The sequence below is a fragment of the Pipistrellus kuhlii genome, unplaced genomic scaffold, assembly GCF_014108245.1.
Source record: "Pipistrellus kuhlii isolate mPipKuh1 unplaced genomic scaffold, mPipKuh1.p scaffold_m20_p_6, whole genome shotgun sequence".
Classification (NCBI taxonomy): domain Eukaryota; kingdom Metazoa; phylum Chordata; class Mammalia; order Chiroptera; family Vespertilionidae; genus Pipistrellus; species Pipistrellus kuhlii.
The window spans coordinates 25,789,431-25,855,059 of record NW_023425562.1 but is presented as its reverse complement, the minus strand read 5'-3'; the positions used below and the strand labels follow the sequence as shown (position 1 = coordinate 25,855,059).

Genomic DNA, 65,629 nt, shown 5'->3' with positions numbered 1-65,629 from the left:
CCACTTGGTTCTGCTCAGCCTCCGTGGGCAATGGCGGTGCTGGTGTCTCCGTCATGGGGCTGCCGGAGGTGCTGACAAGAGCCACTCAGCAAAGGGGGATCAGTTCCTGTCATCCCCACCACTGTCTTCTCCATCCTCCACCCCATTTCTATATCACAATTAGTTCCCCTGGACCCGTTCTTCCGGGCCAGAAACCAAATCACCTTGATTGGTGTTCACAAAGGCCTAACTCTCAGCAGTTTAGAGTCATGGTTCTCAAAGTGTAATCCAGAGAGCCCCGGGCCCAAGACCCTCCCAGGGGGGTTTCAAGGTGAAAATCACTATCATGATAATGTTAAGATGTTACTGCTTTTTGTGAATACGCAAGCATTTCAGGAGCGAAGTGTCATGGCATTGTACTCTGACAGGCCAGGAGATGTATGCTTGTGTCTCTCAGTTCTACACCCTGGCCAGATGGCTTAGTCAGCTGGAGCCTCGTCAGTACACCAATAGGCTGTGGGTTTCATTCCCGGTCAGAGCACATACCTATATTGCAGGTTCAGCCCTTGGTCAGGGCACCTATGAGAGGCAACCAATGTTTCTCTCTTTCTCTTTCTCTCCCTCTCTTTCAAAACAATAAAAAAAAATATCCTAGGGTGAGAATTTTTTTTAAAAGCCTATCAGATCTAATTTCAAATAAAAGCTCATCAAAATCCTCAATAATTTTTAATGAGTGAATCAGGAATGTAAAGGGATCCTGAGACCAAAACGCTTGAGACTCTTTGATTTAAACTGGGCTCAATCCCAGGCTCTGTCCCTGAATGACTGTGAACCTGGAGCAAATTACTTTAAACACGCGAAACCCCAGTTCTTCTGCTTAAAGACGGGAGCGTGGCTCCTTCATCCTGGGAGGCGGCTGGGAGATGCTGGGGAGAAGCACAGCCGTGCACCAGCTGGTAAACCCGGGGCCCTCTGTGCTGCACAGCCCGCTCCTCTGCATGACGGTGGCCGGCTCCTGGCCTGCGGGGCCTGTGCTCAGAGGACCAGCGCCCTGCGGTGCTGGGAGGGACTCTTAGCAGCTACAAGGAGCCCAGCAAACAAGAACAAGTCAGGCCCCTGCCCTGCAGCATTCATCCAGCCTGGCACCTTCCCCAGGCCGGCGCCCAGCCAGCTCCCTGAGCACACAGTTTCCTACATGTCCAAGGTGTGAGAAAAGTAACACGTTTGTTGCTGATCTCGTTGGGAAAGGCCTGGTTTGAAAAAGAAGCGTGTTTTGAGTTTGTTGTGAAGTACATTCTGTAATTCCTGACCAAAATACCAACTGACGTAAAAGAAGCTCCTTCATGGAAAAAATATTTTGCTTGGAAGATGGACCCATGGGTGTTCCTGAGGGGAAAGTGCCTCTTCCCCAAGCCCGAGCTGAGGGCCAACCAGCCCCCCTCCCCCACCCACTCCCCAGCCACAGAATCGGGCCGGCTGCTGGGCCACTGCTTCAGAAGGGGCCCGAGAGGAACATCCAAAGGAAGCCACAGGGTGAAAACGCTCTTCCAACTGAAAAGAAAAACTCAGTTTAGTGGCCAGTTGCAAAATAAATATACAAAATCTTGTGGCTTGCCAAAGCCCCCAAAATAGTACAGCAAAATACACTGGAAAAAAGATCTCATTCACAATTCAATGAGAAGTGAGGCATACACCAAGCAAGGAAACACACACGGGACAGGAGACTGCGACTCTTCCCTGAGAAATACAAATTCTGAAGTCAGTGGAGAGATCTGACATGTCCCTGCAGAGAAAGACACAAGAGTGCCCAAAATGTCCATTTTCTAGCAAGAAATATTGGGAATGCAAAGCAGGTGGGGGTGGGGGGGAAATGAGATGATCAGATAGGAAAGGTAAAATCTTTTAAACGTTGAGTTCTTAATGAAAAAATGGAATAGAAAATCTAAATGTGAACCCAAAAGTATATAAATATTTAATGTGTGAAAAGATGACCCTTTCAGATTAGTGGGGAAATGTTTCCCCATAAACAGTTTGGGCAAATGGCCAACCCCTTGACATTAAACAAAGTTAGACTCCTATTTCTTGTTCTAGATGGATTAAAGATTCAAACAAAAAACAAAACCGTAAAAATACAAGCCTATTTCAGTGAATTCTTACATAATCTTGGTGGTAAGGAAAAACTTAATAAGCATGAAACCAAAGATTAAAACAATAAGGGAAAAGGTAAAAGGATTTGTCACACACACACACACACACACACACACACACACACACAAAACCACTTCACTATGTCAATAGACACAAACAAATCTTCTCTTTAGATATTCACATAAAGAGTTACAAATACCTAACTGGTTTGATTTAGTGAATAGAGCATTGGCCTGCGGACCTGAGGGTCCCAGGTTTGATTCCAGTCAAGGGCATGTACCTTGGTTGTGGGCACATCCCCATTAGGGGGCTTGCAGGAGGCAGCTGATGGATGTTTCTGTCTCATTGATATTTCTAACTCTCTATCCCTCTCCCTTCCTCTCTGTAAAAATTAATTAATTAATTAATTAATTAATTAATTAAAAACAAATAAATGTGTGATTTCAAATGGTGCTGGTGCTAAGAAGAATAGTTCCTGATTATAGGTGATCCTTGGCTGAGTCTTTTACTAGTAAATTTTAATGATTTTCTATTTATTATAAGGTCTATTTGAAAAGAAATGGTTTTCCATTTATGGGAGAGCTATGATATTTTCTTTCAAATAAATACATTTAAGAAGGGGGTTGATCTAAAGAACAAGGCTAATGACATACAGCTAGTTCAAGTACATGGCAAAAACCATGACCCTGACAAGGAAAATGACTGCATTTCGCTGCTGCAGACCAGGGGCAGCCATAGCAGGACCTCTGAGCTGCGGTTCAGGACCACCAGTCGGAAGCACGGAGAGATGAGGGGATCCTGTGAGAGAAAGGGGGTCCATCTGGAAGGAAGGCGGGCAATCAAGGGAGTGGAAGTGGAGGATAACAATGAAGGCATCTCAGCCACTGGGGGGAAAATGTTTGGAGGGGATCCCCTGGGCTTCGGGTGGGGCCTGAACAAGGCAGCAATCAGAAGCACAGGCTCTGATGCAGACGAGATTCCAGTCCACACCGATCTCCCCAGCAAGGCACTGGATCTCTCTGTGCCTTCATGTGCTCAGGTGTTCAACCAGGATGATGAGAGAGCTACCTCATGAAGCACTGACTGTACCTCAACTTCCTCCCTATGAAATAGTCACACGTAGCCCTCCTCATTCGCAAGGTGTGTAAGCATTGAGGGGGTTTATGATGCAAAGCGAGCGCGCGCGCGCGCACACACACACACACACACACACACACACACACACACGCCTGGCACAGAGTCAGCACTCCATAGGCATCAGCTTTCCTTCTTTTTGCGGCTCCTGTCCTGACTGTCCTTCCCTATGAATACAGGGCGCAAAGCACCTTGCACTGGTTATTCTGCGTTTGCCCACTCATTCTGACCCAATCGCTGGTCTCCAATAGGTCACCTATAAAACATCCATGGTTCCTTCATGGGGATTCGAGATACGCCCGCAATGGAAGGATGGGACCAATGCCCCACTTCTCTTCCCACCCACCCCTAGAGGGGATGGTCACCCAGTCTTTCAGTTCCCAAGCTGCCTGTCTACTTCTTCTCTTTCCTTCCCTTTTCTTCTCTCCCTCCCTTCCATGTCTCCTTCCCTTTTTTTCTCCCTCCCTTCTTTCTTCCCTTCCTGTCTTCCCCCTCCCTCCCTCCCTCTCTCCTCTCACATCCTTTCTTGTTTCCTTGTCTCCCTTCCTCACTCTCTTCCTTCCCTTCCTTCTTTCCTTCCTTCCTTCCTTCCTTCCTTCCTTCCTTCCTTCCTTCCTTCCTTCTTTTCTTCCTTCCTTCCTCCTATTCTCCCTTCCTTCCTCCCTCCTTTCCCTCCCTCCTTTCCTTCCCTCCCTTCCTCCCTCCCTTCCATGTCTCCTTCCCTTTCTTTCTCCCTCCCTTCCTTCCTCCCTTCCTGTCTTCCCCACTCTCTCCCTCCCTTCCTCCCTCCCTTCCTTCCTTTCTTCCTTCCTTCCTTCCTTCCTTCCTTCCTTCCTTCCTTCCTTCCTTCCTTCCTTCTTCCCATGTCTCCTTCCCTTTCTTTCTCCCTCCCTTCCCTCCTTCCCTTCCTCCCTTCCTGTCTTCCCCCCTTCCTTCTTTCCTTTCTTGCTTCCTTCCTTCTTTTCTAGGTATTGCGGGTGGAGAGGGGGTGTTCTATTTTTAAATAAATACAATTTAATGCAAGTGTTGATAGCAACACTTCAGCAAGTCATGACACAATCTCCCAGACATTGCAGAGGCAATGCTTGTGAAACACAGCGAAGTTTCACAGTGTTGCAAACTAGAGCTGTTGCTCAATGGCCCATCAGAACCTCTCCAAGCCCCTGTGTGAGCCCTGGTGCCACAGACAGAGATTTCACCCCTTCCTACCCCCCTATGCCCGTGCTCCGACGCCAGCATTAGCCAGCACGGGAAGAGCCTTCTGAGAAGTGGTAAGTGATACACCCACGGGAGCCAGGACACACAGGAGCCTTGCGTCTTGGATTATGGTTGTCCTGGCAGGAGAAGCCCTACAGATTGCTGCAAGCTGCAAGCGTGCACTCACTCCTCAGCCAGCCAGGCTGCAGGATCAGCAGACCCAGCCTCAGGACAGAGAGACCCAATGGAAGTAGTCTATAGGCCACAAGGAAGTTGGCAAGAAATGTTCTGTTCAAGTAACCCTCCTCTGCAGAGTCAGCGAGAGGAGAGCTCTGTGTGCCAACAAGCACCATACCCAGGTAGCTCTGTCCTCCTTTAAGTAGTAAATGGGGGGTGAGGGGAAGGGGCCTCCACAAAGGTCAGAGAAGGCCGTGGACTGAAGAAATTAAGAAAGTTGTCAAAGAACTGCACCCGCAGGGGAAGAACTTATTTGTTTAAAGGGCCTACAAAAAAATAAATGTAAATCTCAGAAAGCATTTGCGAAGCAATTTCAACAAAATTCTAGAAAACTCGGGAATTCATGGAACAAGACACAAATGATAATAAGACAATAGCTGAGATGAAATGGAAGATGTGTGTCCTAACCGGTTTGGCTCAGTGGATAGAGCGTCTGCCTGCGGACTGAAAGATCCCAGGTTTGATTCCAGTCAAGGGCACGTACCTTGGTTGCAGGTACATCCCCAGAAGGAGAAGTGCAGGAGGCAGCTGATCCAATGTTTCTAACTCTCTTTCCCTCTCCCTTCCTCTCTGTAAAAAAAAAAAAAAAAAAAAAAAAAAAAAAAAAAAAATCAATAAAATCTATTTTTTAAATAAATAAGTGGGAGATGTGAGAGCAGGCAGAAATAGTAAGATATAATAATGGACATTTATGTAGAAATTATTTCAAACTTATAGAAAAATTGCAAGAATAAAAGTAGTCCAAAATACCCATTTATTATTCTTTACCCAGAGTTACCTATTGTTAACATTTTGTATATCATTCTCTCTTTCTCTCTCTCTCTCTCTCTCTCTCTCTCTCTCTCTCTCTCTCTCTCTCTCTCTCTCTCTCTCTCTCTCTCTCTCCCCTCATTTCTCCTTCTAAATTATAAAATGTGACATTGGATTCATATGCTGCTCTCAAAAGAATAAAACATCCTGCTCAAGATCATTAGTACACGGGAAAGGAGGTGCTGGCAACACGTTGGAAGATGGAATTGAGATGGCTGGGGCCAGGTGGTTTCTGCATTTAGATTACGTCTTGTTTTGGAAGGTATGCTCGTGCATTTACTCTATCTTGTGTATTTCTTTCCAGGGTTTGAGGTGGCACCCATAATCAAACACATTAACATTCCTCTGTTCGCAATCATGAATACTCATGCCAAGAAGGAGGAATGAAGATAAATAAATGACTTCAGTCAGTTCCCATTAAGTTCAGCCACTACATAAGTTCAGATCAGTGGAGGGAATTCTGGCAAATAGTTATGAACAGAATATAATCAATAATATAATAACTATGTATGGTGTCAGATGGGTGTGAGATTTATTGGGAGGATCACTTACTAAGTCATGTGATGTCTAATAGCTGGGCTGTACACCTGAAAATAATATAATAATGTGTGTCAGTAATACTTTCAACAATAAAGAATTTTTAAAAAATAAATAAATAAAAATAATGTATGTAAACTGAAATTGAAAGTAAGAAAAGATGAAATGCTTTATTAAAAAATAAAAGAACCTGAAATTGAGTTATATCTAAGAACCTTCCTATCCTCAGAGCGCTAAGAGATTTTCCTCTTCCGAGACCCCTTGTCATAAGCACAGATATGGACCCCAGATCTGCACATTCTGTGCCAAAGCAAACAGTACACGCCTGCTGCACATCTTTCAAAGTCTCTTTTTTTTTTAAATATCACGATGGCAAAGATAATATTCGAAGGGTATCTTTTTCCTATTGAATTTAAGACCACTGTATATATTCCAGATCTTTAAATATTCACAAATGTTGAAATTACTGAACTAATTTTCATTTCGACATTTAACTTGGTTGAAAGGGCCATTTGCCATGTGGAAATTTTGGTTTTTATGTGGACTAATTCATCCAACTTTTGCTTTTCAGCTGGCTGAGAATAGCCTTCCCTAAGCCAAGTTTGTGGAAGTAGTTTCCTATGTTTTCCTCCAGTTCCTTTAAGGTTTTATTTGCACATCTTAATATTGAATTCTTTTGGAAGAAATATAAGTTTTGGGATTTAGGCCATTAAGTCCAGTATTGTTGACTAAATAATCAATTTCATTGGTTTGAAATGACACTTTTAACATCCTGAAGGCCCAAGAATGCATGAGGCCGGTTCTTGTTTCTGTGTTCTCATTTATTTTTACTATTTGCCTTTTCCTGCCTCTGGCAGAGTCTTTAAATCCCTGGACCTTTCAAAAAAATTATTATATCTGTTAAGACAAACAATTTCCATTTCTATTTCTATTTTTCATTCAAAAACATCTAGGCCATTTTCAAACATTTATTCTATTTGTTCACATTTAGAATCAATTTTTAAAATTCTGTTAGAATTTTGAATGTGGTTGAAGTGAATTTATAGATTGATTTAAGAGAAATTGCTATCTTTAAAACATTATCTCCTTTTCCAGGAATAGCACTGCTTATGGAGGCATTTTTTTATGTCTCTAATTGGCTTTTATTATTATTGTTTTCCTCACATGGGTCTTTGAGACTTTATTTTTGTAACAGCTTTATTGAGACTTAAAGTCATGAATCATACAATTAACTAATTTAAAGTATACAATTTAGTACTTTTTAGTATATTCACAAAGTTGTGCAGCTCTCACCACATTCAATTACAGAACATTTTCATCTCCTCAAAAAGAAACCCTGAACCTTTTAGCCATTACCTACCCTTCTCCCCATCTATTCTTCACCCTCAGTCTCTATGCAGTAACCAATCTACTTTCTTTCTCTCTATAGTTACCAATTCTGGACATTTGATATAAAAGAAATCATATAGTATATGGTCTCTTGTGATTAGCTTCATTCACTTAGTATAATATTTTCGAAGTTCAATCATGTAATAGAACGCATCAGCATTTCATTCTTTTTCATGGTCAAATAAAATTTCATTCCACATTTTCTTATCCATCCATCATTCAACTGGCATGTAAATCGTTTATACCATTTGGCTACTATGAATAATGCTGCTGTGAGCATTTGTGTAGAAGTTTTTATGTGAACATATTTCAAGCCTCTTGAAAATGGAATTGCTGAGTCAAAGGGTAAGTCGATGTTTAACCTTTTGACTTAACTTTTTGTTAAACTCCCAGACTGCTTTCCAAAGTGGCTGCCCCATTTGACATCCTCACCAGCAGTATATGAGGGTTCCAATTTCTCCACATCTTTGATAACAATGGCTGTTAACGGACTTTTAGATTAGAGCTCTTTTAGTGTGAAGTGGTATCTCATTGTGGTATTGCTTTTCATTTGCCTGAAGATTAATGATGCTGAACATCTTTTCATGTGCTGGTGGACCATTTGTACATCTTCTTTGGAGAAATATTTACTCAGATCTTTGTCCATTTCTTAATCGTGTGATTTGTCTCTTGGTTACTGAGGTGTGTTTTTACATAGTCTACATTCAATTCCTTTTTTTGATACATGATTTGCAAATATTTTGTCTCATTCTGTGAGTTGTGTTTTCACTTTCTTGAGAGTGTCCTTTGAAGCACGAATATTTTTTATTTTAATAAAGTCCAAATTTATCTATTTTTTTTCTTTTGTTGCTATTCTTTTTTTCTACTGTTGGTTTTAAATCTAAAAATCTATTGCCAAATACAAGGTCATGAAGATTTACTCCTATGTTTTCTTCTAAGGGTTTTATAGTTTGGACACTTACGTTGAGGTCTTTGATCCATTTATAGTTAACTCATATGGTGTGATGTAAGGGTCCCACTGCATTGTTTTGCATGAGGCTATCCAGTTGTCCCAGGACCATTTGTTGAACAGATTGTTCTTTGCCCATCAAACAGACTTGGAACTCTTGTTAAAAATTAGGTGGCCACACAGGGAGCAGGCCAACAGCTATTAGGAAGGTGGGGGTGGAGGGATTGAGCAAAAAAAGATTTAAAAAAGAGAAAAACTCATGGACACAGGTTATAGTTTGGTGATTGCTTGGGGGGGGGGGTAGAGGGGGATAAAGTGAGAATAAATGGTGATGGACAGAGACTTGACTTGGGGTAGTGACCACATAATGGTATACTGATGATGTGTTGTACAACTGTGTATCTGAAACCTGTATTATTTTGTTGACCAGTATCACCCCAATAAATTCAATAAAAAGGAGAAAAAATTATGTGACCATAGATACATAGGTTTGTTTCCAGACTTTTGGTTTTTATTATTTCCTCCCTTGTACTTACTCTGGGCTTTGCTTCTTTTTCTTTTTCTAGATCTTTCGGGTATAGGGTTAGATTGTTTGCTTGATATTTTTGTTGCTTCTTGAGGAAGGTCTACAATGCTATGAATTTCTCTCTCAGGACTACTTCCGCTGTGTCCCATAGATTTGAGGTTGTTGTCTGTTCATTTTCAGTTGTTTCCAGGTAATTTTGATTTCTTCCTTGAGCTCATGGTTAACCCATTTGTTGTTTAATAACATTCTATTTTGCCCTAATGTGTTTGAATGTTTTTCTTTTTTTTTTATTGTAGTTAATTCCTAGCTTTATAACATTGTGGTCAGATAAGATGCTTGATATGAGTTCAATCTTCTTGAATTTATTAATACTTACTCTGTGTCCTAACACGTGGTATTGTCTTTGAGAATGTTTTATGTACACTATTGGAGAATGTATAGGCTGCTGCTTTGAGGTGAAATGTTCTGTAAATATCCGTTAAATCCATTCGATGCAGTGTGTCCTTTAAGGTTGCTGTTGCCTTGTTGATTTTTTTTTTTTTTTTTTTTTTTTGTCTGTAAGATCTATACATTGATGGCAGTGAGCTGTTAAAATCCCCAACTCTGACTGTATTGGTGTCTGTCCATCAAGATTTTCTCCATATATTTAGGTGTGCCTATGTTGGGTGTGTATATATATATTTACAAGAGTTATATCCTCTTATTGGATCAATTCCTTCAGTACTATATGGTGATCTTCTTTGTCTATTTTATAGCCTGTGTTTTGACGTCTATTTTGTCAGATATAAATATTGCTACCACAGCTTTTTGTTTGTTTGTTTGTTTGTTTGTTTGTTTCCATTTGCATGGGATATTTCCCCCCACTGAGCCACGCCAGCTGCACCCTCCTGCATTTATTAATTGGAATGTATCTGTAACGAAGAAGTTAACTTGCTTCTCAACATCAATAATTAAGCCACACTCCAGTCAAGAGAGCCTTGGACAAGAGGAAGAGCAAAGCCTGCAAGGACAAAGGGTAGCGAGTCACTTTTTAACCCAGCCCTTCTCCCTGCTCACCTTCTACCCTTTTGTTGCCTCCCCCTACCCCCACCTGGGCTGTGACTGATCTCTAAGGTGGGCCTGGGTCCTGTGTGTGCTTCAGCAGCGTGTCTCCACATGCCTTACTGCTTCCTTCAACATACCCTGCCCTGTGCGGAAAACTCCCTTTCAGAGCCTCCTTTCTCTCAGCCAAGAATATTTCCAGTGGCCCTGGCCTGTTTGGCTCAGTGGATAGAGTGTTGACCTGTGGGCTGAAGGGTTCCAGGTTCGATTCCAGTTAAGGGCACATCTGGGTTGCGGGCTCAGCCCCAGTGGGGAGAGTGTAAGAGGTAGCCAATTAGTGATTCTGTCTCATCATTGATGTTTCTATCTTGCTTTCCCCTCTCCCTTCATCTCTGAAATCAATAAAAAAAAAAAAGAAAAAATAAATAAAATAAGAAGATTACTGATATATATAGCTAGTGGCCCTAGCTAGGTGATTCAGTTGGTTGGGGTGTCATCCCGTACACCAAAAAGTTGCAGGTTCAATTCTCAGTCAGGTCACATTGTTGTGGGTTTGATTCCTGTTTGGGGCACATATGGAAAGCAACAAATTGATTTTCTCTCTTATATTGATGTTTCTCTCTCTCTCTCACTCTCTCTCTCTCTCTCTCTCTCTCTCTCTGTCTCTCTCAAGTCAATAAAAACATATCCTTGAGTGAGAATTAAAAATATATATAAAGGAATATAGCCAGTGACTCTCCCCCTCTGTAAACACCCAAGTATTTGCAACCCCTCTCACACACAAACACATGCATACTTAAATATACATACACATGAATGAATACACACTCATAAACATACATACATACGTGTTCTGATTATAGATGTCAGGTTATTATTTTTTAAAAGAAAATAATAAAGGAAGACAATAACGATAGCTTAGGTTTTTCTATAGCTTAGTGAATCCTTGGAACTTTAAGGGCAGATACCATTATCACCGCCCTTTACCGAAGAACCTGCAGCTTCTATAGCCCATCACACATCTGTGAGTGGCAGGGCTGGGGGCCAAGTCCAGGCCTTTTGACCCAAGGCATATATCCTGCTCTTAAAGACCTCAGAGTTGTCCACCTTCGTATCTCTGATGCCCGTGGGCCGATCAGCGCCTCCTCTCTTCCCCACTCAGCCTCTCCTTCCATCCGGAAAGACTGTCAGCTTCACAGGGTCGCTGCAGTGATAGAGGCTGCCTTTTCCTCGCAGCTTCACCAGCACTGGGTGGGTGGTAGTCAAGTCATGTCTCTTGTGTTGAAAGCCTGATAAGGCTTTAAAGACCTTAGTGTTGTTTCATGTGTGTTAAGTTTGCATAAATTCTCACTTCATTTGCACTGAATATCAAAGCTTTATATTTCTTAGCAATTTATATATCTGCTATTGCCTTTCCATGAAGGACAGGCAGCACAGAGGGTAATGCCCGGCACATCTGAGGCTGACACCCTGGTTCGGCCATTAGGGTGACTTTGGTAGGGGGGTGGGATGGGGGAGGTAGTCTCTGGTTCCTTACCTCCAAAGTGTAGAAAATGCAACACCTACTTCAAAACCTTGTTTTAAAGCAAATACAGATCGATCCATTAAGGGGATTAGCATTTCAAATAGAAAAAGTTGGTTGTCATTATTGCCCATTATTGTCAGGAGGTATTCATTTCTTTGCTTACTGGTTTGTTAAAAAAAAAAACAAAAAAACAAAACAAAACTCTTTATATACTACTAAAGGTATTAACTTTTTGAAACAAACATTCACTTTCTCTGTGGTGATTAATCTTAAACGTAATTTCTAAATTGTATCAGTCAAATATAGTCATATTTCCTTTCCTGGTTTCTGACTACAGTGTTATGCTTATAAAGGCCTACCCTGTTTTATATTTATTTTAAAAAGTCAGAGCTTTTTTTTTTCCCTAGTACGCACTTTAATGGCTTTATTTATTTTCGTACTTAATCAAGCTGGAATTGATTTTTATGGAAAGCATGATGTAAGGTATCCAGCTTCAATTATCTTGCAAATGATAAGCTTGTTGACCTAACACCCCTTTTTAATTTGCTCTCACCCCGCAACTTTAAAATGCTACGTTCTATCACATTATAGTGACAAGAAAAAAAAGTCCTGAAATGCCCTACACTAAATTACAACAGGCTGGAGGGTGGAAGAGACACAAGGGGTTGATCAGTTAACTGTAGGACAAAACCAACCAAAGCCTGCTCACACGCCTGAGTGTGTGCTGGAACCTGCAATGAACTCCGAGGTGGCTGCTGCCACGGTGGTCTAAGAGAAAGCCAGGGGCCACCTGGTGCCTCCACTTCTTGCTTTTGCACAAACTTTCCTGACCTTTGCCCACCAGCAACCCAAAGGGGCAAACACTTCTTCCTTAGACTCTCCCCCTATCCCAGAACCAGCGCTGCTTCACTTTCTCCCACTCCTTTTGGCTACGGACGGTGCAAATTCTTTCAGAACAACCTCCTTCTGTCTTCCTGTTTCCATAGAAGCTCCTGTGGACACCTGGCCAGCAGACATGTCATCTTCCCCCTCCAGCCCTGCTTCTGGTGGTGTAGACTGCCTGCCTGGGACCAGTTCCTTTTGATGCTAGCACACGGCTCTGTAAACCTTTTCTTTTAGGAAAAGCATTCAGCCAGGAACGTTTTTTGGTTTAACAATAAGTATCATAGAAATTTGAATCATTTTATAGATGTGCAACCCAGTTTATTCTTACACTAAAGATGCAATGTAGCTGTATGTTGGGATTTCTGGCTGGGCAAGTCCCACCTTGTTATTGAGGAGCAATCAGAAGGGTGGTGAGGGCCACAAGCACACACTTGAGTGCCAGAGTCCAGTCGGGGGGCAGTGCTAGGAGGGCTCTCTGCACACACCTGGTGCCCCCTGACCTCAGGCAGATACAGCAACTGGTCCAAACCAGTTTCCTGAAAGAAAAGTGGGCGATACTTCTGTTTCCTTGGTGGGTGTTAAGAGGATCCAGCAGGATGAGCAAACACCAGTGCCAGTAGAGGTTTTACAGGGTTAACATTTGGGGTGTGTTATGGGCTGGAGTGTGTCCCCTCAAAATGCATATGTTGAAGCCCTATTCTCCAGTGCCTCAGAATGTGACTATATTTGGGGATAGGGTCTTTTAACAGGTAATCACGTTAAATGAGGTCACGAGGATGGGCCCTAATTCGATCTGTCTGGTGTCCTTACATTGCCAGACAGACCCTTGAGTCTGAGGAAGAGGGTTGTCCCTAACGCTTGTCAGTCTTATAAGAAAAATGTCAAAGGAGTGACAGGCAGCAGTGTTGAAGCAAAGCAAGCAAATTTATTAAGGAAATAAGGCAAGCAAGTTTGTTAAAAACACACTTGGTATATAGCACCAGGGGGTACCCAGCTAGCCCAAGCATATGCCCAGTGGGGATTCAAGGGGTTTTATACCCTTCTTCCTGTAGGTTTCATGATTCCTCTGCTGCATAATTTGGGTAGCAGCTTAGTTTCAAAGTCTCCTTCTACACTGTCACATCTTATTTGGGAAGCCCTAAGACGGCTGACTTCTTTGTTTCGTGGGGGAAATAAAGCTCTCCCTCCTTTCCTTCCCTGTCCTCCTGCCTTGGCAGCCCAGGGTGGTACCAGCTCCCTATTCTCTGGTTAGGGAGGAGGGTATTAACCATTTGCTCTCAGGTGTCCTTGGTTAGGGAAGACAAGGTCTTGTGATCCACAAGCTGGCTGCAAGCTGCCCAAACTGTTTGGCCTTGTTTAATTTTCTTGTCTTAGTTTCTCCGCTTCACCTGCCCAGGAGTTTTCCTAGTTTTTTACTCTCCTGCCACATTCCCCCCTCAGAGACTCCCGTCCCTAAAATCTTCTAGAGCTGATGAGGGAGGACGGTCTGTTTTCAGGAACTGCTTCCAGCTTACAATGGCCATAGTCCCTCCCTGCAAAGACTATGGAAGTCTCTCCCTGCATCCTCAAAGGAAGGCAAGGGAATCACTGTTCTGCCTTTGGGATGGGCTTTGTTTTCCTACAGGCAGGGGCTGTGAGGAAGCTGTCCTTTAATCATCTGATATTGTGGGAATACACTGTCTATCAATTTTTCTTAAATCTCTATCTTGGTAAAGGGCTATAAACATTTGAATGTAAGCTATTTTGTCCCATTTGCCTTCATTTATGCAAAACAAATCTAATTGAAGAATACTGTTATAATCCAGAGATCTATCCATAGGGCAGGCTTCTGTTCCTGAGTTGGTATTGGGGCCAACTTGTATTACAAAAGAAAATTAATCTTTTTCTTTTTTAAGGTCTGAGGCTTAAACTTTTCCCAATTCTTTAGGATGCAGCCCAGAGGAAAAACTTGTGGTACTGAATTTTGGTTTCCCATCTGAAAGAGAAAAGAGGAGATCAGGAAAGAATGGGCACACCTGTTCCTTCTCCACTGTTTCCACTTCTGGCCAGAATTAACTAGTCTTACTTTGTAACCCAAATTCCTGGTTGCAGGGTCTGTCCCATGCCCCAAGGCTGGCCTTCCCAATGACCAGGAGGTCCTGGGAATGGATTTTGCCCCACTCAGGCATTGGACACAACTCTACTCTGGACTGCTGAGTGTCCCCCTATGTCTCTGTTCTCATTTAATCCAGTGCCTGTTGGTGCACTTCTATTCTGTTGAGGCAATAATGCCATGAGTTACTGACCTGTTTTTCCTGTCAAAGACCCTGATGGAGCAAGAATTTCAGTATTTCTAGTATCACCAGTCATTGTAAAGATGGAATCCTTCTAGGTTTTGCAATATCCTCATTCCCTCAAAAATTTTTACCAATATATTTGTCCACTGGAGTGTCTGAAAACTTGCCATTCCTGTCTGCTCCCTCAGTCTCATGGGTCCCATGGCGCCATGCATAGCAGATGCCTTTGTCCATAGCCAAGAAGATAATTTACTGATATTCCCTATTTTTTTTATAAGGTTCAGTAGGAGAAAAACAACATTCCCTGCTGTGCCTGTCAGCCTTCTCAAAATATTTAACAATTTTTGGGGGATCTCAAAGTTAGGTATCAGAGCCCAGAGTACAAAGAAGGTCCCTTTCTACCATTTATCCCACAATTGCCAGCAACCAGTCCCCTAATTAAAGGGTGGTGTAAAGGGCCCTGATCAGCCTGGCCAACAGCCTTAAGATCTTCGCCTCGATTTGTTTAACCAGGGTGTCTTGCTTAAGCCTTTGTTTATATAACAACAGTTGTCGGTTGATAGCTTCTGGCTAGTGCCTTTCTTGACAATGTTTGCAAAGGCAACCTAAGGGAGAGACTTCCTCTGAGTTTTTAGGATAATATTTCTGAAACTTGAGGGGCCCCCAATTGATTCTCCCCCTTGTCTCCCACAGACACAACAAACTCCCTTTCTGCATTTCCTACAAGGGGATGTAGATGCAGGGAGAGCTGCCAGGAACCACGCAGGGCAGAGAGGTGCAGATTGACAACTGGAAGGTCTCGGAGCGCTGAGTGACCAACCCTGATGTGTGTGTACCTGGATGAGCCAGTTGATGACAAGTGAAATGGAAGGCCCTGTGAGGCTCCCGCATGTCTTTAGGTGTCTGCTCCGCTCCAGACACCTCAGCAAGGCCCTGACCTGCGTGAGGACATTCAAGACTCTAACCAGAGGAAGGACTTGCCTCTTTTCTCTTGAGAGCCCAGTGAGCCGAATCACTCATTTGGTTTTACTTTCAATTTTTCTGTCCTGGGCACAGGCCCAGTATGTCTGTCTTGCTAATCTTTGTTATGGTGCAACACCCTAAACCCTGATGGCAAAACAGGAAAAAAAAAAAAAAAAAAACAAAAAACCTCTGAAGGGACTGAACTCACTGATCTGTCAGAGGGAATAAAGAAAACCAGGCAACTGGGATTGCAGATATCTCCTAATCCTATATAATAAAAGGCTAATATGCAAATCGACCAAATGGTGGAATGACCAGTTGCTATGACACCCACTGACCACCAGGGGGCAGACGCTCAATGCAGGTGCTGCTCCCTGGTGGTCAGTGCGCTCCCACAGGAAGTCCATCAGCCAGAAGCCAGGCTCATGGACTGAGAGAGTACACAGGCTGTACTGAGGGGACCCTCCTCTCCACCCCCCCAACCTAGTTGTTTTTTATAAGGATTAGCTAACAGCAATCCCACTCAGATCCCAGTTACTAATCACTGCTACTGGACAGTCTCCAGAGTCAGAGGGAGAGAGGGCTGTCCCTTCCCCGGCTCTTCTCAATCTCATAAAAAAGATTTCAAATGAATGACAGAGAGCAGTGTTGAAGCAAAGCAAGTGAATTTATTAAGGAAGCAAGACAAGCAAATTTATTAAAAATACACTTGGCATATAGCACAAGGGGCACCCAGCTAGCCTCAGCACGGGCCCACTGGGAATTCAAGGGATTTTATATGTTTCTTATAGATTTCAAGGTTCCTCTGCCAGGTATCTTGGGGAGCAGCTTGGGTTTCGAAGCCTCCTTCTACATTGCTTGGCAAGTCCTAATGCTGACTTATTTGTTTAGTGGGTGAAATAAAGCTCTCTCTTCTTTCCTTTCCCCTTTCCCCTTCTCCTGCCTTGGCAGTTCCTGGGCGATTTAAGCTGTGTCTTCTCTGGTTGGGAAAGAGAGGGATTAGTCATTGGCTCTCAAGTGGCCTTGGTTGGGGAAGATAAGGTTTTAGGATTCAAAGCTGGCTTAGGATTCAAAGCTGGCTTGGGATTCAAATCCTTATTTGATTTTCTTGTCTCAGTTTTTCTATTCTACCTGCTCAGCAATTTTCTTAGCTTCTTACTATCTTGCCACACTTATAAGAAGAGACTAGAACACAGACAGGCACAGAGGAAGTACCATGTAGAGGGTACAGGGAGGCGATGATCAGGGGGTTGGACACCATGATTTCAGACTTCCAGCTTCCAGGATGTGAGAAAATAAGTGGCCCTGTATGTAATATTCTCTTACATCCTGGGCAAATGAACAGGGGGTTGTGGGTGCTTCCAGTTGTGGTGGCCTGTTGGGGCAGCATGGGGCCTCAGAAGCCAGGTCTGGAATCACCAGGACCCTGTGGACGAAAAGGAGCCACAAGCTAACTCTGACCAGCTCAGGGGAGGTCTGCATGGCAGACTTACAAACTCAGAGACCTAGAGTCACCACAGAGGATGGTCTGAAATGGAAACCTTTTTTCCTAAAAGCAGTTCATGGCAGGTAGTCATGTCCTAGGACAGTATTTCCCCCAAACAAAGGTCAATTTTTGAACCGAGCCTGTCTGTTGTCTTTTTACTTCTTATAAGATAGATAACACAGGTAAGATAACATACCTGATAACACACCTTTGCAATAACAAAGTAATTTCCTTTATTCCCCCCAATCTCTCAAAGCACAAGCACCACACCAGAGAGAAAACCACAAATCCCCTAATTGCTATCATGTTAATTGTTGACTGTTAACTATCCTATACCTAACTATGTAAAAGAAGTTTGTGCCTATCATTGTACTTTTTATCTAACCCCAGAATTTCCCTCCGCTTTGCTTTTTCCTGCCTCTAATCTATCACCAATGGATTTTATGTAACCTCCCTACGCCTCCTCTTTTTATTGTAATGTATAAAATATGGTGCAAAACTGCCATTTTCCAGATCATTTTCTCAATACGTTGAGATTTTGCTTCTCAGTAATTGTCAATTTGGCTCAAATAAACTCATAAAAATTCTTACAGGTTTGGGTGTTTCTTACATTGATAACCCTGTGATGAGACACAGCTTTGAGGACCCAGGAAATCTGGTCATCATGAGTCAACTTGCCCTCCACCCACCCAGGGAGATATTCGAACAGGTGGCCCTACTTTCAGGAGCAAAAAGCTGTAGTGAGCAGGAAAATGAAGTAATTTTACCCTAAGGCCCCGCCTTTTTCTTGTTTGTTTGCATTTCTTTAACTATCAGACCCAAGCACACCAAGGCTTTGATTGGCCCATGGTCAGGACTCTCACTATTCCGCTCCGCACATTTCTTTCTTTCTTTCTTTTCTTTTTCTTTTTTTTCTTTTTCAAATATATTTTATTGATTGTTCACAGAGTGGAAGGTGGAAGAGAGAGGGACAGATAGTTAGAAACATCGATCAGCCGCCTCCTGCACAACCCCCACCAGGGATGTGCCTGCAACCAATGTACATGCCTTTGACTGGAATTGAACCTGGAACCTTTCAGTTTGCAGGCCGGCGCTCTCTCCAATGAGCCAAATCAGTTTCAGCTGCTCCGCACATTTCATTTTCCCATAGTAGGAATAGGCCTGTTTTCTTGGCTGCGGACTACTAGGAAGCGCATAAGGCAGGCCCAGAGCTCCCAATATCTTCCCACCAATCACATGGCAGGTTTGGACAGATGTCCTTAACCTTGCCCCTCTGCACAGAACTCAATAATAAGAAGCAAGCATCTTGAAAGAAATATGGACAAAGATTTGAACAGACATTTCACCAAAGAAGATATAAGGATGGCAAGTGACTACATGAAATAATGCTTAAAATCGGGTAGCTTTAGTCCTTCAAATTCATTCCTTTTAAAACTTTTTTTTTTTGCATTCCCATGTGAATTTTAAACTCAACTAGTCAATTTCTATGAAAAAGTCTTCTGAAATTTGATTGTGTTTGCACTGAATCTATAGATCAGTTTGGGTACAATGTACACCCTAACAAATTATGCTTCCAACTAATGAACAAAGAATCTCTTTATTTAGGTATTCTTTGATTTTCCTAAAAATGTTTTGTAGTTTTCAGCCTATAGGACTTATAGATTTATCCCTGTTTAACTTTTTTTTTTGTTCTACTATAAATGATATTGACTTTTTACCTCAATTTCTGATGTTGCTATTACAGAGATATTAATTTTTATATCTAGACCTTGTATGCAGCAATCTTGCTAAACTGATTTATTAGTTCTAGCATTTTTTCTGTGTATTCCTTGGGTTTTCCATATAGGGAGCCATGCCATCTGCAAAGATGGTTTTTACTTCTTCTTCACCCATCTTGACGTATTTTGTTTTTCATTCTTGCTTTATTGTGCTGAATAGAATCTCCAGTACCATGTGCAGAAGAAGTGGTAAGAGTGAGCATGTTATCTTGTTGCTGGTCTTAAGAAAAAATATTCAGTGTGTCACCGTTAAATACGATGTTAGCTGTAGGCTTTTTTTTATAATATAATATATATTTTTTTTATAGATTTTTTACAGAGAGGAAGGAAGAGAGATAGAGAGCTAGAAATGTTGATGAGAAAGAAACATCGATCAGCTGCCTCCTGCACACCCCCTACCGGAGATGTGCCCGCAACCAAGGTACATGCCCTTGACCGGAATCGAACCCAGGACCTTTCAGTCCTCAGACCAACGCTCTGCCACTGAGCCAAACCAGTTTCAGCTGTAGGTTTCTTTATAGTCACCCTTTATCAGGTTGAGGTAGTTCCCTTTTTTCCTAGTGATCTCAGATTCTTTTTGATCATCATAAAGTCTTTATCATCATTCTCTTCACATGGAGCATGATGAGAAGAAGGAGGTAGGAGGGGCCGTTACCCAGTGTCATTTTATAGAAATATACCATACGTTTTGTTGGACTTTTTTACTTCTCTACAACTATTTCCATACAGTACCCATCCTTCTTCCGTTATTTGTTTTCATTTCAGGGTCTCATAAAAGGGTCCATGTCATAAAATAAGTCCAGAGCAGCCTTGAATAATCACAACCCTTCTGCCAGATCATCTAATGTCAGTTAATGTCCTGGCTCTACGTCACCCACGTCTTCTTCCGCATCATCTGGCACCAGTTTGGAAGCACTCATCTCCATTGACTTGTCCTATGTTAATTCCTCTGGTGTGGTGTCCATGAGCCCTTGAATTTCTCTAAGACCCAGATCTTAAAACCTTCCACCCCCAACCTTTTCTTCTTGCCATGTCCACAGTGCCTTTTACCGTGTCCTTAATTGGCTCTGTCGTAAGGCCTGTGAAGTCATGTACAACATCTGGACACAGTTTTCTCCAGCAGGAACTTATTGCTTCACATTTGATGGCTTTCATGGCTTTTTCTACAACAGCGATGGCATCGTTCACGTTTCTTTCTGTAACAATGATGGCATCCTTCCAGAATGTCATTGCGTTCTCTCTGCTGAGGTTCTCTTCCGTGGTGTTGACAACCCTTTCCATAGAGTACCGTGCATGAAGCCTTCGAGTCCCTTCCGACCCCTTGATCCAGAAGCTGAATTACAGATGTTGTGTTTGATGCCTTCAGTGTTGAGCTCATGGGATTCTGGGTGGCCACGGGCATTCTCCAATATCAAAAGTACTTTACAAGGCTGTCCCTTACTGACAAGTTACTTCCTGTCTTCATAGACAATGAAGCAACGGAACCAACTTGGGAAAAGGGTTCTTGTTTGTCCAGGCCTTCTGGTTGTACAAGCAAAATCCTGGCAGCGGGTGCCTGCCTTTCCCCTTCAAGGCGCGGGGATTAGCAGCTGTGCATGTAGAGGCAGTCCTGATCACCAGCCCGGTTGCATGTGCACAACACAGCAGGGTTAGCCTACCCCTTCTTGCCTTGCATCCTGGTGCTTGCTTCTTTTCTTTAGTAATAACTCTCTTGTTGGGTTTTTTAAAATATATTTTTTGTATTGATCTCAGCGAGGAACGGAGAGGGAGAGAGTGAACATCAATGATGAGAGGGAATCATTGATTGGCTGCTTCATGCACACTTCGCTCAGGGAATCAAGCAACCAGAGTATGTGCCTTGACTGGAATCAAACTGGCAACTTCTTGGTCTGACCCTCAACCACTGAGCCACAGGGGCCGGACCTCCATGATTTTCTTAGTGGCGTCTGGAATCTTACCTGCTGCCTCTTGCTCAGCAGATACCACTTCGGTTAACTTGACATTTTTAAGCCAAAACCTCTTCCTAAAATGAACAAACTGTTCTTTGCTGGCATTAAATTCTCCAGCTTTAAGTCCTTCACCTTCCTTTTGTTTTAAGTTGTCATAAAATTACATCATTTTTTCTTGAATCACATTAGAGTCTATAGGTATACCTTCCTTACAGCAATCCTGCACCCACATAAAAGCTACATTTTCAACACGAGATAAAAATGTATTTTACAAAAAAATTAAAGGTTTTGCACATGGTGGTATAGCTACAGCAACAGCTTTATAAATTTCCTTTTCTTTCCTTTTTTAAAAAACTATATTTTATTGATTTTTTTTTTTTTTACAGAGAGAAAGGGAGAGGAATAGAGAGTTAGAAACATTGATCAGCTGCCTCCTACACACCCCGTACTGGGGATGTGCCTGCAACCAAAGTACATGCCCTTGACTGGAATCGAACCTGGGACCCTTCAGTTCGCAGGACAACGTTCTATCCACTGAGCCAAACCAGTTAGGGCATCCTTTTCTTCCTTCCTTTCTTCCTTCCTTTCTTCCTTCCTTTCTTCCTTCCTTTCTTTCTTTCTTCCTTCCTTCCTTCCTTCCTTCCTTCCTTCCTTCCTTCCTTCCTTGCTTGCTTGCTTGCTTTCTTTCTTTCTTTCTTTCTTTCTTTCTTTCTTTCTTTCTTTCTTTTTTAGTGGTACTTACACTGGATGCAATTATCCTGAAATGGGAGGCAACTGTGGCTACAGACCTCAACCTACGGTACGTGCCAAGCAATGCAACTTTTTCTGGGAACATCATGACTTTTCTCTGCTTCCAGCACCACTTATTGCACTTTGCATGGGTCCCATGGTGTTATTCAAGGCTTATCGAATTGCAGTAAACATAGTGAGGAGTATGTGAGCACCACCAGAGATCACCTTTGACTTCCTTACTAAATTTCCTAGAGAGACGAACTGCTCACGGGGAGATGATTCATGTCACTGTTTAAAGGGGGTTCTCACAACACTTGAGCTCACTGCCGGAGCAGCAGAAGGTGACTACAAAATTGTTACAGTGGTGCAGATTGTATTATTTATGTAGTCATGATTGCATTCTGCTCCTTTACATCTGTTTACATTTCTCTCAGCTGTATGGCACCATGTATGATCTGTCAGTGTTTGTGGGTATAAGTTTTGATAAACGTTCAATTTTTATAATTGACTTGTGTATATTTATGGTAGTAAATGATAAAATATAATAGCATCTTCATATGGTTTATGCATTCATGACATACCTTTTTCCTTAAAAAAAATATATATATATATATGTATATATATATATATATATATATATATATATATATATATATATATATATTGGCTACACAGACTGTCTGCCGTTTTTTTCAAATTGTCACAAATTTCAAAAAAATATTTCCAATATATTTATTGAAAAAAAAAAAAATCCAAGTGTTCGTTTTTGAGAAATGGGACCAACATTTAAAATCGACAATATTCTGCATAAAAGTCAGGGTCTTTAGCTTGTCTTCAAACAATGGAAGCTCTGGCAACAGGACCGCAATCAACTGGAGCTGAGAAGGACCGTCCTTGCCACCTGAATCCCTCCTCCTGCAGGCCAGCGCCCCCACCATGAGCATCCATCAGCTTTACCCACTTACTGTCCCAGCTGGGGCACCTGAGCATCAGACGCCAGTGACAACCCCAACAGTGGATTTGACAAGGTTCCCAGTCCGCCTCTCCACCCAACAGGCCATGTCCCAGGCCTCAGTGGTTCTGTTCCTGCTCTGTGACTCCGGCCTGAGGACCAGCAGGCCAGCTAACAGTGGGAGAAAACCAGCATCCCAGCCCCCACGTTGAGGTCCCCACCATGAGGAGAGGAAGAGCCTGGCCGGGCTGGGTCACTTCCTGGCTGGCTTTCTGCTCCCAGGCATACGGTAATCTCCCCAGAACTGGACTCGAAGATGGAAGTCGATGTGCGAGACACGTGCTGCCCTGAAGATCAACACCCAGGGAAGGCAGGAAGGAGGCAAACTGTCTGGGTCAGCTCAGGCTGCTGTAACAAAATAACAGGTCTTGTGCCACCCTGTGTCGTGGGACCATACATTCAGAGTCCCTGCTACGCATGTTTGTAGTTGCTCCAGAATCTCACCCACACCAAGAGCTGAACCCCTTCCAGATTCCAGAAGAGTAAGCCCAGGCCAAGGGGCCTTTGGGGGAGAGAAGCCTCGGCGTGCTCCCGCCTCCTTGCCCTCTTCCTAAGCCAAGAATCTCCCACTAGGAAGGATGGACGACCTCCACGGCGTCCCAGGTGCAAGTTAGACCCTGGGAAGAGCAGAAGGCACTTCATCCAGGCCCCTCGGCTTTGCCAGGCCAAGGTTCCCACGCCTTCCTTCCACCTTGTAGAAGCATGGCCATCCTTTCCCGAGCTCTATGCTCTCCCATCCACTCAGCTGGGGAAAGAGCCCTGAACCTGAGCTGAAATGGTGCATCCTTCTCCTGCCCTCGGTCACCCTCCTGGAGTGCATTCTCCACCCCTTCTCTGCAACCACACTCCCAAGCTCCTCTCGCAGGGAGACAACCCCTATCCTCAAAGCCTTTCTTCCCCAGAGCTCAGATCTGTATGTCTCCTGACCTTCACTACCTATGGGAAGGTTAGCCAGGTCCAAGGGCAGCGGGCAAGGTAGGAATGTACAGGTTAGGTGCAGTCCCGCCTCCTCCCAGCGCACAGTTACCTGCTCAGTGCTTGTGGAGCCCCATTCCTGTTTACTAAGGGATCTGGAGCAAGCCAGGAAGGTGACCCAGCCCCCAGCGCCTTACTTATCAGCTCGTTCAAAAATGGGGCAGCAGGTGATCCAACCAGTTCCCTATCAACAGTAAACAGTTGGGTGGACCCCTCCTCCTTTGGTTGGATCCATGTCTTAGGCACATGCTGTGTCCCAGCTATTCCTGAAGAAGGGGAGGTGTCTCTCCAGTCACTGACTAGTTGGGGCCAACCAGGCAGTCCCCAGTCCTGCAGCCCCTCCCACCCCCTTCTTGTAGCGCCTGGTGTCAGAAGGGAGTGTTGATTTCAGCTCCTTTGAGCTCCTGCCAGGCATCCAGTCTTCAGGCTCTCATAGACGGACTTTGCTGGCAGGGCTCCCCCTCTCTGTGTCTGGGCTGATAGTCAGGCATGCTTGTTTACATATTGCCGATGGCTGCTTTCACCTGGTTGGACAGAAACGCATATGGCCTTCAAAGCTTAAAATACTCACTATCTTGTTCGTTACAGATGAGCTTGCTGACCCCTGGTGTCAGGCAGCGTCACTCCCAGGTTTGGTGGCTGCTGCTGACAGTCACCCTTGAGGATTCTTCCCTCGATAAGGCCTGCCCAGGCTTCTTCACAAGGTGGTCTGGGGCCCCCAAGAGCATGGAACAGACGCTGCAAGGCTTCTTGAGGCCCAGGTTCAGAAATCAGATGTCAGTCCCACCACAGCCCAAGTCAGGGGCGGGGAAAGGAAGCCCCTTTGGTGGGAGGTGCAGTGGCCACATCACCAAGAGCCCCGAACTGAGGGTTGGAAAAGCTGCCACCACCATTAAAAATATCACACATGTGTCTTCACCTGAACTCCCCAGTACAGCGACGTTCAGCCCACGGCTCTGGACAGAGCTTCACGGACCGCCTGGGGAGAATAGAAGACAATCCAGGACTATTTATTCAAGGATCTGGGTTCATAGCAAATTCTGTTCTCATAAAACACAGGCAAGCCAAAACCGGTTTGGCTCAGTGGATAGAGCGTCGGTCTGCGGACTGAAAGGTCCCAGGTCAGGGGCATGTACACTGGTTGCAGGCACATCCCCAGTGTGTGTGTGTGTGTGTGGGGGGGGTGATGTTTCTCTCTCATCGACGTTCCTAGCTCTCTATCTCTCTCCCTTCCTCTCTGTAAAAAAATCAATAAAATATATTAAAAACACACATAGCCAAGCTGGGGGGGGGGGGGGGGAGGGTGGAGAGACAGATCCCACACTGAACTTAGATCTTATTGGCACAGGAGAAGATGAGTGCTATGGAGAAAGATGGAAAGATTGGGAAGGGGAAGAGGCAGAAAGTGCTGGCAGAAGCAAAACTTTTTGTTGTTTCTAAATATTTTATTTTGAAATAACTTTAGATTTATAGAAGTTGCAAAAATAGTAGAGGATTCTGGAATGCCCTTCTCTCCGCTTCCCCTGCATTAATACATTGCATAGCCAGGATGCACTTATCAAGACTAGAAAATAAAGATAGGTACATCTATTAATGAGAGTCCTCTCCATCACAGTAACATCCGGGTCAGACTTGAAGGAGGCGTGAAAGGAGCTGTAGGGAGAGCGTTCCAGGTGGAGGGAACAGCCGGTACAAAGCCCTGTGTGAAGCTGCCCAGCATTTTCTCAGAATGGCAGAGTGGGCTAAATCCACTGAACTAGAAGTGGGGAGTGGTGTATGGCATGCGCTCTCTCCCATCGTCCCATTGTGCCTCCATGGGCCGCATGAGTATCAAGGCTATTAACACCTACATCCTGTCCCATCACGTTAATCCGGTGAAAAAATTAAGACCTGATACATAATTTTTCTATAAAGGGTAAGTATTCTATAATTATGACAGCCAACCAAGTACAAGCTAGTTTGGGTGAAGCATAATTTATCTATCCAATCATCCACTAGTAAATTTTTAGATTGTTTTCCAATGTTTGCTGTTATAAATAACTAAAGGCCTGATGCATGAAATTAGTGCAAGGGGCTCAGGCCCCTGCCACCGCTGCAGCTGCCTCTGTCTTGGCCCCTGCTGCTGTGGCTTTGTTCAGAAGGATGCCTAGAAGGATGTCCTGTCTAATTAGCATATTACGCTTTTATTTTATAAACTAGAGGCCGGTTGCATGAAGATTCGTGCAATAGGCCTTCCTTCCCCTGACTGCCAGCACCGGTTTTCTTCCAGCACCTGGGACCAAGCCTTCACTCCGGCTGCAGCTGAGTAGCCTAGCCTTGAGGCTAGGCTTCTCCGCTCCAGCTGCAGGGAGGCCTGGCTTCTTCACTCCAGCTGCAGGGAGGCCTGGCTTCTCTGCTCCAGCTGCAGGGAGGCCTGGCTTCTTCACTCCAGCTGCAGGGAGGCCTGGCTTCTTCACTCCAGCTGCAGGGAGGCCTGGCTTCTCTGCTCCAGCTGCAGGGAGGCCTGGCTTCTTCACTCCAGCTGCAGGGAGGCCTGGCTTCTCCGCTCCAGCTGCAGGGAGGCCTGGCTTCTCCGCTCCAGCTGCAGGGAGGCCTGGCTTCTCCGCTCCAGCTGCAGGGAGGCCTGGCTTCTCTGCTCCAGCTGCAGGGAGGCCTGGCTTCTCCGCTCCAGCTGCAGGGAGGCCTGGCTTCTCCGCTCCAGCTGCAGGGAGGCCTGGCTTCTCCGCTCCAGCTGCAGGGAGGCCTGGCTTCTCCGCTCCAGCTGCAGGGAGGCCTGGCTTCTCAGCTCCAGCTGCAGGGAGGCCTGGCTTCTCCGCTCCAGCTGCAGGGAGGCCTGGCTTCTCCGCTCCAGCTGCAGGGAGGTCTGGCTTCTTCACTCCTGCCACAGGGAGAAGCTAAGCCTCTTCAGTCTTCAGTCTTCGCTCGGGACAGAGCCTTCAGTCTTCACTCCAAGACTGTGTATGCAGATTAAACTGCCATCTTTGTTAGATTAATTTGCATATGCACTCCTGATTGGTTGGTGGACATCATGGAGGTATGGTCAATTTGTATATTTATCTTTTATTAGTGTAGATAATGCTAAATAGAACAAACTTGTACACATACTTTTATACACAAATGTTTAATGGTGGGTTTGCTGGATCAAAGAGCAGGCACATTTTAAATTTTGATAAATTCTTCCAAGTTGTCCTTTGAAAAACAATTGTGCTGCCATTAACAATGTTGAAGCAGTCATTTCTAACCCTTGGATGTAATCCATTTTTTCCTTTTTTTTTTCCAGTCTAGCTTGCATAAATAAGATCCATAGTCATTTTTGTTTTCATGTATAAATATGATCAAACTTCTTCTCAATGGACTGATTTGCTAATCACATTTCTTACTCTGTAAGTTACTATATTCATTGCCCATTTTTCTATTGGAATTTTTATCTTTTAATCACTCATTTATAGAACAGTTCTATGCATTCCAGTTATATTTGGCTTGTTAGCTCATACATTTCTCTCCATGTCTAACTTTATCCATGTCTATTCTTTTTCTTTTTTGTATGCATGAAATAAAGCTCATTGGTTTAGAAATAAATTATATCACTGTGGCTAACTATGTTGATGGGGGGGGGGGGTATAACCACACACACACACACACACCAAGATAGGCCCCCTGCACTCAGACCTCAGGCCCCTCAAGATTGGGGCATATGTTTTGGGGTCCTTTTTATGGAATGCAAGGCCTATGACTCCTGTTGGGGTGTGGAAAGTGTGACAGTGTAAGAGAATTCATCCTCAGCTAGAATTTCCAGGTGTCTGGTATTAAGTGGGACAGTCCAATGATTAGCTTCCTAGCTAGAAAATAATGCAAATAAGAATGAAACTAAAACCTGTGAGACATACATAGCCTTTTAAAGCCTCTATAGTTTCCAATTGGGTTTATCTTGTTTATCACCTGATTCTTCATCAACAATGGCTTGAACATAGAGGGTGGGACAAAGGTCGGTTTACAATTGTTTGTATGGAAAATAAGATGATAATTAATAAGCAATGCAAGAATAAACTCTGAGTGTTGCCCTCTCCTGTTTTAGCTTTGAGTTCTCTCTGCTACGTGTGTAATGATCTGTGAATGAACACTGAGGAGATGTTGCAATCCTTTTATAGAGGGAATGGGCTGGCCCATCTGCCAGCAAGATGTGCAGGTGCTCAAAAACCTTTGACCTGATGAGATGACTGTTGGAAGAGTACTGTGTTCATTTAGAAGAAATGTCTTATTCAGCTTCTTGGCGTGAAAGAGGCGGAGCTACTGAGGGAATGCTCAAGTAACAATGTGTAGTAATAAAAATACCACCAACAGTAACAGCTTTTACACCTTGCCAGACTCTGTTCTCAGTGCATTTCATGTTCACTCATTTAGTCCACACACTGACCTTATGAGGAAGGAACCGTTATCATCCTGTGAAAATAAGGAAACTGAACCAGGGAGTCTGACTAATTCTCCTGTGCATTTAAAGAGGCCAGGAATTTGAAGTTCCAGGAGGAAGAGGGAAATGGTAAGGTGATAGAAGGGACAGATGCCAAAAGTAAAGTCCCTGGGTGCCTCATAGAGAGGGTGGCCATAAGTGTAGTTATAATCTTTACATATATAATTATATTATGTAAAAATTATAAATTATATAATTATAACTTAGAAGATATTATAATTATATAATTATTTTAACTAGAGGCCTGGTGCACAAATTCATGCACAGGAGGAGTCCCTTGGCTTGGCCAGTTATCAAGGCCTACCAGGGGGCCGGCTGGCAGGGGAGAGGGACCATGGGGATTGGACAGCCAGTCGTGGGCAGGTGTGTGTGGAGGGGGCAGCCAGCCAGGTGGAGGGGCTGCAGGAGGTTGTCTGTGAGAATGCACTGACCACCAGGAGGACAGCTCCTATGTTGAGCGTCTACCCTCTCATGGTCAGTGCACCATAGCGACTGGTTGACTGATTGTTCCAGTCATTCGGTCATACTGGTCACTTAGGCTTTTATATAGAGAGATTAAAACATCAAATAAGGGTTTCCCAGGCAAAATATTGTAACCCTGCAAACTTTAAGTAAAGGTGGCACAGACGGTTCTTGCCAGAGTGGCTGGATTTTCGGGACCAGTATTGAAGGGGTCAAGAGAAATGGGATGCTATAGGAGAACACAGAGCCTGCTGAGCTGGTGAGGGGCATCTTTACTACCAGGAGGAGGCATGAATTTCCAGATGTGCACCCAGACTTTTAGCGAGGTTGGAAGTACAGGAGAGAAGGAGCTTGCACCACTTGCTGCATCACCACCCATGAGTCCACCCTCAAGCTGACACACAGGCGAGATCCCAGTTTCATCTATTAAGTGAGACCCAGAACTCCTCTGCATGGGGCACTCATGGGTCCTGGGTGTCCTCTGGAGAAGGGGGTGCAGTTGTCCACTTACTTGTCCTGCCAGCAGCTCCAAGCTAGTGTGAGCACCCACTTTTTGCCCTGAGCTTCAGTGGGAGAAGGGCACTCTCTATCACTTTGCAGTGGGACCAGACAGGTTGCCTCTTTCTCTTTCCAGATGAGCCCTCTGGGGACAGCTGTTACCAACTTACCAGTTATCAGTTTCCAATTACACCATAGAAATGAGACATCAAGGCTCATTTCTTCATTTTGTGCACAAGGCAGAGACTTCTCAGGGAAGGGGGAAATATATAAAATTAGATGTCAAAAAATGCTACGGGTCCAAATTGCTTTTTTAAAAGGCAAGGACTACCAGAGACACTTCAAGCATTTGCACAACTGTTCGTATAAGCTGGGGGTTTAGAGCCAGACTGGTATTAATTACATTATTGCTTGGATGTTGCAAACCTTTCTTCTCTTTCGGTAACAGTATTTGGTATCTGTATTTAGATGGTAAAACCCATTTGCCATTCTTTAGACTCCTGTCTAGCTAAATGTATTTTCACTCTTGTAGTCAGCTATTTCCAGCTCCGACAACCCTGCTCTCATTCTACTCACCTGTCACTCAGGTACCTGTCGCCTCTGATGTAATCTTTTGAAGGGAGCTGTGGTGATCCCACTCCTCACTAGCGTCAGCCCCATTCCATCTAGAAACTGCTCTCATTAGCTCAGCTCAGCATCGAGGTCCAGTTCACAGAACCAGACGCTGGTGAGGATGGCGATGCTGGGTGTCCTCACATCTCCAGGACTCCCAGAATGAGAGCGGATGAGCTGAGATGGGAAAGGACCAGTGGAGGTTGAAAGCTTACTTGGTCTCAGGGTCCAGACCTCTCTCCAGGAGGGGTTCTTTTGTGCAAGGCCCACAGGCGTCCTTCCAGCCGAGGCCTGATCTCAGGAGGTGCGAGCTGCCTCTGGGCTTCCATGTCCTCATCTCAGAGCAGTTCTCTAGTGGGACGCCTTTCTTTGGGTGTTGACTTTTTCTTTCTGCCTCATCATGTACGGCCTCTTGTTCATCATGCAATGGATTTGCTATGTTATATATGCTAACTTACTCTTCACACATCCTGGGGAATCAATCTAATCACACTAGTTTCACCTAAGTACCCTGAGAGTCAGAGAGGCCAATAGGGCTAAGTGGGCTCAGTTCCAGTTTCTGCTTCCAAGACCCACTCACTATGCCCTCCTGTCTCCATGGGTAGGGTATTTTCCCAGCCCTCTGCTTACATCAAGTGTGTATATAGCTATATATAATTTAATTACATATTGTATAATGTTATTAGAATTCTATTTGTACATATTTGTTATCCTATCTAATACAGAGGGAATATGCTAATTGACCCTCACACCATCACAAAGATGGTGGCACCCACAGCCAATAAGGAGGGAATATGCTAATTGCCCCACACTCAAAGATGGTGGCACTTACAGCCATAAGATGGCGGCACCCAGTCCCCTCAGCCCTGCCCACGCACCTGCCTCTGGAGTTCCCCAGTCCCTTCAGCCCCCCAGCCACCCAGGGCTGCCCAAGGCTCAGGTACCACGGCCAGCTGAGGCTTGCACTGCCAGCAGTGGCAGCAGCAGAGGTGTGATGGGGCAATGCCTTCCCCTGATCACCAGGTTGCCTCTCACCCCTGAGGGCTCCCAGACTGTGAGAGGAGGCAGGCTGGGCTGAGGGACCCCCTCTAGTGCATGAATTTTCATGCACCAGGCCTCTAGAATTATATATTCGTGCTAGAAGCCTGGTGCACCGATTTGTGCACCAGTGGGATTCCTCAGCCTGGCCTGCATCCTCTCACAATCCAGGACCCCTCAGCGGATGTCAGAGAGATGGTTTCAGCCTGATCCCCACAGACCAGACCAAGGGATTCATGCACCAGATCTGTGCACTGGGCCTCTAGTATATATATATATATATATATATATAGATCTTTGGTTAATCTCTTCCCGTCCTCCTCCTCCCCCTTTCCTCTGAGATTCATCAGTCTGTTCCATGTTTCAATGCCTGTGCATTGAGCGCTTGCCCCCTGGTGGTCAGTGCACATCATAGCTACCAGTTGAATGGTCACTTAGGCTTTTATATATTAAGATATGTTACACACTAGTATATGTTACATATTAGCACTTTTAAAAATATATATTTTATTAGTTTTTTTACAGAGAGAAAGGGAGAGAGATAGTTAAAAACATCAATGAGAAACATCAGCTGCCTCCTTCACCCCTCCTACTGGAGATGTGCCCACAACCAAGATATATGCCCTTGACCAGAATCGAACCTGAGACTCTTCAATCTGCAGGCTGATGCTCTATCCACTGAGCCAAACCAGTTAGGGCATATTAGCACATTTTATATGTGTCATTTTAGTATGTTATATATATTATCTACAGTATTAATACACATGCTATTCAATATTTGTTCTAGAGTCTGTTCCAGAACCCCAGTATCCAGCTACTGATTTTATTTTTCTTCTCCTTCATACCTACCTATCTCACTTTCATCTTTTCTTCTCAGCTGGGTCTGGGATCCAAGTGAGTGTGAATTCCACAGCAGCACTCGGAAGCCTGTTCTACCTACCCTTCATTGCTATTAATATCTCCAGGGCAGATTTTACTTCTGCTGTTGCAGTTTTTCTTCCCTTGCAATATTCCCTCACCCCTTCCATCTCTCTCTGTATCTCATCTTGCTTCTTTTCTAGTTTAGCCAGGGCCCCCTTTGTGGCCTCCCAAGAGCCATCAGGAATTTTTTACCTGTTGAAGATAACAGGAAATTTCCAAAGATGCCTTTCTGGGTTATGCAGTGGATCGCTGAGACATATACTTTCTGAATCTTCTGAATGCTCCCTTTGCCTTCACCTGCAGTTTTTTAACAGGCCCCGTGGCATTAGTCACCTTAGCCTAACTTCAGGTAATGCAGACTTGGTGTCTGTCACAAAGAGAACTGACCTTGTCCCCATGTTTGGTCCCCTTATGTAATGTTCCAAGATCCTCACCACATTGACAGCTGTGCAAGTTAACATGCTCATTCCCAGCAGTTTCTCCCTATACCTGCTGTCTGGGTCTTTGATACTTAGAACCAATGGAGCATAAGAAAAGTTATAGTTCCCTAGAAGTCTAGACCCCAAATCTTTCTGCATCTGTCCCCTTGACCTTTGTTGAGAATCTGGATCCATTGAAGAGTAGACATTGCTGACTTTATAAGGGTTTTGTTTTATTTACTTTTGTCCCTGTGGGTGAGGATTCTGTCATTTGCAGCCTTGGCTTGTCAACCAAAGTGTTGGAGTTCCTCTGTTCCCACAGGGTTTCCCTTCATGATACCCTGATATTCCAAGCCTGACAGTTGGTTCCATACCTGCCAGTGACACCCATTCTGAGAATGTGGACAAAACCATGGGAGGGCCAAACCCACCCACTCTACCATGACTTACATGCTGCAGGGAAGGGGCCAATTTGCAAGGTTCTGAGAAGTGAACAGAATGTATGCATGGCACCAGGCTCGACACCAACATGGCAGGTGTACTTGCAGTGAAAACTCAACACCTACTTTTGTTTTCTTTCTATTGTAATAGAACTTCTAAATTTTAGTTGTGCCCATAACCTTCAGATGAAGACTAAAATTTCCAGCTTTTCTTACAGCAGATGAACCTGTGATTGTGTTGGACAATGGGACATGAGTGGACAAGACTGTGCAAATCACAGCCCTGACCTTTGAGGGAGGGAGGGAACACATGGCCCCTTGATGGCTTTCCCTGGGCTGGCACAGTATACCCTGGTGAGCCATCTGGGACCAACACCCTAGGGCATGGAGAGCAACGAGAGAGGAACCCAGATGCCCCACAATGGAGCTGCCATTTCAGCCTGGACTACTTACTTTCAGAATATTTAAATAGAGAAAAATAAACTCGCTATGTAGACAACAGCGTTGGGGAGTTTCTTTGTTATAGCAGTCTAGCCCATACTCTGCCTGTTACACTACTCAATAAATGGTACTTCCCCCTCTGTGTGCCTTTGAGAAGGGTATTGTGCAAGGTGGGGGTACCAGGGTGTTAAAGCTCTGCAACTTCCCAGACTCCTCTCCATTAGAAACAATTGTGGGAACACTGGCTCACATCTCCATCTGCTTCTTGGCTCGTAGGCCAAAACAAACACTCTTCTTCCAGTGACAAAGGTGGTAGCATGGGAGTCTCCCAGAGGTAGGAGGCAAGCTAGGTGCCTCAACAGAACACCCAATGCTCTCATGGGTCATGCTGCAATGGAAGACTAGAGGCCCTGACTCCCCAGGCTCTCCATCTGGCCTGAAGGCAGGCTCACAGCCTGGAAAGGGTCCTCACCACTATTCAGTCACACACTCTCTCTTACCCTTTCATCCCCATTCTGCAAAGGGTAGAAGCTCAAATCTATGGAGTTTAAGAAACCCACTCCAAGTGGGGGGAGTGGGGATCAAGAGGAAGTGCCCTTCCCTCCATGCCCTATTCACTCAGCTGTGCTGCCAAGGTGCATGACAAGGGTGCAAACATACACATCAGGTGAGGAGTCTGAAGCCAGACTGAGGGTAATGACTTAGACCACCCTACCACACACAACCACCCTAGCCTTGGCCCGGACATAGGGTCGGCTGAAAGCTGCAGGTGCAGCGTAAGCGAGCTGTGGGGACATCCACTGAGGTGAGCGGAGTGGAGTCCTGGGTCAGTGCCCAGCACCATGGATTCATGTGCTCACAGGCTCCTCCACAGTGACTGTCCTGACCTCTGGTGTCCTTTTATCTGGGCTCTGTTGTTTGTTTATGGATGAAGAAAGGCTATGCTCATGCCTCACTTACCCAAGCATGTTTGGCCATAGAAGGTATATTTGGTCAGGGCAAAGGACAGAGGTCATAAGGCTGAGTCCTTTCCCCAGGACCAGGGCCAGTCTCTGAGGGGGTCACTGAGAAACACTTGTCCTGACTTGTATCAGGTTGCTGGGTATACAATAACCTCGAAGGTCCTCACCTACTAATTCACACAAAAGGAGAGCTGTGGCCACCTTCCCTACCCACATGGCTGGCTCAGGGCTTCTCCTTCCTCTGGTCCCGCCCCACTCCCCACCCATTCCCAGCCTGCCAGAATGTGTGGATGGGTCCAAATCCCAACTGTGCAAGTGCTCGGAGAGCCCTCAGGCATCTGGGGGAGTTTTGGAGGCTTTGTCTCCCCAGAGCTCTGAGCAGCTGGGGAGGGCGAAGGTGGTGGCTGAAGTCCTAATCCATTTACCACCACACATGCAGGTGGGAAGTAATATGCCATTTCCTCGGGGAGCTCAGGTAGGAGCATGATCTGCCCCTACATCTGCACAAAACATACAGTGGGTGCACAATAAATACCCGAGGGGCTGCACCAAAAGTGTAAAGTGCCGAGCAAGGGCCTCCAACAATGAATCAGAGGAGTAGTGACCCCCGTGGGCCTTCCCATGGTGACGCTGAAATAGGGGTTGGATTTGGGGTTGTGTAGAGAAGAGGAGAGAGCACTCCTGGCCTTCTGGGATACTGGAATAAGCTAAACCTGACAGCCAGCTGGAGGTGGGGCTGTATGGGAGCCATGCATGACGGGGCCCGGGCTTAACCCCGAAGGTGCCTTTGTATCCTTCCAGATATAAACCTCAAGGTCCCCTGAGGCTCAGCCCCAGGTCATCTCATTTCCCGGCAGAGTAGAGGAAAACAGTGTCTGAATATCATTAAGTTATTGAGTTCTTTTTTCTTTTTATTGGCAAAGTAAATATATTTTTATGAAGGACCAAAGAAAATATACATAATTGTAACATATATACACCAGCTTTATAGATTTTTAAAATTTCAAATTTACACAAATGCTGATGTTATTAAAAGATATTTTATGTCGATGTACCTATGTACAGTTTATTTACATACATTCATAGGATGTGAAATAAACCTATCAAAACAAGCTAGTTCATTTGATATTAATTTCTAGACAAAATGAGGAATGCATTTCTAAATAGGGATTGGGGGCTTTATCTGCTTCTTCTACTTGCTACACAGCCTGTTCCCCTCTCCTCCCAAAGGTGACTCGGGAGGCTGGTGTCTGGAACCAGGACGAAGGGATGAGCCACACTGGGTACAGATGCTCCAGGGCTAGCCTGCATCTGCCTGCCTACCCTGCATGTTTAACTGAAGCACATGCACTGTCAGCCCCCAGAGGGGGAGCTTTTCACCCCAATCCTGCAGCCACCAGGAGGCCAGGCCCTGCATCCCTAACAGCCCTGCCATACCTCCTGGTACGCAGGCTGAGCAAATCATTTGGATGAAACCACCTGCACACCACAGTGCAGCCCAGAACTTTTGGCCTACTTCCTTCTCCCCAGTGTGGCTCCCTGTGGGAACTGACATTTCAAAACTGCACATTTCATCTTCCCGGGCAATAAAGTGCTGGCCCTGGCCCAAGCAGGGAGCCCAGTGGGAGAAGGGCCAGGCCCTCAGACACTGCAGCAGAGGCCTGTGACAGCGGCGCAGGAAGGCACGAAGGTGCAAAGGCACAAAGGCCGGCCTCCTGGGTCAGAGGCTGGGTCTCCCCAGGAAAGGCAGCAAGTGGGGGAGCTCTGGGTTCCTGCCTCCCAGGCCAGCCCCCCTCTTCCCATACCAACCCAGGCTGCTGGGTTGGCAACATTATCTCATCTCTCTGAAGGAGGCAAATAAATTATTGCTACAAAATATATGAGCGATCTGGACAATCCGATGGGCTGGTGGGATGGGGTGAGCAGGTGGTAGCGGTAATGGTTGTGTGGGTGGGTGGGTGGAGGTGGGGTCAGTTGGCAGCCCTTACGGAGCGACTGCTCCGCGGGAAGCGATGCACCTTGATGTGCTTGGACAGGTGGTCACTCCGCGCGAACTTCTTCTCACACACAGGGCACTGGTAGGGCTTCACGCCTGAGTGCGAACGCCGGTGCCTGGACAGTTCATCTGAACGGGAGAACCTACAGGGACACAGCAATCCGTGAGGCCAGGCTGGCCCGCCCTGCCCCAACCACCACCATCCCCAAACTCATACACCCAGGACTCCACCAGCTGGGCAGCCCAGGGTACCTAAGTGCTTCAGAATTTATGGTGAAAATCCACTGTCCCAAGCCCCTTCCCCATGTAAATCAAACATTCTGTCAGCTCAGCAGGCCATTCTCCTGCATCTGGGCCTGAGAGGGGCTGATAGGTGTTGGGACAGGCTTTTAAGGCTACCAGAGATCTGACTTACTCTCCAGCCATCCCACCCCACCCCAAACACCGCCCCCCTCTGGCGTGCAGTGGGATCAGCTTGCCCTAACTGAAGCTATGCTTCATGCTCTCCCCTTAGACCCGAACTTGGGGCTTCCGTGGAGGTCTACATTGGGAAGCTCATCTAGAGGAGAAAGTGAGGTTGAGAAGTGTCTTTCCCCAGCTGAGCAGGGAGTTCTTGACTCCTTTCCCTTGTCTCCATTAAAGAGACTCACCTCACCCTGGCGGGTTGCTCAATGGTCAGAGCACTGGCCTATGGACCAAAGGGTCATGGGGTCCATTCCCCACCAAGGGCATATACCTCGGTTGCAGGTTCCCCAGCCCCGGCAGGGACGCTTGCAGGAGGCAGCCAATCAGTTATCTCTCTCACATCAATGTTTCTTTCTCCCCACAACAACACTGTCTCTAGATATTGATAGAAAAAATAGCCTTGGGTAAAGATTTAAAAAAGAAAAAAGAAGAGCCCCACCCAATTCCTGGGCCCAGTTTTCCTGGAAGCTGGACTCCCTAAGCTGTCCCCAAACAAACTGTACCTCTAAACGGTATTTCTGAGAGTGTCAATGGCTCCCCTGCCACCTCCCTCTCTTGGCCCCAGTCTGTCCAGGAGCAAGTGTTCCCATAGCCCAGAGGCCACAGTGGGAGAGAGAAGAACTGGATGGACCCTGGGGCTTAGACAGCTGTTACTGACATCAGGGATTTGAGGCTCTCCCCACCGCTCACATCCCCGCTCCTCACACACATACTCTCCTCCTCTGTGTTCCACCTACACTGACTGTCCCTGTTCCCTCTTGACATAGGACACTGCAGTATTGTTCCCTTTATCCAGAATGCTCGTCCTTCCCTCTCCTTGCTCCCTCCCACCATCCCTTATGTTACTTCCTCAGGAAAGCCCTCCACAATGCACCTCTATCCGGGCCCCTGCCAAAGTTGTTGCAATTTTAAATCCAGTTCTTACTTTTTGATGACCATCAGCTCCATGAGGAAAGACACATCTACCTGGTGCATGGTAGGTGCCCAGTCAGTGCATTTACATGAAAGTGTGGACACAGCAGGCACCCAGAGCAGGCACCCACAGGAGGATGGAGCTGTCATAGGGACAGTCCTCTCAAGTCCTAGCGCATCCATTTACCCACATCCTGAATCCACACACTCACACACACACATGTGCATACACGCACACAACACACCTGTGTGTACACACATGCCACCTGTATGTGCATGTCATGGACACGGGTACGTTGCACATGTGTGCACACTCATACATATATATGCCACCCATTCCAAATCTTTGTGTACATGTATGCACATGCATACACACAATGCATGTATACATGTGTGAACAAATACATGCATATATGCACACACTCAGGAGTGCCAAACCCAACAGCCCCGTTCCTGGACCTGGGGCCTCACAGTAAGAGGCAGATTAGGTGATGCTCCTGGAAAGCTGTCCCCAACCCCGCCAATGGGTAGGGGGTGATGGCCCGCTTCTGGCATGACCTGTGGATTGAGGCCTTGATCTTATAGCCTGCCAAGGAGCAGGAGGACCCAGCAGGACAAGTGTTGGGGAATGCCCAGGTGGGCAGCAGGAGGGCTTGAGCACAGACGGGGAGCTGGGCCCAGAGGCAGGGAAGATAAGCACCTCAGCTTCGCTTGGCTGTCCCTGGTGCCCTGCCCCTAGAGCACAACCAGGTTTCTCCTACCCCATCCCAGAGCGCCAAATGTGGTCAGTATGTTTTCAGAATTAAGGAAGACCAACTGACCCGTTGTCCAGATGAGGAAACTGAGGCTCAGAGTGATGATCTAGGGTCACAGGTAGGGCAGAGCAGCCGAGGCCTGCACAAAGGTCTTGAAACAGCTCCCTGCTGTATCCTGCCACCCTGATGGCCACAGAGCCTGGCTGGAAGGCATGTGCCACTGGAGCTCTGTGCCAGGGAGGAAGCAGCATCAACAGGCTCTGGCAGTCAGAACCTGAACCTGAGCTCCTGGGCCAGGGCCACGTGCCTCCAGCTGCAGTTGGACATACAGCGTCAGAGCAGGTGGGCATGCCCAAGGCAGGGAGCAGCAGAAAGCTACAGGAAATGCCATCGACGTGCTAGAGCCTTCCCAGACACCAGGCACTGGGCGTGCCTGCACCTCGCAAGGAGTCAGGATCAGCCCATGGCACTGACAATATCACACGGTAAGAGCTCAAAGACAACAAGAGGCTTGCTGGGGGTCCCACAGCAGTGGAACAGCAGGATCTGCTCAGGACCCCACCCAACTGGGAGTCCTATGTGGTCCTGAGAAACTTAAGAACCATACTGGGCATGTTTTCTCATTTATCTAGTAAAAATCTTGGGATTCTTGTCTACCTTCCGGAACTTTTCTCAGAGGCCAAAGGCAGTGACACAGGACCACAGGGCCCCTGCCATCATGGGGGCACCAAGGGAAAGCCTGGCCTGAGAAGAAGCTGTCCCCACCTGCAAGCCCTCTCCCTACTGCCTTAGGGTCTGGCAATTTGAGAGGTGCCATCCCTAGGAACTGAACCCTCAGAAGATCCCTGCCTTACACCCTACTCACATTGTCCCAAAGAGCAGCACTGGAGACCTGGGGACCACACAGAGGGAGGGGACAGGTGGCTGAGATGCAGGCACATACTGACCAGCAACCTGGGCAAGTTGGCAAGCTCTCTGAGGCTGTTTCCTCACCTGAAGCCAGGTAAGTGACAGACCTGCCTCAGAGGACTATAAAAGGCGACAAGTGTTTACAGCAATGCTTGACACGTGGCAATCACCCAACAATGTGAACTCTTATTATCAGCAAGGAGCTTAGCACAGCACCTGGCCTCTGGGAAGGTCCTTGAGTGTGTGGCTGGTTACTGTGAATTGTGTTACCGGGTGCGGGACAGGGAAGCACAGAGGTCCAGGTGACTTTCCGGAGCAGCTTATAATGTCAGCACCACCACATGACCTCACTCATTTGTGGATAATAAAGATCATTATAAACTGATGAACCAAAAGATAGATACAGAGACAGTAAAGCAACAAGCAGATTGTCAAATTTCAGCGGGGAGGGGAGGAGGATCTGGGGGAGATAATAGATCAACTGAAGGACTTGTATCCATGCATATAAGTACAACCAATGGACATAAAACTCTGGGGAGGGAGGGGATGTGTGGGAGGGAGGGAGGGGGGAAAATCAATAAAATATGTAAAAATAAATAAATAAATAAATAAATGTAAAAAAAAAAAATAATGTCAGCACCACCACCGACACATACAACACCTTTGTGCAAAGGCACCCCTTCCATCTGCCAGAAAGCCATGATTGTAAAGCCAAGTCTCAAAGATCCCAATGGGAATGGCACCCCCCAGCGTTGTGCAGTGCACAGCCTGCCCAGCCACACTTGGAGGCCGAGCTGACTGCAGGGATGGGTACGGAGAATGCCTCATAGAGTAGGGGAAGCAGTGACACAGGCCAAGAGAGCCAGACCACTGGGCTTGAATCCTGTCCCTGCCACTCTTAGTTCTGTGGCCTCAGGCCTGCAAATCCCCTTTTCTGGGCCTCTGTATCTTCTGGGGATGACAACAGTACCTGCCACCCAGGGGTGGTGAAAGTTATTAATATTCATATTAGCTGCAGCAGGAAAGGATTCTTTCTGGACAGAACTGCTTGGCCATTCTGGAACAGGACGTTCCGCTGCAGGGAACAAAGCAGGCCTGTGTCTGAGTGTGAAGCAAGGAAACTTCTAGGAAGGCAGGCAAGCAGCCACTTCCCAGATGCTTAGCTTGAAATAGGGAAAGTCTGATTCCAACCCTGTCAAGGGTGCCAGAACCATGTCACAAGAGGGGAAGGGACAGGGAACAGTGGCTTCAGGACCAAGAGCAGAAGGAAGCGGGCGTTGGTAACCTGGGCAAGTGACAATGGGGAAAAGGAATGCAGGGAGGGATACTGTTCATCACACAAAGGTGCACAGGGTGTGGCACAGGACACAGTGCCAGGGCCAGAACAGGCCTGGTGGGAGGAAGAGGAATCTGCTCACCAGGCCCAGCAAGAAGAGAGGCAGCCTTGGGAGTGGGGAGCTCCCCACATGGGGAGGCAAGCAAGCGAGTAGGGGGCCACTCCAAAGACCAGCTGCAGGTGGAGGTCCTCTCAACACTCCAGCAGGCCACACCTGACTAGAGGCTTGCAGAAGGGGCTGGAGAGAGGTCCTCAGTCTGGGGGGAGGAGGTTGAGGGCAGACAGCCCAGGGTGAACTCCTGACTCTGCCACTTACTCGTTGTGGGACCATGGAGAACTTACTTAAATGCTCTGTGCCTCATTTCCTTCTCTGTAGAATGGGGACAACATACTAAGGCACACCTCATGGGCTTGTTGGAACATTACATGAGTTACTGCGTTAGGTGCATGCAGAGCAGTGCTTAGCACATATCAGGAACTGCTGTTATCACTGCTGCTATTGCTAGCTCTTTTCCCTCACCCATGTTGTACACCTGAAAAAGCTGAGGGCCTGTGGGGGGGAGAGGACACCCAGCCATTACAATCCCAAGTGCACAGAGAAAGATGAGGGGAAAGCCAGCCCAGGACTGCAGGTGTCTCCGGGTGGGAGAGGCATGCCTGCCATAATACTTGCAGGTCAGGGTGGGGCTGAGGCACTGCCTGGGGTGTAACTAGAGTCATACTCACTAGCCCTGTCCCTGCAGGCTTTCTGGGCCTCCATTCCCCCCTCTGTAAAATGCATATTGATGTCTCTGTTCCAAGGCTATTGTAAGGACTCAGTAAGTTACTGCCTGTGGCCTGTGCAAAACAAAGCGGAGACCATTATAAGACCACCTACAGTTGCCACTGGGGAAGAAGCATTGGAAAGAGAGGGCACAGAGAGGGCTGAGGTCCAAGTGTGAGCATGGCCTGCAAAGGTGAGATCGGCAAACAGATTATGTGGGCCTGTGGGCCAGAATGACAAGCTTGGATGGTGCTTTCGTGAACCAAAGTACACATAAAGGCCAGAATAGCCTCATGGGGTAATGAGTTCCCCGTGGCAGGCGGTATGCAATTAAGTATAACTCGTGGAGGGGATTCCAGCTCCGAGAACCTTAGAATAGTGGCTAGCAGAGTGTAGCTGCTCAATAAACATGATACCTTATCATCATCATCATCATCATCATCATCATCACTTCTCCTGCTCTGTCCAGACCAAGTGGCCACAAAGCTGGGTCTGTCCTCCTGTCCAACTGCTACAAGAGCTCCCTTCACCGCTGACCATCGGATGGCCCTATGGCCACACTTAAGGGACATGCATGCCTTGTATACATTCCCGCGGTGTCCGGATCTCGAAGGCCAACTGGAACTCTCAAATTCTCAGAGAAACAGTCTCCCTGGGAGGCAGCGTGCTAGGCTCTCAGGGCCTCTGCCATGTGTGACCTCCACTCTGGAAGAGCTTGAGAGAATCTAGGGAAGTCTTTTGAAGCCCTAGGAGTGGCTGGAAGCAGGGATGGCTCCAGGGTCAACTCCATAGGGACCTCATCATGTCACGCACCTACCATGCCTTTCCCTGTTGAGTGAATCCTGAGCAAGAGGAACAATGCCAAGGCTTAAACAGTGGCAGAGCTGAATTCCCTCCATAAATCCCACTCTTGTTTGTATACCTCACTACCTCATAATGCCCCTGTGTCAGGGCTGAGATCTGCCTCCTAAGATGCACTTTGGCTGTGGTTCCTGTCTACTTTCTGAGACAGCCTAGAAGACAGGTCTCCTCCTCTTGTAGGAGTGGGCCAATTGGGCAGTCTTGACCAAGGACCATACCTTTCCTCTATGGTCCCACCCATTCCTATCCCAAATGGAAGGGCCACTTGCCAACAGTTAACAGCAGCCAGAGGACGGCGCCCAGGAAGATGAGCCCATCATAAGAGTCAGACTGATGCTGGAGAGACCTGGGGACCACACAGAGGGAGGGACAGGTCAAGCCAAATGCCCAACCTCTCTCCAGCCCCGCACCCCACCAGGAGAAGAATGCATCCAAGAGGAGTCCCTCTAAGTCTGTAGTGTCTCTGAGATGGGGTACGCCCACATGAAGGCCAGGCAGAGAACCTTCTCTTCTCTTCTCAGACTCTGATCTTGGATTAAGTGTGACTATTCCACCAATGAGAAAGGGTGCTGCTGAGCACCCCTGGTCCTGGTAAAGAGAGGCAGTGAGTAGGACCCCCACTTTACAGATGAAGAAACTGAGACTTAGGAAGGGAGACTACTGTGAGGGCACACAGTGAGCTGGAGGCTGACCAGGACTGGGGCTTTAAACCATGCCACCAGGCACCCCAGTACCTTTCCCTCTGCCTCTAAAGCCCCATGTCTATGGTCTCCTCCCTGACCCCCCAACATTACACACCTCCCCCATCAGGCCTCACAAGCTGCCGTGCAAGTGCGCTGTACCAGAGGTCCTACTTGGCAGAGTGCGGCACGAGGCTCAAAGGCATACAGCACCAGCACTGACACCCAACGTGGTGGGGCTAGAGCAGAGGCTCTTGAAGAAGCCCTGCGGGTCTGCTGATTGGCACCTTCGGGTCCTTGGGGTGGAGGGTGCCTGCGCTCAGAAAGGGCCTCCATAACCCAAGATGCTTTTTGAAACAAGTCCCTTCCCTGGTCACCTCTGCACTCCCCTGGAAAGGGGCTGCCAGCATCACATCAAACATTCCAGTCACAGCTCCTGTCCTGGGCCAGCCAGGACTCCAGGAGTGGCATCTCCCACCCTGAGACCACTCTCAGGAACTCTCCGACAAAAGTCTGGTCAAAAAACAAAAGCTGCAAACTGCTCCCTGTGAGCCACACCAACATGGATGTGCACTCATAGACAAGGTACACACATGGTCATGCATCAGAGGCACACCTGAAAAATGCAAGATGCGTACACATGTGCACACACAGTTATACACTTGCAAGATCCAGTTCTGCACACAGATGTGATATGCCACATCGCTCTCTCACACACTCACACATGTAGCCACGTCAATAAAACCCAGGAATGTGCCAGTAGAACAAGCCACCCTTCCAGGCAGGCCAGAGATTCCAGCAGGATGGGCATCCTAAACTGGGGACAGCCCAGCTGTGGGACCCCTAAGCATCAGAGCTCCTGGCTGGGCTCCCGACTGGCTGCCTGCTTTTCAGGAAAAGGTGGACATGCTCTCCCAAAGAAGGTGAGCCAGCACAAGGGGCCAGGGAAGGGAGCTCCACTGGGGTCCCACCCAGCTATGCTGCCTGAGGGCTGGGTAACCCTAGAAAGAGCCCCGTCCTTTGAGAGTTGTTCTCCCCGCCATGCTACACAGAGTCCGTCCTTTGAGAGTTGTTCTCCCCACCATGATGCACAGAGTAGAGTCTTCCACCTTTCGGTCAGTACTCAGCTGGGCCCTCCCTTGTGGTTGGCTTTTACAGCTTCTCTAACACACCTCTAGGTCTCCCATGGGAGCAATGGCCTGGCCCAACCCATGGGCACAGGGACTTCTGTAAGGGAAGCTGGTCCCTTTGGTTGGGAAACAGCATCTTCAGGATGTGACTGCTCTAATATGACCATTGGGTCCAAATCCCATTTACAAAGCTGTGTGACCTTGCACAAGTTATTTAGCCAGTCTGAGCCTCAGTCTGCAATAAGCAGTAAGATGGGAATAAGGGTGGTACTTACCCTTTGGGGTGCTTGAGGCAGAGGGAACAGTGCACACATGGTCAAAGCCCCATCATTCCCAACTGTCCCTGCTATGTTATGACAGCCCTTCTGCCCTGGCTCAGCCCCCTCGCTCTCAGCACAAGCCCCAGCAAACCTTACCAGGAGACCAGTTGTTTTCTGGCTTTAGTGATCAGGAGGGACAAGCCTCTGAGCAGCCGTTGCTAGCTAGGGCACTGCCCCGGGCCCACCCCTCTCCCCTTCCTAATCAGTCTTATCTAATGCAGAAGAAATCACCTTGGCAGCACACCCAGAAGAACAGAGATAAGGGGCAGCACTCACCCAGCCTGTCACCCCTCATACTGACCTCCAGCCACAGCCCGGCCAGGTGCAAGCGAAGGGCTTCTCGCCTGTGTGCCGTCGGAGGTGGGCCTTGAGGTGGCTGCTTTTGGTGTACATCTTGCTGCATCCGGGGAAAGTACATTTGTGCATTTTGATGAGTTCTGCCGCCGGGTTCTTGGGGAACTTCTGGCCCATGAGGAGGCCGGTGGGGCCAGGCCCCAGGGGTCCTGACCCAATGGGCTTGGCAGCAATGGGCACAGGGGCAATGCGCACAAACTTGGAAGGCGCGTTCAAGTTTGAGGAGGGCACCACCTGGGGCAGGAGTGCAAAGGTCTGCCCCTGGATGTTGACCAGGAGCTGGGCTACCTTGACACTCTCCGGGGCCTGCCCAGGGGAGGAGGGCTCTGTGCCTGATTCCTGCTTCACCTGCACAGGTTGAATCTGCAGCAGCAAGGGGATGGGGCCATCGGGTGCAGGCCCCCCACCGGGGCCCTGAGTGTCACCCGCATTGGCACCACCTGGCTGGGGAGCACAGCGCTCTCTCCCACCAGACCCAGGATGGAGATGGCTCCTGTGTGGCCCAGCTGAGAGCTGACTACAGACCTCCACATCCTTATTGTTGCTCTCTGGAGCCTCCTTGACCCCCAGCTCCATGTTCTCCTCCAGAAACTCTTCAATCTCCTCCAGCGTGGGCTGGAAGGGCCTTGGAACATCATCGGGGTCACCGACAGAAAACTCTGGGAAGCAGAAATGCTCCCCCTTCACAGGTGCCGGTGCCCTCCGCCAGGCCTCCCAGGTCACAGGACCACTGCTGGCCCCAATGCTGCCGCTGCCACCACTGCCCAGCGTAGCCTGGGAGAGCAGGAAGTCCAAGATGTTGTCCTGGCCCTCAGCGCCCGGGCCATTGCTGTAGCAGGAGCAGAGGGCTTGCGAGTCGGGGCTGGCACAGGAGCAGAGGCTGGAGGCATCACTGTCATCTTCTGAGGGGGGTGAGGGCAGCATGTGGTAAGCTTGCCTGCTTACCAGCCTGTCTCCCAAATAACCAACCCGGCACTTCGGCGACGAGAAGCTCTCGTCCACTGGAAGTAAGTGGTCCACCATGCTGGCCTGGCCGTGCCACTGCTGGCTGTGGAGAGGAACAGAGTGCCGATCAGGACAGCACCCTTACCTGCCATCGTGTGGGCCTGAACCCCCGCACCCCCATCTGCTCACAGTCCTCATGGCCAAATGCCTGGATCCTGCCTCCATCCATACCCCAGAATAACTCTTTCTGCAAGAGTGTTTTCTGAAATTGCACCACCAGTTTGCAAGAGTGCTCTCACAAACCCCATTGCACAACCTGGGGCACTTTTGCTTTCAAACATATTTTCCAAAATAATTCTGGAAAGGGACACTCCCATGTCTGTGAATGATTGTGACTGCGTGTGAGCAAGAAAGGTATGTGAGGAGGCTCTCTGCACCTTGGAACAGCCAAGGTCAAGAACCCTGTCCAGTTATTCAGAGTTGCTGCATTTCTGAGGACATCTGACCTCAGCTTCATTCCTGTTGACTCATTAGAGTGGGGAAGAATGGCCATTTGCCCTTTGACCCTTGTGTTGTTGGGGCTTGGATAGGGTTGCCAGATTGAGCAAATAAAAATCAGGCTGCCCAGTTAAATTTGAATTTCAGAGTTTTTTCAACAACTTTTAATTTATAATGTAAGTATGTCCCAAATACTAGATGGAACTTGCTTATATTAAAAAATTACTATATCTGAAATTCAAGTTTAACTGGACAGTCTATATTTTAATTAGGCAAGTCTAGTTTGTGGCAAAAAATTAAAGACCCATTGTGCCTGCCCTCAAGGCCTTGTTTTCCCAACTGAAGCGGGCAGCTCACCACCCTCCAGCTCTCAAACCCATCTGAGCTTGGCTGCCTCCTTTGTAAAAGGAGAGAGGAGAGACAGGCCTGAAAAAAACAGACATTTTACTGAGGTTCTGTCCCTGAAAGAACTCACAGGAGCTGAGGTGGACCCAGATCTTACCTCATGTGACTTCACAACCGCCTAGTAGGCCTGCAGAGAAGACCCCCTTGGCCTGCACCCATGGAGCACTCACAACCTCGGGAAGACCCAGCTAACTCCCATCTCTCAACTAGACCATGGTCTCCACGACAGCAGGCTGGGCGGTAGGGTGTCCGCTGTGTCCCCAGTTCCCAGTGTGGCAGCTGGTGCCCAGGAGAAGCTCAGAGAATGTCAACAGAGAGAAGGGAAAGCTGTGTCCTCTGAAGGCCATGCTAGATCTGGTGTCCAAGGAGAGTCAACAGTGTCAGGCTGTGATGGGGCCACCTCTATGGACCTTTGTCCCCACCCAGTGATCATGAGTGGATGTTTATTGAAGTTGGGGATATTCTGCACTTGAAGCCAGCACTTCTGCTGCCTGACATCACCTCTGCACCACCCCCATGCTCTGTCTCTAGAACCACAACTGGGCCTGTCAACCCAACTGTCAAGCACTGCCCAACAGTCAAGAGGCCCAGCCCTGGGCACCGAGCTCCCAATGCTGGTCATCATCAATGTGACCTTGGGCAAGTCCTCCCGAAATCTCAGTTTCCCCATGTTTCGTGTTCCCAATGACCTCAGGACCTTTGGCCTCAGTTCCAAACTGATAAGGGAAGCTTCAGAGCTCCAGGAAACAAGGCAAGGTGGATGCCCTTGGTAAGTCTGCACTTCTGGGAAGTTTCACCAGGACATCTGGCTTTTACTCGAAATACTCAGCCAAAGACTTAAAATTGGGTATTTTAAAATACACACTATTCACCAAGGTGCCTTAAGGAATAAAAATGCTAGATAATATAAAAGGCCATGAGGCTGGGCAGAACTCACACTTGGTCCTACACCTCCCTCACCCCTGTCACTCCCCACCCTCTGAACAAGGGGTATGGTCCTACCTGTGCAATAAGTCAGCTGGGCGGACGATCTTGGGCAGGTGGCACAACGTCTCTGTGCCTGTCTTGGTCTGCTGGGTGGGGATGCTGCCAGCAGTGCCTAGTTCTATTGCTTTAAGAGTCCATGAGCTATCTATCATATGATGAGCACTTACTATAGGGCTGGCATGAACACAGGGCATGGTCAGTACCAGGCTCCAAATGGGGGAACATATGGTCTTTCTGCCCCTCTGCTGTGATGTTAAGGAATATGGGGGACTCCAGCCTTCCTGGAACCGGGGAAGAGGCAGGGACTGGTGGGAAGAAGCAGATCAGACCATGTTCCTGCCCACTTAAGCTCTCCTCTAAATTATGACCACCAACTGAATATTCCATAATATCAAGGAATTTGTCTTGATATTTTTAAGTGTGATGATGGTACTGTGATTCTTATTAAAGAAGGCCTTCCTTTTCTAGATATAAACTGAGATAGTCACAGATAAAATTATATAAAAAGAGTGAAAGAAATACATAAGTACAGAAGGATAGGGTGGGAGGAAACCTCCAATAGTTTCCCAAGGAAATGTGACCCAGCCTCTCCCAGCACCCAGCACCTGGTCCCTGCTCACCTCACCCATATCTCACCTCCACCTGCTCCACACCAGCTGTGTGCCATGCTCACCAACTTCATGGACCTCGGGCCACTATTCTGGCTGCCCCCTCTCTGAGCATCCCTCTATCCCCAATACTCCAAATAGGAGTAACTTACTTCAATCTCAGCTCCCCTAACCATTCTCTGGGATATCATCCCACGTTATATTCTTCCTAGCAGTTGCCAAGGCCGGAAACTATCTTAGTTGTGTGTTTGTGTTCTTTACTTTCTGTCTACCTTCCCACCAGAATATAAGCTGTTCTGACTGTTCATTCAGTCCACCTCTGTATTCCGGTGTAAAACAGGATCTGGCAAACTTTGCTGAGTGAGTGAGTGAGTGAGTGAGTGAGTGAGCGAGCGAAAGGCCGCTGCTGAAAGGAAGCCAGGAAGGAAGCGGGGCGGGTCGGGAGGGTAGAAGGAGACCTGTTGTAGAACCCCAGGGTGAATGCAGCAGCAGTGTAGTAACGCAGGGCTGAGCAGCCTGCGCTGGACGCCGAGGCACTCAGAGCCTAGAAGGGGCTCTGGAACTGCTGGGGAGAGGGCATCTGAAAGAGGGCACGCCAGGGCTGAGTCGGCTCAGGCCCCTAAAACACATCGAGCACGTGGCACGGCCAGGGGCACAGGCTTCGCGCGGGGAGGGGACGCACTGTTCCGGGCACCGTCCCCAGCAGTCCGCAGGACTCCGCCTCTTACCCCCCCTACCCCCTTCGGCGCGCCAGGCCTGCTGTTTATCCTCCCGGGGACACAGCGGCAGCAGGAACAACATGTAATTGATAACAAGCCCAGCGCCGGCCAAGGGCTTGCCATTGGGTCAGCGTGCAAATCAAGGGGGTGGCAGACGAGGCCGCCCTTCAAAATAAGAGTCCGGGCTCCCCGCTCGGCCGCCGGCAGGCCCCAAAGTCCGCAAGCCCGGGCGTCCTGGCACCTGCAGGGTGGCCGGGGAGCCCCGCAAGCCATCGGGTACTTAGAGAGGGGGGGACATGATGGGAGGGGTTCAGACATTTGGTAATGTTGTCACCCCCCATCCCCATTGCTGGGATTGGGCGAGCAAGCCCCTCTTTGCCCGCGCGTGGGGAGGGAGGGAAGGCGGTGCGGGTCAGGAAGGGGTTCCATAGGGAACACCGCCGTGGGGAGCAAGGAGGGAACCGGACGGCCAGGGAGGGAGGGGATGGCCTCTTCTCTGCCGCCGCCCCCGGCCATCGCTCCGCTAACGTTCAGTCCAACAGGCCAGGAGGTAGGAGCCGTGTGAGCGGTGCGAGTGTACGCGACAGGGTGCGAGTGGTGCCGTGTGGCCGTGCGTGTCGGGCGTGGACGCGGCGGCCGGTGTGGCAGGACGGGAGTGTCCGCGGCGCACCCGCGCGTGGAGCCGGCGGCGGTGCCCGGCGTGTGTGCGCGTGTATGTGTGTGCGCGTGCGTGCGTGTGTGTGTGTGTGTGTGTGTATGCGTGTGTGTGAACGTGCGTGGGAAAGGCGGGGTTGGAGCCCGCCCAGACCCCCGGTGGAGGTCCGGAGTGCTGCCCGCCGAGCACCGCGCCCTCGGCCCGCGCCCCCTCCCTTGCAGGCCGCTGCTGCTGACCGACAGTAACCCCGCCACCCCGGGCCCTCCGCCCCCCGCCTCCCCGGCCGGCGGGCCGGTACGTCCGCCTCCCCGGCCCGCTCGCCAGGCCCCGCCGGTGCCCGCCATATGGAAGGGCAGGCCGGCCCGGCGCGAGCGGATTGGAGGGGCCGGGCGCCGAGGCGGCGGTTCGGACCGGCGCCGGGGAAGTGCCAGCGGACAACGGGGCTCACTCTCCTCCCGCCGGCGTGTCCGACCCTCGCGGCCCGCGCGGGGGATCTGCCCGCTCCTCGGGCATTTCCTCGGACGCCCTCGAGGAGCCCCTGGGACGAGGGCGCGGGCGCCGGGCCACTCGCCCGGAAGAGGTCTAGGACCTCCCCCCCAGCCCCTGCGTCCCCTCGTCCCCGCGTCCCCGCCGGCCCCCGCAGCGCCCGGGCCGCGTCCCCGCGGCCGCCCGGCCTCCCGCGCCTCTCCCACCTGGATGTGGCTCACGCCCGGCCAGCGGCCAGGCCCCGGCGGTCCTGAGGCCCGGCGGTCCGGGCTGAGGGAGGGCGGCGGTCTGGCTCCCGGTCCCACGGCGGCCGCGGGCCGAGCCGCTCTCGCTCACTCGCCCGCGGGCCCGCGAGTCGCTGCGGCCGCCGCCGCTCGCAGGGCGCTCACTCCCCGCGGCTCACGTGACTCCGCGGGCGCAGCGAAGGCTCGCAGGAGGCTCGGCCTCGGGCGCGCGCCCCATTGGCCGGCGCCGGGCGTCACGCGCCCGCTCTGGCCCCGCCCCCGCCTCCCGCCCCCGCCCCGCTCCCCCCCCCCCCTCCCGGCCGCTGGGGCGCGTCACCGCCGGCGCTCGCTCCGCGCGCTCCCCAGCCCCTGGCCTCCGGCCCCCGGCCACATCCCGGCCTCCAGCCCTGCCGTGGGCCCGCAGAGTCCGCGGGGGTCAGCTTCTGAAGCTGAATTTCCCGGGGGCGGGGGTGGGGGGCACAGGTAGGCCACGGGACCTGCGGAACCCTGAGATCGCACTCGAGTGCCGTAGGCGCGGGGGTGGGCGCCGGGGGAGGACCCGGGGTACAGCTCTGTCCAGGGCAGCCCACTCCCACCCGCAGCCCCGTCCGGGCCGCTGTGTCCTCCGGCTGAGCGCCAGGTAAAGTAGGGCACTGGCCTCGGGGAACGTGTCTTTGGGGAAATACGGTAAGGTCTTTCCGCTGGAGGGTGCGTGGTGGCTGTGCTGCCACCTGGGCGGTCGGAGAAGTTTGCGGAGGCCTGCTGATCCCCGCCTCACATCAAAGACACCCTACCCTGGGGCACTCTCCTGAACGCTGGGCAGTGCTTCCCCGCCTTCCGCAGTCCGCAGCAATCCCGGGACGCTTTCGCATTCCACTGCGAGAGAGGAAGCCACCTGCTCCTCTACGAGGACTCTGCTAGAGCTGGAACTCAGACACTCATCGCTAGGGCTCTGAAGTTCATGCCCTTGCTGGCCCCCTGGATCCTGGAGCCCTCCCTGTGCACCTGTCAGTGCTAGCAGCTCCTCTTGGTAAAACCCAGCAGCCAAACCCAGGGTTGGCCCAGGTATAGAGGAGACTCGTGTTGAGGATGAGGATGGTGATAAATGCCGTGCACTGTCTGAAACATTATGGCAAGCCCTGGCTAGCATTGGCAGAACAGGTAGAATTCACCAGTTTTTGTACAAGAAGAGACAGAGGTCTGGAGAGTTCGGTAACTCATTGACTTGTCTCTATGAAGTTGGGAGCCTGGCATTTCCATGGCATTTCCCCATCGGCCCTGCATACTATCTATCCTTCACTCCTCACACACTTCAGCCCAGTGTTCCCCACCCCCGAGTGAAAACCACACCAAAACGTCAGAAGACACATCAATAGCAGCTTCCGCACACAGGAGGCTTAGGGTCAGAAATGGGATCAGAGAAAAAGAAATACTGAATGATTCCCCTTATATGTGGAATCTAAAACAATAACAAACTCATAGAAAAAATAGATAAGACTTGTGGCTGCCAGAAGTGGGGGGTGGGGGGAAGGGCATTAGATGAAATTGGTCAAAAGTACAAACTTTGACACGCTGGTGGACACTACCCCCACCCCCACCACCACCACCACCACCACCACCACCCCCACCACCACCACCACCACCACACACAGATTTCATGCACTGGGCTTCTAGTTATATTATATATCTTAAACTTATACAGTGATGTATGGCAATTATAACTCAATAAAATAGGGGGGAGAGGGGGAGAAGAGACTGAAAAACAGCCAAGATGCTCCTGTTACAACCTGAGTCAGGCCATGTCCCTTCTTGACTCAGAACATTTCAGTGGCTCTCACCTGCAATGCCTTACAGGTTCTGGCCCTAATACACCTCTGACCTCACCCTTTACTCTTTGCTCACATCACTTCAGTTACACTGGCCACCATGTCATTCCTCAGGGCACAATCCCACCTCAGGTCTTTGCACTTATATTCCTCTTGCCTGTATAATCTCTTCCCCAGAAATTATATGGCTCCATCACCTCCTTTGGGGTTTTATTACATGTTAAATTAACTGTTAAAATTTATGACAGAGACCTTCACCTGGCCAGAAATCAGGAGAGGCTGTGCGAAGAGCTATCACACCTATGTTATTGTGAGAGCCCCACAGGAAAAACTCTACGTGTACAGAGCTCTGTAGTTGTAACAGCCCCCTCCCTAAACTCCCTGCTTCCCCTCATAAAGTACGTCTTCCATCTTTGTATATGTGGCTCGTCATGTCTGCATGTACCAGATTGCATTTTTTTCTTGAATCAATCCTTTTGGTGACAGAGTACCTAGTCGACTTTCGTTTCATGGTCAGCCTTTGGGGCAGTGGGGGGTGGGGCGGGGAGGACTCGCATAGGGACTGCAGAGTAGTAACCCGGACAGCTTAGAGCAGGTGAGCAACCAGGAGCTGGTTCACCACACAGCCACTTGGGCTCACTGCTCTCTGGCTGGGAGGCTTAGCCTTGGTCTGGAACCCAGATTCTGATTTTATGTTCTGAAGCTCCCTGGACTTCGTTCAGAAACCCTTTGGAGGGTTTTTGTTGTTGTTGTTAAGGGGCCTTGCTTATTTGTTTGTTCGTTTGTGAGCTCCGTTGACACTTTGGCCTGACTCCCCAGAAGTACCAGGCTGCTTCTCGGAACTGCACTCACTCTCCGACAGATTCCATCTGGAACGGGGCTGTTTCCCCAGAAACTGAGGCTCGGCTCTGGTCTGGTTCCCTCTGGAAACAGACTGCTCCAACGCAGGCTGCGTCTCATCAGTCTTTGACTTGGATCTCCAGAGATCAGGCTGTTCTACTACCACTGGCTTTTTAACTTCGGCCTCCCCTCTCCCACCGCCTCCATCAGGGTGTTCTATGGTATCTAACCTGCAGGTTGCTGGAGCTGTTCAGGCTGTTTGGGGCCCTTGTGCTAGAGAAAAGTCTCTGAAACAATGGGATCTCCATTATCTAAATATTTCAAGACTGTTCCGTCTCTAGAAACGCCTGTGAAAATCATGTTTAAGAGCCATGGTCACTCTTCATATTTAACTAAATAAGCAGATCTGACCAAAAGTAATTCAGAACAGCAATGGGCACCATAGGGAATCTTTGAAATTCCAAAACTTACTTTTCTTAAAACCCTATTGGATAATAGTATCACTAAAACTAGCAAAGATGAAGGGAATGCCTATTTTCAGTGGTATTTTGAGGCTTCCAAATGGTACCAAGAATCTGAAGTTGGCCAAAACTGGTTTGGCTCAATGGATAGAGTGTTGGCCTGCGGACTGAAAGGTCCCAGGTTTGATTCCGGTCAAGGGCAACCTGGGTTGCAAGAGGCAGCTGATCGATGATTCTCTCTCATCAATGTTTCTAACTCTCTCTCCCTCTCTCTTCCTCTCTGTGAAAAATCAATAAAATATATTTTTTTAAAAAGAATCTGAAGTTGCCTCTTTACAAAGTAAACTTTCAGAATTAATTGGAGCTACTGACTTTTAAAGAGAGAAAGGATGGTTTCTGAAGCCTAATGATCTTCACTTCCAGTGCTGTCTTGCCCTTCCCCTCGACTCCTTTTTTTTTTTTTTTTTTTTTTTTCCAAGCTTTACCTCTAAAGCCAGCCATCTGGCTTTCCACTGTCTGGCTTCCTAGCCTTGCCTCTGATGCGATCTTCCTCTGAACTTTCTCTCCCTTCCTCCTCCTCTAAATATCAGTATCTGTCTCCTTAAGGTTAAGCTCTCTGAGGATCCTAATACACCTCATGTCCCCTGGACTAAGGCTGAGTTATAAGCCATGGTTAAAGAATCCCCTAAGGAACTAAGGGTCCTCACAGATTTGCTGAAGAGTTTGATAGCATTTTTCAGGCCTATCACCCTGGGTTTTCTGATTTATAGCAGAGATCTCTGGCGACTCTATAGCTGAATCTGGGAGCGCTGATCAATTACCTTTACTGAGTCAAACTGCTATCCTCTTTATGGACAAAATCTTGAAGTGATAGTGGCAAGATCCACTGTGCACCACCACCTCCTATCAAAATTCAAACAGATTCTTCAAAACCCCTTCCCAATCCATATCCCATTAAGTAAAAAGGCTCTTCAAGGTATAAAGCCCATAACAGATTAGCTCAGTCCCTGGAACACTCTCATTTTACCTGTGAGAAAGCCAAAAGGAAGGCTTGTTTCCCAGCAATACACCATATTGTTATCCCTCAAAACCCTGCTGTTCCGAACCCTCATCAACTACTAACATCCACCCAACTGGAGGCAACTTCTTTCCTGTAACTGATCTGTGCAGTGTGCGTTCTAGCTGGTCCGTACCTTTTTGCCTTCACTTGGGAAGGAAACAGTTCACTGGGACAGTAATGCCCTGGGGCCTTACTGAAAGCCCTTCTTGCTCACAGGCTCGGAAGGTCGTTTGGGATGATGTAATTGCCCCGAATGGTTCTACAGTACTTTGTTGCACTATGTGGACACCTTGCTTCTTTGCTCTTCAAGTTCTCCTCACAGGAAGACAGCCTGCGCCCATTAGAACTTTTGGCTTTCAAGGGGCATAAAACCTCTAAAGAAAAGTTGCAGTTTGTGTAAATTCAGGTTTAATAGTTGGGACGTCAATATTGGAGTGAGGACTGCAACTGGATCCAGACAGGCTTCATGGTGTCCGAAGTTTCCCAAGGCCTGAAACCAAAGGTCAGCTCCAAGGTTTTGTTGGGCTAACTGCCTGTTGCCAAAATTGGGTTCCAAAATCTCCCTCTGATGAAAAACCTCTATATGCTTTACTAAAAATTATAGTCCTGATCAAATTATATGGGAAGAATAGGACAACATAACCTTTAAAGTCTTAAAGGAGAGTTTAATAAACCCACCTGTTTTTGGGCATGTCAATTGTTAAAAATTATATATATATATATATATATATATATATATATATATATATAGAGAGAGAGAGAGAGAGAGAGAGAGAGAGAGAGAGAGAGAGAGAGAGAGAAAGGAAGGGATGCCCTTAGGTTACTCACCCAAAAACATGAGGACCACTATAGGCCCTTAGGGTATTCCAGTCAGCAGCTGGACCCTGTGGCACAGGGATACTGCCCTTGCCATCGACCCATTACTATCACTGCCCTTTTGTTGAGGACATGAAGGAAATTGTAGGATCTCCTTTAACCATCATGGCACCCCGTGCAGTAGAAGCCCTCCTGAATTCTCATCACACCGGGGTCTCCAGTTAGTTGCCTGGCTTTCTATAAAGTCCTTTTGTAACGTACCCCTCACATCACTCTTTCATGTTTAATAACCTTATTCCAGCTGCTCGTTTTCCCTGTGATGCTGACAAAGCCCCTCGTGACTGCTTGAATATGGAGGGATCACTCCAGACCCCCTGTGAGGATCTGCAAGAGACTCCTCTGGGTAGAGCTCATGGTTTGCAGGTGGCCCATATTTTACAAATAAAATAGAAGGTCCTCCGCTGGTCATTCTGCTGCAACCCCTTTTGAAGTCATCAAGGCAGCATCTTTGCCTTTGGCTCCTTCAGCCCGGCAGGCTGAATTACATGCTCTCACTCGGGCTTGTAGTCAGCCAAGGACAAAACGACCATCATTCATAATGACAGTAGAGATGCCTTCGCAATAGCTCATGACTTTGGAATGTTATGGAAACAACGTGGCTTTCTTACATCCAGTGGAAATAAAATGTAATGTCCTGTACATTCAAGAATCACTGCATGCTATACTTGTACCTGCTGCTGTAGCTATTATTAAGACCTCAGGGCATTCTAATCATGACTCTCTGGAAGAGAAAGAAAATCGCTGTGATGACATTCCTGCAAGGAATGCTGCCCTTTAAGGAACCGGCAGCAGTCAAACCTCTTTGCTCTTCCTCCAAGGGGATATTTCCAGCTGATAACTTAGAACAGGGGTGAGGAACCTTTTACTGCCAAGGTCCATTTGGATATTTATAGCATCATTCTCGGGCCATACAAAATTATCAACTTAAAAATTAGCCTGTGTATTTGTTCAAACATTTAATTCACCCCTAATGCCTTGGCATGGTCACACCAAATGATTTTGAGGGTATTAAGTGGCCTGAGAGCTGGACTTTCCCCACCCTTGACTTAGAAAGACTAGTCAAAGCAGCCCAGCAATTGGATTCAGAAAAAGAAAAGTAAAATTGGAAATCCAACCATTTTTTAATATATATATTTTATTGATTTTTTTACAGAGAGGAAGGGAGAGGGAAAGAGAGTTAGAAACATCAATGAAAGAGAAACATCAATCAACTGCCTTTTGCACACCTCCTACTGGGGATGTGCCCACAACCAAGGTACATGCCCTTGACCAGAATCGAACCTGGGACCTTTCAGTCTGCAGCCGACACTGAGCCAAACTGGTTAGCGCTCCAACAATTGTTGGTTTGATAAACAGAGCAAGGCCAAATAACAACCCAGTCCTACCTGAAACTCAAGCGCCCACACCTAACTATTCTCCATGCATTAAACCACTGGTAAAAATGATAGCATTCATGAATCAATATTGGTGGAGAAATGCTAATAAGACCATACAAAGCACCTACCTCACTTGTCCCACGTGTCCACAGTACAACCCACGGAAGTCCATTTTCATGTCTCTCTGACATTTCAAATTGCCTCATGTGCTACTCAAGGTTTGATAAATAGATTTCACACAGCTCCCCCTGTCTCAGGGAAATTAATATGTTTTAGTAAGGATCAGTATGTTCTCTCTCTGGACTGAAGATGAAGTCCAGTTAGCCCCTCTAGAACTCCACAGCGATGGAGCAACCCATTTTACTGATCAGTTTTGACAAGTCTGTGATGTTTGTCAAGACTGTTGTAACCAGCCCTAACCTGTTTGGCTCAGTGGATAGAGCGTCGGCCTGCGGACTGAAAGGTTCCAGGTTCCATTCTGGTCAAGGGCATGTACCTTGGTTGCAGACACATCCCCAGTAGGAGGTGTGCAGGAGGCAGCTGATCAATGTTTCTCTCTCATCAATGCTTCTAACTCTCTATCCCTCTTCCTTCTTCTCTGTAAAAATATCAATAAAATATATATATATATATATATATATATATATATATATTAAACTGTTGAACCAAATATTATATTTTTACTGCACTTATGACCCTCAATTCTCAGGTTTAGTCAAAGGCACTAACTCCATTATTAAGATTCAATTGGCAAAATGTATAAGACCATTCAAAGAGCATTGCCATTAAGTCCTTTTAAAGCTCAGGTTCACCTCTTTTGAGTGAAAGACACACCAAAATATAATAATAACTAGAGGCCCAGTGCATGAAATTTGTGCACGGCAGGGGGGCGGGCGCGAGTCCCTCAGCCAGACCTGTGCCCTCTCACAGTCTGAGAGCCCTCCGGGATGTTGGACTGATGTCTTAGCCTAAGCCGGCAGTCAGACATACTTAGCACTGCCATGGTGGCGGGAGAAGCCTGCGCTCCTGCTGTGGAAGCACACTGGCCACCTGGGGTCAGCTCCTGCATTGAGTGTCTGCCCCCTGGTGGTCAGTGCATGTCATAGCAACCAGTCATTCTGCTGTTCGGTCATTTTGCATATTAGCCTTTTATTATATAGGATTATATAGGATTCCCTCCAGTTTTGCTGGAAGGGCCCCTATCAAGTATTGTTGACTAATCCCTGTGCTGCTAAACTCCAGGGAGTAAACTCTTGGATACATGTGTTGCATTTAAAGAAGGCACCTCCCTCGTCGATGTGGCTCAGTGACTGGAGAATCGGCTCACATACTGAAGAGTCACTGGTTTGATTCTGGATCAAGGGCTGGTTTGCAGGTTCAATCCTGACCCTGGTTAGGGTACGTTCAGGGGAGAGACAACCAATAAATGTCTCTCTCTCTCCACCTTCCCTCCTCCCTCCCGCTCCACCCCTCCAGCTCTTCCACTCTCTCTAAAAAGTAATGGGAAAAATATCCTCAAGTGAAGATTAACAAAGAGGGAGGGAAGAAGGGAGGGAGGACCAAACCTCATTGGAACTGAGCACAGACTTGTGACCTGAAGTTAAAGCTATCAAAAATTGACGCAGACGGTCTCTGAAGGAAACAACTTTCCCAAACCGACTGTACCAGGTCTGTGCAAATCTCTTCCTTATTTCTTATTCTATTTCTCTCTCTTTCTTAGAAGGAAAACACCCTTGATTACATTTTCCAAGCTACTGTGAAAGGGAAAACTTTCTGGTTACTGGATCTGGCGTTAAGACAATAATGACCTTTATTTCACCACCTACAGGTTTGAACTCCTAGTTTGGAATCACCATTTAGAATGTGTATCATGTTGTTTTAAATTCTGTGTTGTATTCTTCTGTTATTAAGTTCTTCGCCCGTTGCACATTATCAATGAATACAAGCTGTTTTCTATTCCTGCACCTTCCCCGACGTGAGACACGACACCCAGAAGACTTCTGGACGTGGAGGGACAAAGGCTGTTGAAATCAGAAAACCTGGCTGTTGATCAGCAATACTTTCAGAGAAAGATCTTGATCAGAAAGGAGAAAATCACGAGAGAGAGAGCCTCACCTGGCCAGAAATCAGGAGCGGCTGTGGGGAGCGCTGTCACACTTATGTCGTGGTGAGAGCCCTACAGGAAGAACCCTACCTTTCCAGCGGTGCTCTGCGGTTCTAACAGCCCCTCAGCTCCCTCTTCCCCTCTATAAAGTACTTCCTCCTCCTTTGTACACGTGGCTCCTCATGTCTGCGTGTGCCAGGCTGCAGTGCCTTCTTTTTCCTGAATAAATAGTTTTGGTGACGGAATACCGAGTCGCATTTTATCTCACGGTGAACATCACCTTCTCAGGAGCCCTGCTTTAACCCCCCAGTAGAAATGTCAGCACTCTGTTTCCTATTTCCCTGTCCTGTTTAACTTCTCGTCTTTGTGCTTATTCCCTGCTAATGTATTATACATTTTGCATTTTATTTGCTTTTTGTCTCATCAATAGGATGTAAGCTCCACCAAAGCAGTGATTGTGTCCGTTTGTTCCCTTCTGCCTGCAGTACCAGGTACACAGGAAGTGCTCACTTGTTAAATTAAGGAATTTCTAAAAGACTTAAAGCAAACAAGAGTCCACTTGAGAGAAATTAAATGGGCTCAGAAACCTGCCCCAAACCGGTAAAGGAGTCTGTCACTGGAGAAATTAAAAGAGTGATTTTCCCAAAAGACTCAGAACACCCCCAAGCTAGTTCCCAGGGACTGCCTTTGTACAGGGTGACTCCTACTTGATTCATTCTCTGCTTCCCTCCAGCGATGACCTTGGCCTGGTTAATCCCGTTCATCCTTCAGAAATCACCTCATACTTAACTTTCTTGGGGACATAGTCTCATACCAACCTTATCTCCCACCTCCAGACCAGACAGATCGGGTCTTACATGAGTCTCCTTCATGCAGAGTGCCTGAAATACAGTAGGGACTCCGTAAACTTGTGTTGAGTAAGTAAATGAATGAGTGAGTGGGTTGTGTTGAGTAAGTAGATGAAGGTCCACCTGAGCATCTAGAAAGGGCATTTACCCAGGCCATATATATAGAAAGAAAGACTCTCCCCTACAGGGAGGAGATCCGTCACTGGAATTATTTGCCAGGAAGAAGAGAAAGAAGACAGTGGTGCTCTTCAAAACAGAGATAGCAAAAAAGAAATATTTTTCTTCGGTAGTGAAAACCGCTAACATACTTTCCCTCCAAATTAATTCCTTCCCCACTTCTATATCAACATGCACAGAAAAGAGCCTTAAAGTCCCAGGCAAGAATGCTAAATGAATTCACCATCACCAAACTGTATTACAAGAATAAAGGGACTTCTTAAAGAAGGAGAACGAGGAGAAGGAGAATAAATTAAAAATACAAATAATAAAATGGTAATAACTACATAGCTATCAATAATTACTATAAATATAAATAAATTAAAATCTCCAATCAAAAGACAAGGTGGCTAAATGGATAAGAAACACAGCCATACTTATGCTGCCTATAAGATTGAAAGACACACACACAGATGCAAGTAAAGGAATGGAAAAAGATATTTCATGCAAATGGAAACCAAAGAGAAGCTGGGGTAGCAATACTTATATCAGACAAAATAGACTTTAAAATAAAGGCAATAATGAGACAAAGAAGGACCCAGCAATTCCACCTCTGGATATTTATCTAAAGAAACCCAAAATATTAATTTGAAGACATATGCATCCCTATGTTCATTGCAGCATTATTCACAACAGCCAAGATATGTAAGCAACTAAGTGACAATTGATAGATGAGTGGATAAAGAATATACAGTACATATATATGATGGAATATTACTCAGCCATAACAAAGAATGAAATCTTGCCATTTGGGATATCATAAATGTACCTAGAGGGTATTATGCTGAGTGAAATAAGTCAGACAAGAAAACACAAATACCATTTGGTTTTACTTATATGTGGAATCTAAAACAAACTAACAAACAAAACAGAAGTAGACTTATACAGAAAACTTTTTTCCAGATGGGAGAGGGGTTGGGGAATAGGTGAAAAGAGATAAAAGATTAAGATGTGCAAATTGACCATTATAAAAAGAGTCATGGAGATGTAACGTACAGCATTGGGAATACAGTCGGTAATATTGAAATGACTATGCATGGTGTCAAGTGGGTGCTAGATTTATTGGGGTGATCACTTTGTAAGTTACATAAATGTCTGATCACTATGTTGTACACCTGAAACTAACACAATATTGAATGTCCGCTGCAATTGAAAAGAAAAAGAAAAATGTTTAAAAGAAAGAAAGGGGCCGAAACTGGTTTGGCTCAGTGGATAGAGCATGGGCCTGTGGACTGAAAGGTCCCAGGTTTGATTCCAGTTAAGGGCATGTACCTTGGTTGCGGGCACATCCCCAGTAGGGGGTGTGCAAGAGGCAGCTGATCAATGGATCAATGTTTCTCTCTCATCGATGTTTCTAGATTTCTACCCCTCTCTCTACCTCTCTGTAAAAATTCAATAAAATATATATTTAAAAAAGAAAAGAAGAAAGGGGCCTTGCCATTAGATTTCTTGAATTTTACCATGATGCTTCTAACTCTGGACTCTTGTCTCTTATTTTGCTTTATGCTTGGTGTATCCATTTAATCTGAAAACACAAATCTTTCTTCAGTTCAAGGAAATTTTCTTCTATCAATTCTTCCTTTGCCCCTAGATATCTGCATAGATTGCTCACTCGCTTAATCAGACCTTTCTGCTCAAATGCCACCTTACCATTGATGCCTTTCTAGACCACCCCATCTAAAATGGCAATCCCGCTGCCCTGTTCCCTGGCCTTGGGTTATTTTACTTCATGCTCCTGATTTTATATTCTTCACCTGTTTGCTTATCACCTGTGTCTCCTATTAGCTGACAAGCTCCTTAAGAAGGTGGACTTGGACTTTTTTTCACTGTGATATCCCGGGATCTAGAACACTCCAGAAATATCTGTCGAGTAAGAAGATTGTTTCTGCACTCTTCTTCTGAACCTTTTAATAGGTTCATAGCGAGTCTTTAAAGAACTTTCTGGAGCCCTGACTGGTGTTGGTTGGGCATCATCCCATGCACCAAAAGGTTATCAGTTCAATTTCTGGTCAGGACACATTCCCGGGTTGTGGGCTCGATCCCCAGTGGGAGCCTTGAAAGAGGCAGCCCCATCTTGTTTCACTCTCACATCGGTGTTTCTCTCTCTTGACTCCTCTCGTTTCCTCTCTCTAAAGTTCAATAAAATATATATATATATATATATATATATATATATATATATATATATATATATATATTTTTTTTTTAAAGAAGAAGTACCTGGGGAGCTGGCATTGTCCCACAGCCCTGTAGTCAGTAATCTTGGCCTCAGTGTATTTCATCCCATGCTGCCCCCTCTACACTGCCCCCCATAACCTCAAACCTTTCCTTCAACTCACACCTGCCCAAGTTCTGAGCCCAGCATGCCCGCAGGGTCCCATTCAGTGGCTCAGAGACAGGCACAAAGGGACCGCCTGAGGCCATCAAGCACTCTGACCTACTGCAGTAACTGCCTTCTCCCCTTCTCAGGTGGGAAGCAACAAATCCTCCCACTCTCAGTCCCTGTGTCCCTGGGGCTCAGCTGGCCAGAGCCCATCTCTAAAGGGCTAGGATACTAAGAAGACCGCCTCTGTTGTGGGTTCGGGGAGTAGTTTTGAGGTATGAGCTAGGAGTGGGCAGGCACAAAGAGAAGGTGTGAGGTGGCTGGGTAAAAAGCACACTGCAGCAGGGTCCATGCATGGTTTTCTCTCTGGCATCTGCAAACGTTTCCAGATCGGGGGCTGCCTGATTCTCAGCCCCATGAGGCTGCCTCTATGGCAGCCTGGACTCTAGTCCTGGGTCCTTCTAGCCAGCAGAGTGGCATTGGGCAAGTCAGTCTGCCTGCCAGAGCCTCAGTTTCCTCATCTATAAGACGAGTGCCAAGACCCCTGTCCTACTTGCCCCCCAGGGTTGTTAGAGGATCAAATAAAGTAATGGATGGGAGCAGGCGCTGGAAGGTACAGGGACTGGAGAAAGGCTGTTATCACACCTTCCAGTATTTATCCAGCGCTCCTTGACCCCCACCCTGCCCTGGCCCTGTGCTGGGCAATGCTGCGGAAAAGGGACCCTGGCACACAGCCCAGGGGCAGCAGAATGAGGGCAGTGCAGGGGGCGAATAACAGGTCAAACGGGGCAGTGTGTGGGAAAATGCCAGAAGCCCAGGAAACTGTAACTACTTTGTTCTCCATGGGACCAAGGGTACCTCTGTCACCTATAGGTTCAGGCCCAAGCCTCTCGGCGTGACAGCGAGGTCATTCATTTGCATAATTCTTTTACAAATAGCACCTGTGCATTGTTGTCAAGTTCAAACACTACAGAAAGACATGAAATGAAGAGTCCTTCAACTCCAGCCCCACTCTGCACTTCTGGTTTGTTTTTCCCATTACCATGGGCAGTCTGGGCTCTGGGGCTCCCCATGAACCTGACCTAGGGGTCACCAGGCTGCACTGCAGTCCAAGGCTCTTCCCCCGGGCCTCCCTCCTCCCCTTCTGCTTTCCCAGGTGTCAGCAGAGAACTGGACCCCTGCTGCTTTGTTGCTCCTGCTCCCACTTCCTGCCCTCATCCTCCATGGGCCTTGCCCTCTAAGCCTCTTATATGTCTTATTCCATCCAATTCTCTGAAGTCAAGAACTGGCGCAGGTTGTTCAGAGAGCAAATGAATGAACACACACAGAGCCTTAGAAAAGTGCCAGGAACGGAGTGGGCATCTCCAACTCCCAGCGCATGGGGCTCCCTCCTTGGGGCTCTCCTCAGACACGCCGGCCACTGTCCTGGGGTCCTCCTCGGTGTCCTCTCAGGAACCTGGCTTCTCGGGTTTCCTGAGGGCGCAGTACTCTCTGTTCACAGAGCCCTGCACCCCTGCTGCCGTTGTTGGGAACAGCCTCACCGTTTCCTCCCCATCAGGGCCTACTCGTTCTCTACATCACATGTCACTTCCTCAGGGAAGCCTTCCTGGACTCCTTTGTATGCTCTCTCAACACCATGAGCCTCTCCTCCAAAGCATTGGAAGGTTACCCATTTGTGAGCGTGTTCAGTCCATGCCTGCTTGTCTTTATGAGGCACAGACTGCCGGTCTTCAGAGTTCTTCCTCCCCCTCCCAGAACTCCGTTTTCTGCAGAGCACAGAGGCTCTGGAGAGAGCTTCCATTCTCTTGCAGCTGGCCAGGGGATGTGTGCAGAGTGCTGGCTATCGCACCGAGTCCCAGTGAAGGGAAGGACGTGCCTCCTCCCACCTGCCCTCCTCAGGGCAATGCTATCAGTGTGTGTGTGTGTGTGGGGGGGGGGGGGGGGGTTTCAAAGATAGGAACACAGTCCCAAACAGCCTTCAGAGCAGAACTGCCTCACCAGCGTGGGCTTTCTAGAACAGACAAACACAAAGCTACATGTTAAGCCAATACTGCTTTGAGTCCATGTTACCGCATATGATTCCCCATCTGTGGGACAGGAAGCTCTGTGAAGGCGGGGAGAGGAGCATGTCCGTCTTGGTTATCACAACACCCTACTGGCACCTAGGAGGTCCTTGATTAATATATGATGAACAAGTGATTGAGGTCTTTGGGGTCTGGGCCATTTCAGTAATTCCTGCAACTCCAGGCCTGCAGAGTGAAGGGTTGGCTAAAATTCCAGAGAAACACAGTCCAGTGGAACTTACTGTGATGACGGAGGTGGTCCATCATCCCTGCTGTCCAATGAGGAGTGCAGAAGGCTAGTGGCCCCATTTCAGATGGTGCCTGTCAGAGCTGGAAGGCAGTTTAGGGAGAGGATGTAGTGCAATGCAACTCCCACCTCTAGCGGAGAAATGAGACAAGATGAGCTGTTTCCCCACCCCTGATACAAAAGCCAGACCACCAGGCAGAAGAGGGCTTCAAGCCCCTGCTCCCAGCCCCCTCTGGGAGGGTCACATTAGAGACTCCAGCCCTATGGCAAGAGGAAGACGGAAGGAGGGTGTGGCCCCACCCTGCCAGGCCACCACACAGAAGGAGCCACCATTACTGTGAGAAAACGAGTCTGGGCGTGAGTTTCGTGGCCGGGTTTGTGTCTCTCCGCCAGTGGACCTGGGCCCCCAGACACCTGGAGCCCGGTCCCACCTCTAACTGGCTGCAGAGATCAGAGCAAAGCCCCACATTCCAGCTTTCTCCGCTGCACCAAACGTTTAAGCAAAGCAGCCCCTCAGGGGAGGACTCTGGACCTCCCTCCTCGGAGGTGGCAGAGACAGCCTGGGGAAGGAAAGGTGAACTCAGGCTACAGGGCGCTCCCTCCACTGTGCAGTGAGGCAATGCATCCCCGGCCATTGGCACCGCCCCAGAGCTCAGCTTTCTTGGAAAAGCTGCTGTGAGCTGCTGGCTGATACAGTACTAACTATATTAAGTGCTTAGCCCCAAACAAGACATGGAGCTAAGGGCTCACAGGAGTGCTTACAAGGCTCCGGGCACTATTTTAGGTGCTTTATTTCTCTCACCTCCTTACGCCACACCATTTCTCTGTGATGGGCACACTTTTGCACTCACCTTGGGGACAGGGAACCCACAACACAAGAACCAACCACTATGAAAAAGGAGCACTCAGAGAACAAGGAGGAACTCTTCAGAACTTAATACTTACTAATCTTCACGAGAACCCAAACCACGATTGAATAGCAGAACCTCATCAACATGACAGGTAGAGATCATTAAGAGAGAAATTTCACAATGTCCTCGGGAAGGCACTGGATTCACATTCAGAAATGAAGGCAGGTCAACATCACCTCCTCAGCCTGGGCGGAGGGTGTCCATCAGTGACGGGGAGTTAATGAGTCACTCCCGCCGGTTAAAGTCCTCAAAGCTGAACACTGGAGCCGACCTTTCCATCCCTTTCCCAGGTGCCTGTCCTGTGAGCTAGGGGACCGCTGGCATCACTTGGCTCTGAGCAAACCACAAGGAACCAGAGTGAGTGGGAAGTCATGATCCCACACACAGGGCAGGCTTCACATGTAAGCAGAGGTCTATGCAGCAGTCCTGGACTTACCAGCACCCCAGCCTGACACTAGCCATTTACCAGATTCAGGGAGGAATTTCTTGTACTACAGCGGGAAGGTTAGGGAGAAGTGGGGAAGATAAGAGATCAACCAAAGGACTTGTATGCATGCATGCATATAAGCATAAACTCTGGGGGAAGGAGGACATGGGTAGGAGGAGGAGGGGGGCAATGGTAAGATATGTACACACATAATACCTTAATTTTAAAAATTAGAAAAAATAAAAACACAGTAA

At 47.8% G+C, this 65,629-nt stretch overlaps 1 protein-coding gene, 1 long non-coding RNA gene and 1 other non-coding gene across 6 annotated transcripts; 1 reads left to right on the top strand and 2 right to left on the bottom strand.

Moving 5' to 3' along the window:
• Positions 1–14,272: 14,272 nt before the first annotated feature.
• KLF15 (Kruppel like factor 15) lies at positions 14,273–49,983 on the bottom strand. Of its 4 annotated transcripts, none has more exons than XM_045574930.1 (3): positions 47,121–48,950; positions 44,218–45,318; positions 14,273–14,332 (listed from the first exon to the last, which is right to left on the bottom strand). In XM_045574930.1, exons 1-3 carry the CDS (start codon positions 47,297–47,299, stop codon positions 14,281–14,283), a joined length of 1,332 nt encoding a protein of 443 aa, XP_045430886.1. In that variant the 5' UTR covers positions 47,300–48,950; the 3' UTR covers positions 14,273–14,280. The 4 variants fall into 4 exon arrangements, with proteins under 4 accessions (XP_045430886.1, XP_036274178.1, XP_036274176.1 ...); XM_036418285.2 differs by lacking the exons at positions 14,273–14,332; positions 47,121–48,950 and adding exons at positions 34,680–35,928; positions 49,780–49,983; XM_036418283.2 differs by lacking the exon at positions 14,273–14,332 and adding an exon at positions 34,680–35,928 and having other exon boundaries at positions 47,121–48,940.
• LOC118707651 lies at positions 37,992–44,209 on the bottom strand. The gene is made up of 2 exons (XR_004984350.2): positions 39,477–44,209; positions 37,992–39,172 (listed from the first exon to the last, which is right to left on the bottom strand). It is a non-coding gene; the product is annotated as an uncharacterized LOC118707651 (transcript).
• A 7,740-nt stretch (positions 49,984–57,723) lies between the features above and the next one.
• LOC118707653 lies at positions 57,724–58,585 on the top strand. Its single transcript, XR_004984351.2, has 2 exons — positions 57,724–57,904; positions 58,148–58,585. It is a non-coding gene; the product is annotated as an uncharacterized LOC118707653 (long non-coding RNA).
• Positions 58,586–65,629: the final 7,044 nt, after the last annotated feature.

Excerpts from the sequence above, each read along its gene's own strand:
- KLF15 (XM_036418283.2), bottom strand. The coding sequence starts at position 47,299 with ATGCCCTGTGTTCATGCCAGCCCTATAGTAAGTGCTCATCATATGATA. Across the intron at positions 45,319-47,120 it reads CCAGCTGACTTATTGCACAG|CCAGCAGTGGCACGGCCAGG; the intron begins GTAGGACCATAC and ends TCCTCTCCACAG. Across the intron at positions 35,929-44,217 it reads TGGCCGGGCTGTGGCTGGAG|GTTCTCCCGTTCAGATGAAC; the intron begins GTCAGTATGAGG and ends GTGTCCCTGTAG.